This window comes from Diospyros lotus, chromosome 8, assembly GCF_014633365.1.
Source record: "Diospyros lotus cultivar Yz01 chromosome 8, ASM1463336v1, whole genome shotgun sequence".
NCBI lineage: Eukaryota > Viridiplantae > Streptophyta > Magnoliopsida > Ericales > Ebenaceae > Diospyros > Diospyros lotus.
Window position 1 is genome coordinate 32,514,297 of NC_068345.1, and position 72,089 is coordinate 32,586,385.

General features: G+C 35.9%; 1 protein-coding gene across 4 annotated transcripts; it reads right to left on the reverse strand.

The window, feature by feature from the left end:
* Window positions 1-6,626: 6,626 nt before the first annotated feature.
* Window positions 6,627-32,588, reverse strand: LOC127807996 (probable CoA ligase CCL5). Of its 4 annotated transcripts, XM_052346286.1 has the most exons (6): window positions 31,262-32,523; window positions 8,319-8,367; window positions 7,442-7,587; window positions 7,209-7,276; window positions 7,003-7,105; window positions 6,627-6,887 (listed from the first exon to the last, which is right to left on the reverse strand). In XM_052346286.1, the coding sequence occupies exons 1-6, from the start codon at window positions 32,429-32,431 to the stop codon at window positions 6,774-6,776; spliced, it is 1,650 nt and encodes a 549-aa protein (XP_052202246.1). In that variant the 5' UTR covers window positions 32,432-32,523; the 3' UTR covers window positions 6,627-6,773. The 4 variants fall into 4 exon arrangements, with proteins under 4 accessions (XP_052202246.1, XP_052202248.1, XP_052202245.1 ...); XM_052346288.1 differs by lacking the exons at window positions 7,003-7,105; window positions 7,209-7,276; window positions 7,442-7,587; window positions 8,319-8,367 and adding exons at window positions 25,046-25,175; window positions 25,280-25,347; window positions 25,500-25,648 and having other exon boundaries at window positions 6,829-6,975; window positions 31,213-32,588; XM_052346285.1 differs by lacking the exons at window positions 6,627-6,887; window positions 7,003-7,105; window positions 7,209-7,276; window positions 7,442-7,587; window positions 8,319-8,367 and adding exons at window positions 24,656-24,958; window positions 25,073-25,175; window positions 25,280-25,347; window positions 25,500-25,648 and having other exon boundaries at window positions 31,213-32,567.
* Window positions 32,589-72,089: the final 39,501 nt, after the last annotated feature.

Consider the following 72,089-nt stretch of genomic DNA (forward strand, 5'->3'; position numbering starts at 1 on the left):
TTGGGTATATCGTTGAGAGTTCGCTGAAAGCATTGCTAGGATCTCGCTTGATTTCGCGATCTGAGCTCGAGTTTCAACGATGTGTGAACTTATTCTAACGAGATCGGCTCGGGTCTATTAGGCTTGAGGTGATTTGGGTGGACCCATTGGATCGAGTCCAAACTATAAGGAATAATGCGAGAAATACTCATAACAGATTACAATATATATATATATATATGTATATACATACATACACATTTGTCTGTCAATGAATTGAATTTGGTCGAGAATCATAAAATACAGATTTATTAAGATTTAGTCTAAATTATTTTAAATTAAATTCAAAACTATCACATCCATCTATAAATAGACATGTCCATCTCAACCCATTCAAATCCTAAATATTTATTATAAAATTAAAATTTAATATTTAATCACAAATATTAAAATTATTATTTTATGCTCACATATATACATTTGTTAAAATATTCATAGGTACATATATACATACATTTATACGTAAACATATATACATTTATGTGATACATCTCACATCTGTAATATATGTGCATATAGGTATGAATAGACATACATATATGTACATATATATATAAAATATATACATACATTTATTTCACACATGTACATATTTAAAAATATATATATGTATGCAGGGGCGGATCCAGAAATTTATGTAGGGAGAGGTTAATTTTTTTTTTAAAGTATAAAATTATACATCACAAATTTTGAGGTGGGTTAAAATTTTTTTTTGACTAAATTATTAATAAAATTTATTATTTTTTATATTAAAATTTATTTTTTTAATATTAAATAATAATTTTTAATTATGAAGCCTAGAACAGCTCATGCATGCATCCACTCCTGTATATATGTATAATATGTACAATGTTAATGCATGTATACAGGGGCGGGGCCAAAAATTTTAGCTAGGTGGGTAAAAATAAAAATAGTAAAAAAAATTAAAATTACGTGCATAATATTACAAAAATATATTGATAAATTATTATAATTATTTTCTACAAATTTTTTTATTTTAATAACATTGCATAATAACATCATTATCAATTTCATTAAATATATCATTTTCAATATACATAACTAAATTGTCACCCAACCATTGATCTCTAACTCAATTGTGCAGTCGAATTTTACAAGTTTTATGGCAGAAAATACTCTTTTTACTATAATAGCAGCAACAAGAGGAATTAATACTAGTGTCACAAGTATGTAAACTAATGAATACACATAATCTTTTTTAGCCATTATCAGTTTCTGTGTAAGATCACTAAGGCCCCATAATCCTTCAAAATCATTGTTAATATGCACATCAATAATATATGTTTTAAGGATATTTCAAATTGCAATTCTAAAATTCTTAAAAATGTCAAAAAAAAAAAATAGTCCCTAATACTTCAAAAAAATCTCAAAAAATCAGTCCATAAATCCTTTAAAATAGCCCAATTCAATTGCTAAATCCTTTAAAAATGTCCTAAAATTCAATCCCTAAATTCTTCAAAAAACAAAAAACTTCAACCTTAAGCCCCTAAATCCTTTAGAAAAATCTTGAAATTTAGCCTGAAATATTTTCAAAACATCCAATATAGAAAAAGAGATTCTAAAAAAAACAAGCTTACAATATTACAGTAATTGTATTTCTGCTCAATTAAACTCATCTAATTACATTATAAAGATAGTCTTTTTATTTTATTTTTCATAAAATTAGACAATAAAGGTTAAACAGGTAGGTTCTAGAAACAAAACAAAATATGGTAATTAATTAAGAAACCAATCCATAACCAAATATATGTGTCTAAAGAGTAAAACATTTAAGCAAATTAAGACTGAGATATATAATATGTCAGAGTCAATAAGACTTTAACAGGAAAAATTTGAGAAATTTAGGATGGGCAATGGCCCACCCTTGATTGTATGTGGCTCTGTCATTGTATGTATATACGTGTTTATATATAAAAATATAAAGATATATTTTAAAAATAGATCTCATGGATCTGATTCAAATTGAAAGGACCAGATCCATGAGATCCAATCCAATTATAAATGAATTTGAATTGCCAATATATTGACATGCCTACCTATATATATCTATATAATAAGGTAAGAGGGTTTTTGAAAATATGTAAAATATATCAGAGATACATTTGAAATGAATGGTTGAGATGGATGGATGAATATATCAATGATTGAGATTAATTCTTCTTCTCGCCCAACAATCATTCTTCAATTTGCCCGCCCAACAATCCCAAGCTCTGCCCCATTTAATTTCTCCAGCACCTCCACCACCCATACAGAAGCTATCAAATCTCGCCTCACTTCCTAAGGCTGACTCTAGTAATGCTCTAAACCGTTTGCCATTGCAAAAATTTGGAGAAGCAACGCCAAATTTCAGTTCCAGCAACTCTAAACTGATTTCAAATTTTAGCAGATTTCAGCAATGCCAAATTGATTCGCCCAACTATGGAAAAGCTCGTGTTCGCCATCGCTAGGACCCCACACCCCAATGGCCATCTACACGGGAAGAGGAGGACCAGACAACAGAGAAGAAAAAAGATCGTCCAAAAATGAGGATCAATTGAAAAGAAAGGTCGCGACGAAAGGTGGAAGACAAATCGACCACTAGATTAGTCCAATGGCGTCTGCAACATCAACCATTAGCGACGAACGGAGGTAGCAAAGACGGTTAGCGACCGATAACTTTTTCAGCGACCAGCTTGGGGTTTGTGGTTTGGGATATTTGTGGTTTGTGATTTATTTATTTTTCTGATGAGTTATCTATTTTGGATATTTGTGGTTTGTGATATTTGTGCAAGTAATTTGTTGGTTGAGTAACAAAATTGATTCGCTTGCTACTTCTAAGTATAGGTGGGGTCTGCAACTCGAGCAAGGGAAATTCAAGAATAGGCAATGACTCTACTTGCCGGAACAAGTAAGTTACGTATTGCAGCTTCTATAGTTTATGTGTACTTTTTGGTGTTCCATATGTAAGTTACGTGTTGATTGCTTTTGGGGGTCTAATGGATGATGCAAGCAGGCCACTTGACAATTTTTTTGTGTTTCTGTTTGAAAGAAGTGAGATAAGTCATCAACGAAGATGAAAAATGGTGAAGTAGTTGGATGGGATAATATTTTGATAGAAGCACATGAATGCTTGGGAAAAGAAAATATTATGGGTGAGAAAACTATTTAAAATCATTCTTAAATGCGAAGAGGATGCCTGACAAGTGAAAAAAGAGAGGGTAAAGTGTCATATTAAATTATAGATAGATTAAATTAACTAAAGTGTCATATTATGAAGTTTTAGGAGAGGGTAATTATACAAAGTTAAGAATATAAATCGAGGTCTTTGAGAACTAAGTTAGTTTCATGTATTTTATGGAATTTTTTGTCTTCACGTATCTTAAAAACTTCAAGCTCAAAATCAAACAAATCCCTTATCAAGACCCAATATCAATGGCGAATGAAATTGGAAAAATATTCAATTTAATGGTAATTTCACATTATCAAAAATTATTAATTTTATCAAAAACACATGGCAACATAAAATAATAAATGCTATTTTATTTTTAATTTTATAAAAAAATATTAATTTTATCAAAAATACATGACACCAAAAAATAATAAATGCTATTTTATTTTTGATTTTATCAAAAATTATTAATTATCATGTGTGGGGAACCCAAGATTTGAGAACAATAAAAAATTTTAATTTAGGCACAATATTTTTTTTAAAATTAAAATAATATAAAAATTAAAAAATTTCCAACCACATATGGTTGGGGAACCTAAAGTTCGGGAATACAAGAGTTCTCAACCACTCACGATTGGGAACCTAAGGCTCTTTGATCCTAAACTAGGGTTCCTCCTCCCCCTTTGATGGTTGCGGCCATGGCTGGTATGTATTATTTAATTTTTTTATTATAAAATGTTAACGAGTATATAATAATTTTAATTTTAATTTTTTTGTTTAGTGTTTATAATTTTTTTTGCCACGTCAACATATATATATATTTTGATTTGCAATGTGAACATTATAAATCTTGTAGTTTATTTTTTATTTGAGTTTTGTAGAGCGTTTAATATAAATAAAATTATTCTAAATTCTTCATAAATTTTAACATATATAAATTATAAAGGCACGGATATACGTTAGTATATCCACCTTAGTATGTTTAGATTTTGGGATTGTGGGTAGGCTTATAGCAGCATTATTTTGGATTTTTGGAAATGGGAGGGAGATGAACAAATACCATCATTTAGCCTCCTCTCAGTTTTCTTCTGTATCTGTATTGTATCCGTATCTGTATGTAGAACCAAATTTCAAATTTATATTTATTACATAAATCAATTCAAGATCTGATATCAAAAATAATATATGACCAACTTTACCATCCAATACAAAATAGAGTTAAAATTTCAAGAGGAAATAATTGGTACAGAAAAAAATTTAGATTTTAGAAATTTATGATTTTTGTCTTTTGATAATGTTCTTAAAAATATTTGATTCTCAAGATTTATAGAATTGTATATTTGGTTAGATTTAAACAATTTTAGAAATATTGAGTATTTTTTTAATGAAAATCTTACATTCTTATGTTTGGTTTAAATATAATATTTTTGAAATTTTTTTTTCAAAATTACCCTTATTTAATTTTCTATTTAAAAATAAAAAACTCTTTCTTCGTATATAAAATATTGAGACCCACAACCTTTTAAGAAGTTAAAAAATGTCATTATTTTACACATTATGTATATATATGTACATAATATATGTTTATATGAATAAATATATGTGTATATATATACACACATTTTATATGTTTGTATAATATATTATGTATATATTATATATATATTTGTAAGAACCAAGTTATGGTAAAGATAATAGTGAAATGGTTATGGGGTTTTAAGGAGGTAAGGGGTATTTTAGACTTTTTATTTGTTAAAATTTTTTTCAAATCCATTGGAATTCAAGACTCCCAACCCTCCTATGAAAATTTTTTTGTGGAAAAGTTGATTAAAAATAAATTTTGAAAATATTATTTTTTTAAGATTTTTTTTTAAAAAATTATACCAAACATGGAAATATAAATTTGTAATCTAATATTCTTAGAAATTTAAAATCTTTTCGTGTAAGAACGCCTCCCAAAAGTTACATTATTATACCATTTCCATACAACTTATAACACAAGTTTTAGGTTGAGAATCAAATATAATCAATACAAATATTTAAATTTTAAAACAACCATATATCTATATTACATGTCATTTAATTTTGTTTTTGAATAAGAGTTGAGGTACGAAATTTCTAGATATATGGTACCCAAAACCAAAAGTTGATATCAATTAGTTTTATATCTTTTAGTTTATTTTCATTTTTAATATTTTTAAAAATAAATAAAATTTTGTGTTAAAAAAGTGATTGATAGAAGGCTATCTTTAAATAACAATAAATCTCATCTTGTGTGTCCACATTAAGTCGTAGGTGGCACTGGCACGTGTCCCTTCTTCAAATAAGATTTAAAAAACAACTACTAAAAGATAATTACTGATTTATCTTATCTCCAAATCTCCAAACAATTTGGAGACAATATATATGTTTGACTAATATCGTTTTCAAATGATTAAGATCAATATTATTTTTACTTCTCATTTCAATACAAAAAAAAAAAAAAAAATGGGACAATCATCTCATTTGTATCTCTATCTAGTATAAGAAATTTTCTTAAGTCATTGAGTCTAAAAATCTCATAGATGATAATTTTGGTTATCTCTCCCTTGCCTCTACAAAGACATGAAACCCTACAAGTAAAGAAAACATCTTTTAAGTATTCAATACATTCTCATTTATAATATTAACTTGAGTATTCAAGGGGGTATATTGGAAGAACAAGCTTCACCCATTCTTGCATGTTCTTATATCGTGGCATAATTATGGTGATTGATCCCAAATTTTATCATCAAAACCAAAGGAATCACTCTATCCTTCGTTTAACCCAAATTTTACTTGTAATTAAATTGATTCATCATCCAATTTTCAATTTTTCTCGTCGAAATAATTGGTCCGACCCAATTCCCTTATCACCGCAAAGGCCCAACAAAAGGGCCCTTAACAAATCCTTGGTGAAGGAAATCCTTCTTAGAAATCTAAGATTGGGGTTAGGAAAAGCAAATATTGAGTGCATACAGAACTAACTATATGGGATTTCTATTGGAAAAGCAAATATTATATGCTCTATATGGATTCCTATGGCCAATGTACATAACTATTATACAATAAAAGATAAAAAGATAAAAGATAAAAGGTAATTGATGCAAGTCTTTATCAAGACATGCAACAATTCTCATAAGAAAAACTGAAATTACTTTATTTTATGATGACAACAAATCAAATCTAAAACACCCTTGTTTCTAATTGATAATCTCTATTTAATCGTCTTTTAAAACAACACTATCTATTTTGATACGTCTATAGGTGTTTAAATTTGGTTGAAAGGTTTAGGAGATAAATTAGGTCTTGCATGAGACCACGTTATTCAGCAAAATTAGAACCACTAGCTAGCAAGTGTACCCAGAAAACTAAAATCACAAGAAGCTGCAAGATTGCCTGCATTACATTACATAATATTTCATTCCAATAAAACAAGAACTCAAAAATAATATCAATACACCACAGTACTAAAGACTCTTAAGAGATCTGGCCATCCACCCAAACTGAAGCTTCATCAAACGAAAACAGAGAATTTCGACATTTCCTACAGCCTGGATGTTGCCAGTTTTATCAGGTCCTTCCTCAGTATCTTGCCCGAAGGATTCTTTGGAATGGAACCCACAAACGCCACTCGCCGGACTCTCTTATAAGGAGCAACCTGTTAGCAGAATTGTTGGTTAAAATCCTTACTAGCTAGCTCATAAACACAACAGCAGCAGCATAATTTCATTGAAAACACTTGGAAGGTAGTTAGGTATATGTTGTGATCTCACCTGTTTGGCGACAAATTCCATGACAGCGCTCTCTGACAAGTCGCTCCCAGTTTTCCTTACCACATAAGCCATCGGAAACTGCCCGACCTCCTTGTCGGGAAACCTGGCAGAGAATTTAAGGCAATAAACCGAAGTAAGCGATCGAGCTTCATTTATTTAGGATCGTGAAATTTTTTAATGTCGGATTCGGAGAAGGAAAAGCTTACGGTATCACAGCAGCATCAGCAATGCCGGGGTGAGTAAGCAGCAGAGCCTCTAGTTCTGCCGGGGGAACCTGCCACATACATACATCAATCAAAAACATACCAACCCACCCTTTAATCATCGGCTGGCTACATGAGTTTTAGTTCTGTAGTCATTTTCTAATTTATTTATGGTTTTATCTTCATTTACATTTAAGCTGCATGAGAAAAGAAATTCCACCATCTCTATTCTCTACCTGATATCCTTTGTATTTGATCAGCTCTTTCAACCTGTCAACTATAAAGATGAAGCCATCCTCATCGATGTAGCACAAGTCTCCTGTTCTCAACCATCCATCCGAATTTAAAGTCGAGGCTGTTGCTTCGGCATTGCTGAAATAACCTGCAATTTCCCCACATCAAATATCGTTTATATACTACAAGTCAACTCAGTAGGGTGTCTATATATGGATCCAGTTAGTTGAATCAATCAAGAACCGCTCTGTAAATGTTGTCCCAGAACTAAGTGAATCACAAATCAAGCCAACTCAGTTGAATTCAAATTGGACAAAATCTATACAATCACGTTCAATGGCAGTTTACTGATGATATGTGCTTCAGTTACAGTAGCAGCAAACATCTGATGTTTGTGAATAGATTGATTCCTACTTTATTTAGAGTTTTTAAACCTGAAAGTTTGACCTAAATTCTAACTTGGTTTAATCGATTAGCCCCAAAATCCGATCAAACCAGAGGATATTTTGGCAAGTGGTGGGTGGTAACAGCTAGATATTAAGTGAACCCCACATTTGACAACATTGCAATTTAAAAGAAACAATTTTATTTGGTTGGTTTTATTTATAGTCTGTCAAAAATATCCTTTCATTGGATTTTAATAATTTAAATTTTTTTATACAATTATTATAAGAATATTTTGAACGTTTTATACTATTAAGAGTACTTTTTAGGATTAAAAACTAAGGCAAAATGTTATTATTTTAAAAATATAGAAGAAAAAAGCATTATAGATACAGAGAAGATAGAAACATATGCATAAAATATTTTATTCTAAAGAGTCAGAGGACAGGAAGATGAATGGAAAGGCTGAGGTCATGGGTGTCGATTGTTGATTACCTTTCATAATGGTGGGTCCTCTGAGCCAGAGCTCGCCGGTCCGGTTGACCTGCAGGGCCTCTCCGTTCTCCGGATCCACAATCTTCGCCTCCATGCTCGGCGACAGCATCCCCGCCGTGCCGTACCGCCGGCTCTCCTCCAGCGAGTCCGTCGACGCCCCCACCCCCGTCGATTCCGTTAGGCCGTACCCCTGAAGAATCGCCACCGCCGGGAACGCCTCCGAGAACCCCTCTATCACCTCCTTGCTCAGCGGCGCGCCGCCCGACAAAACCGACCTTAAACTCCCCAAATCGTGTTTCTTTTTTATATGATCGGCTTTGTTCACCATCGCTATCAGTATCGGCGGCACCAATGGGAGGTAACTCGCTCTGTACTTTTCGATCGTCGACAACATCTCGTCAAGCTCGAATTTGGACAGAACCACCACCGTCGCTCCCGACGCCAGCAGCCCCGTGGCGAACGCTACTAAGCCATAGATGTGAAACATCGGAACCGTGCATATGAACGTTTGCTCGCCATCTTCTAGATTGAACCGGCTCAAAACAGTCTGAACCATGGCGATGAGGTTCCGATGCGAGGACGCCACGCCTTTACTTGGCCCGGTTGTGCCGGACGAGTAGAGCAGAGTCGCCGTGTCGTCCTGGCTGACCCGCTCCTTGATCCGGATCCGACCCGGCTGTTTCCTCATCATATTCTCCAGCGTATTCACAATTTTGGCTGAAGAACCGGAATTGTTATGCTCGCCGATGAGTATAATCGGGAGGTTCGAGTCGGCGAGTTTGGGGACGAGTTGGGGAATGGTAAAGGCGAGTACGGGCTTCGAATCGGCGATCTGCTTGGCGATTTCGCGGGCGGTGTTGAGCGGATTGGTGGTGGTGATGACGGCGCCGAGGGACATCACGGCGAGGCAGACGATGGGGAAGAAGATGGAGTTCGGGGACAGGAGGAGAATGACGTCGCCTTTCCTTATGCCGGTGTCGGAGAGGCAGGAGGCGACAGAGTCGACGGCGGACCATACGTCGGAGAAGGTGAGGTGGCGGCCGGAGGAAGCGTCGACGAAGGCTATCTTGCCGTTGTGGGCCCGAGATGATATGAAGGTGCTGACGTCGAGCGACTGGTTCGGAGGTAAAGGCAAGGGCTTGCGTTTGCTGTAGAAAATGGAGTTTGACTTGCAGAAGCCGCTCCGGGGATCCACCGGCGGGGTGCTATGATGGGCCATGGGGATCGAGCTTCGCTTCTCTGGATCAGTGACTCTTAACAGCTATGGCGAGTTAATTTTTCGGACGGGCGGCTTTTATTGAGTGTATGCGGTTGCCGGGGGCCAAGTTTGAATTTGACTTTGATATTGAGTATTGACCTGAAGGCCTTGTACTGTAGTTCAGATGCACGGAAAGGAATGTGCTCTCTCGCTCCCAGCTGTCCTATGATTTATCTAGTCAGTGATCGTGGGGCAAAGAGTTCATCATCCGCTTGGATGCACGATCAAGCGGTGTGGTTCGCCGAACCGAATAGACCTAAATGACAGAGAAATACCAAAAAAATGGACCGCCGATTCGCACGTGGATTACGTCGAAGAAGTGCATTTTGACACGTGATTTCAGTAGCAAAAAATGGGTCGGCGGCTCGCCGGCATCATGCGTAGCCATTTAACATGACCAACGAGGCGTTCATCTAAATAAATAAATAAAAATGTTATTTAAGTAAATTTTTAAGAGGATTACCGAATGTGTCGAATCATAAAAATGTCCTCACGCAATTTACAGATTCATCGCCCCTGCCATTGACTGTCTTCTCTCCCCTTAGTGATGGTTGTCTCCAGCAAGTTTTGCCTCGTCTCACCTTATCACCACATTGCGTCACCTCGCAACGCGTCTCGTTGCCTTCACGTCACCTCGCGATGCGCCTCGCCGTCTTCATGTCGCCTTTTGACGCGTCTCATCGACCTTCGATGCATTCTATCATCGCCTTACAGTGCCTCACGCGATCACCGCTACACCTTGTCGTTGCCTCGCCATAGTGCCTCGCACCAACTGTCACTGCACTATCTTGTCGCCTTGTCATTACCGTTTCTGGATGAAGCTTGGGTAATGAAGTTCAGACTTTGTCATCAGATGAAATCCAATCAGACTTCATCATTGGATAAAGTCTAATTCGATTATCGAATTTGTACATATTTTCGGTACATGTAACATGGTTCTAAATAAAATTATCTTCGGGATTAAGCCGGCGGAACTTCGACACTTGGGTTACATAAAAAAGTTAATATAAAAAATAAATATTTTTTTGTATAATTACATACAGTTATAATTCACATTAATGATTATTTTGTATGAAAAAGAAAAACTATTCCACTTGCAACGCAGCACTCCAGTTCAATACTGAATTTGATTCAAGTCAACTAATTTGCTAATGAATAATGTTAAGAGATTAATTATGTAGTACCTTTTTCTTAGCAAAAATTAAGGAGATTATATATCATTATATTTTTTTGTTTAACATCTCATTTAATGAAAAGATACAATATCGTCATTAATTATGACTTTTAACATTACTCTTTATTAATTACTATATACTTTGAGATTGTTCTATAATTAAATTTATCTCATTTTGCTCTCATTCACTCTCAAATTTGCAATTCCTATCACTATTTTATAACAAAACAACATTTTTTTAGTCAATTTGTTAAGTTTTATTGGATAAAATACTTAAACTATCTTACATTTGTTTTAATAGTTATCATACTTAATTGATGAAAGTAAGGAAATAACAGCTTAGATATTTTGTCTACTCTGTCTATTTAATTAATCTTATAATCGATTATAATATTAATACGATAAAAGAAAGGTATTGATAATAAACACCAAATCTAATCAAATTGAATATTATTATTAAAAAAAAATTACAAGAGAGATGAAAGCAACAAGAGTGGTCTTTCAAGAATATAAAATATATAAGAGAGAAGAAAAAGAATAAAAATATTATTTAGACATGAAGTTTGTACATTTTATTTACATTCAACTTCAATGTATTTTATACTATAGTTTTTATAAAAATGGAAACAATATATTAAAACTCATATAAAACTTTGTAAATTTGGGTAAATCTCTACACTTATCCTACCTTTTAAATATCTTTTTTTTTTTCATGTTCAAAATTATTATCTTTCTTATTAAAAATAATATTTGAAACACCTTTTTTTAGAATGCATTTCATATCGTAATTTGATTTTTTTTTTAAAAAAACATTTGTTGCAAAAGCCTTTTACTATTCCTTACGATATATACATTTTGCTTTCAAAACCTTAATTTGCTTGAACTTCTATATTTATTTTTTATTTTTTTAAATTCACCAGAGATTAATCTCCTAAACTCTCGTGTTTACCTTATTGGTCTCACTTTTTACCTAAACTCTCGTATTTAATTTAGTTTATTAAGGTGAGGTTTTTGTATGTACTATGATTTTCATGGATTGAGTATAATTTAATTCATAACTTGTGTTAAGGAGTTTAAATTTTTAATTTATTCTAAAATATTGAGTTTAAAAGAAAAAAAGATTTTTTGGGCATTCTGACCAAAAATCTTTGAAAATCCTTAGAATAAATTTTTATGTCACTATAATCCAATGCATGAATGTAAAAATTGTTGGTCTCCATCAAAATAAAATAGCATGTCTTAAATATAAATTTAGTGTGTACAATGAGCTTGACTTATTTGATACACTTGATATTATTAAAATAAAATATATACATATTTCACATAAAAACGTATATATCATCTACAAAACATTACATAACTCAAAAATAACAAAACTTCTAAAACCTATGTTTCAAGGACTTCTTTTCCCTTGGGACCACTTGTCTAACTCAAAAATGTTTGAATATTCCTACTAGTGTTGTGTGCCCTAACAGGAATGGATAATGCTACATGTACTTAGATATTTACACATAACCTAACACACATATGATAAAATAATGAAAATAGCCCTTTCCCAAATTACTTCCACATAACCCTCCAATCTTGAGAAACCTATTATCGTTGTTGCCCCCACATCGCCATCGCCTCCACCCACACCACAGCTCTCGCATTGTCATCGCCCCCACTTGCACTGCCGCTCGCACCACCATTGCCCCTACCGGCACCCCAATTCACACTGTTTTCGCCTTTACCTGCCGGCACCCCAATTCACACTACTTTCGCCCTCACCTGCCAATGGCACTTGCCGTTACCTCTACCCGCCACCGTCGCTGACATTTTTTGATGTTTCTCAACTGTAGATCAAACAAAATTTGCAAATCAGGCTTCATCCATGAAGCCTAAAATCGGACTTCATCTATGGAGATATGTTTGCGAACTTGACAAAAAAGAGAACTAGCAACATGGTAGCAGGGGCGATGGCGATGCGGTGGTCGGCACGAGACGAGAGGATGCAACAGTAGTCAACGACGGCGGGGGTGATGGTGGTGCGGCAGTTGGCGCAAGGCGATGATGATTGACGGTTGCTTGAGGCACCCATGGGAAAGGGGGAGAAAAAAAAAAAAAGGAAAGAAGAGGTGGCCATGGGAAGGGAAGGGGAAGCATTGCAGGTGAGGGCATTTTTATTATTTTGGCATCTTTTAGTCATCCATTATGTACAAGTATCATTTTTTAATAGAAATATCCACCTTACTTGCTTGCTAATCATGGTTTCCCAATCTCTTATTGATCACCTTGGTGATTTTTTTTTTTCATTTTACTAGTTTTCTTCTTCTTTTTTTTCTCTATTTTTTCTTATCCCTTACACTTGTTTCAACTATCTCAAGTGGGAAATTATCCCTTAATTTATAGGACATCTAACTTTTTTCTAAAAAGAAGCCAATTAATATGAGAGATTTATGTTTTATTTTTATTTTTTTGAAAATTTTCTTTCTTATAAATTATATTAAATTACATATATTAAAAAAAGGAGAAAGGGAGTCAATGGGGGATGGCTTCTAAACCATCTATATGGGGGCAACCCAAAGCAACCTCTTAATAGAAGGAGTGACATGGTTCCATCTTCAACCACATAATCAATTAAAAATCTTAATTAAAACTAAAATACAGTTTGATAAACTCAAAAAATCATAATATCTAAATTTTTTAGACAAGATTTTAACATAATTAAAATTATAAAATCCTAAACTAAAGAAAACTTCAATATAAGAGAGAATTAGGTAGAAGATTTCTTTTGTTTATGGAAAGATAATATAATAAAATGAAAATTATCCAAATCAGAATTGCCAATTTAGGGTTTATGATTAATTTTAAAAACTTTGGGGGGAGGGGGTTGAGGTGAAGCTGTATTCATTAATTAAAATTATATTTTAAAGAAGGGGAAAGAAAAAAAAAAGGAAAAAAGACAAAAAGAATGATGCATCAACGAATCGGAGAATCAAGATCCTAAACCTAGGAACCAACCGGGGTCGTGCCTTTCCAGATTTGACACGACTCCAAGTCCAACTACCCCACTCACTATTCGTCTACATCCTTTAAAAACACACACATCGGTCGCTTCTTCTTTGATTGATTCGAGTCTGGTAAACTAGCAAATGATTTTAGAAATTTGCAAAAATAGAACTTTCAGTACTAAACTTTGCAAAAATAGGACACTTTGAAAACTTCTGCAAAACTAGGATTTTTGAACTTTTACTAGACAAAAATGCCCCCATTTGTATTAGGTATAAGGTCATATCTTATTCTTTCCCGCACATCTGACTCTTTGGCACATATTTCTTTCTTTCTCTCCACCTAAGTGTTGCTGCTTCAACATCAATCGTCATCATTAAAGCCATTATTGTTATTCACTCTACAAATCCTATAGCTTTTCTCCATACCAAGTATTTTTTCATTTTCTTATCGTTAGAAAACAGATGATCAATGTATGTTGGAAGCTTGACTGATTTTAGAGTAGTTTAACCTTTTTTTTTGCGATTTTTTGAATGAAAAAGTAATGGGTTTGTAAATGAAACTAGCTTTGCTTCTTCATAAAAAAGTTCGATTCAGTGAAAAGTATGCAATTCGTTATATCGGTTGATATATTGAAACCGATAGTATATATCAACTGGTAGGTTAGACTTATATATTTCTCATGTTTATATCGGTTGATATATCAATGTCGAACGGATATGTATGTACCGACACCTATTTTGAAATGATATATCGATAGCATGTTATCAGTTGAGATCTTATGTGAATCGATATGTGTTAACTAATATATTCTTACACATCAATATCGATATCTTGTTATCGGTTTAGATCTTATGTGAACTGATATATTCTTACACACTGATATGTGGAAAATTGGTATAACATTAAACAACCAATATGTTTTAATTCAATTTATATTATAGGAATGACACCTATCTTTGTACCTGTGATGTTTGGAGGTCAGTGGGAATATGATGTTGATGCCAACAAATATAATTATGTGACTGATAAAGGTGGTCGAGTAATATGCGTGGAGTTAGATTGCGCTTTCGAACAATTGGTAAGTTCCATATATACGCCGTTCAATGTTAGTCTAGTTGAGAAGTTGGTTGAGCTGAAGTACAAGTTTAAGAAGTTAGATCTGTTTGCACTTCCAACGAAGATTCATGATGATATAAACATTGAGTGTTTTCTAGTCAAATGCTCTCGTGTAGATTCCAGAAGCTCATTGTGTGTTGATTTTGTGGATAAAATAAAATTGAACACACAACATAATCTTGGTGTTAGAAATAACAAAGAGGTTGCAGAGAATAAGTGATTGAGTAATACTTCGGTGGTACACTTGGGTAGCGATAGTCCAATATGGTCGAAAGACGATGATTGTCATGATGTCGTGGATGGAAATGGGCTTGAAGTTGTTAATTGTGATGATGGTGGGCATGGTGCAAAAGATATTAATTGGGATGATGTCGGACAATGGGTTGAAAGTGATCAACACGGGTTTAAAGAACCCGATCGTGTTGAGCATCCTAGTTTGCTCCTATCTTCTAAATTATCAAGGGTTAGCTAGGGATCGTCGTCAGATGTGTCAGAAGTTGAGTTGAACCAAGTTTTCACGTCAAAATTTAAATTACATCAAAGGATGAGTTTGTTGGATTTGAAGAAGAATTATGAATGCAAAGTTGTAAAGTCAAAAAAGAATGTTTTGTACTTGAGATGCAAGCAAGAGCAGTGTAAATGATGCTTAAGGGCAACAACTTTTGACATTTCTTTTGGTTAGACAATAAGGAAATATGTCAATATTCATGCATGTTCATCTTCAATAATGCATCGTGATCACTCTCAAGTAAAGAGCAGAGTAATTGGCTCTTATGTCAAACCTAAATAAGAGGATGTGAAGCGTATTTATAAGCTTGAGAACATTATCGACGATTTTTGCAAAGACTTTGGGGTCAACATTAGTTATGAGAAGGCATGGTAGTCGTGGGAAAAGGTTTTGGACATGATCCTGGGGTGGGGGGGGGGTGCGAAGGAATCATTCAGGTTGCTTACATATTATTTGTACATGTTAAAGTTAAAAACCCCCGGGATGATTGCGAAAATCAAGACTGAAGGTAACGACAGATTCAAATACCTTTTCATGGCCATCGGTGCATGCCTACTCAGATTTCGTTCCCAAATACGGCCCATTATTGCTATCGACACTTGTTTTCTAAATGGTAAATATCTTGGTAGTTTGTTTGATGTCACTTACAAAGATGGTAACAACAACGTATATCCTATAGCGTGGGGAATTGGAGATTCGAGGAATGATGCATCATGAGAATGGTTCTTCACAAAATTGCGCTCTGCAATGGAGATAATATATTCGATTTGGTATTTGCGTCTGATCGGCATAAGAGCATGCAAAAAGCGGTAATGACAGTGTTCCCTAATGCCACACACATTGCATGTATATATCACATTGGGCAAAACGTTAAGGCTAAATTCAAGTACGAAAATGTGCATGCCCTATTCTACAAGGCAGCGAAGGCTTATAGGGAATCAAAATTTAATGAATATTTTATTAAACCAGAGCGATATGCTCCATCCGTCGGTGCCTATCTTAGAGAGGTCGGTTTTAGTCGTTGGGCACATGCATTTTTGGTTGGCAAGTAGTTTGATATCATGACGACAAACATTGCAAAATGCTTGAATGTAGCCCTGGCGGATGCACAAAAATTGTCGATTCAATGTCTGATGGAGTACATCAGGAATATGCTTCAACATTGGTTTTATGAGAGACGGGGTGATACTAGTCAGATAGTTGGATATATCACAGTTTGGGATGAAGGACAAATAGCGAAAAAATTGACATTATCCCAATATTGGCATCCAGAACCCATTGATATTTATAGATTTAATGTTAAAGATGGGAACTTCCGTGGCATAGTTGACTTGAGTGCGAGAACTTGCACATGTCAAATGTTTGAGTTTAACCAATTGCCATGTGGACATGCCTTGGCTACCACGTGTTTACACAACATTGACCCATACAACTTGTGCTCCTTATACTACCAAACCGAAGCTCTCCTGTGTGTTTACGCAAATTCTATAATGCTGGTGGGTAGTTAAGCTAATTGGACCGTGCCAGATGAAATTGCTTCTACTCAATTGGTACCACCAGCTACTAGACGCAAATGTGGAAGACGCAAGGTTTTCCAAATTCCTTCATCCAGGGAAGAGAATAGGAGAGTCAAATGTGATCGTTGTGGTCAAGTTGGTCACAATTGCCCAACTTGCTAAAATCCCATTTCTATGGAAGAAAAAAAAAGAAAGATAAGAAACATGTAAGAGTGGTTATTCACATTATCTCAGTTTTATTTATCTTTGAATGAATCTCACTTTTGATATTTGTTTCACTTTGCAACTGCAGGATGATACAAAGGGTGATGATGAATTGGCAGCAACCACATCAAAATTCGAATAAGAATGACACAAAGGGTGAAGAGAAATTGACAACTTCCTTCATAATTCAAATAAGGATGACACAACTTATTGTATTAAATCCATTTTTTTATTTACGTTATTGTAATTAACAATTAAATTATTGTAGTATAAATGGAATAGGAATTGTAGTTTGAATATAAATTTTCTGGCAATCCACATCGGTTATGACACATCGGTTATATAAATAATGTATGTAAACCAATGCAAACTGATTGAAAGAACATCGATAAAAACATATTGGTTCACAACCGATGAAGCAGAACCGATATTGTTATGCAAATATTAATCTTCTGTTTATAGTCGATGTATCAGAAACTGATGATAAAAGATGCAAAGGATAGCGGTCAAACATATCGGTTAATAATCGATGAAACACAATCGATATTACTTAAGACCATCTGTTTGCTTGCCTGACATTTGGTATGCTTTCTTGGGAAGCCATTAGCTAATTTATATCGTACCGGTTGTTGAGACATCGATTATATAAATGATGTATGTAAATCGATGCAAATTGATTGAAAGAACATCGGTAAAACATATTGATTCATAATCGATGAAATAGAACCAATGTTATTATGCAAATATTAATCTTCTGTTTATAATTGATGCATAAAAAATCGATGATAAAAGATGTAAATGACAGCGGTCAAATATATCAGTTAATAATCGATAAAACACAACCGATATTACTTAAGATCGTTTGTTTGATTGCCTGACCTTTGGTATGTTTTTTTGGGAAGCCACTAGTTGATTTATATTGTACTAGCTGTTGGGAACCCATTACTCTGACTATATAAATATATATATATATATATATATACGGTTTAAATCTCTCTTGCTCTCACTTGGCCATTATTCCTCTCTATATCTTCAGCATATTTACAAAATTGACAATGATTATTCCCTTAAGAGGATAAATGCTTGTAGGAGAAGAGATCGAAAATGGGAAAAATTGAGAAGTTGTTGCGTCACAAGAGATTTAGAAAGAAAAAGTGGATTCAGAAAGCAGTAGCAGATGAGGGTCCTCCAACAAAAGTGCAAAACAAAAGGCAAACCACCTTCACAATGTTTGTAACAATCCCAGTCCAAGGCTTACAATATAGATCACTTTTCTTTGCCTTCATTCTCACACAAAGCAAAGCAATCACTACATTTTAACCAATGTCCTTTGCATTTATTAACAATCACTGTGTGACAATGATGGCGGAGGAAAGTGGTTTATATTGTTGGCCTTGGACTGAGATTGTTACGAACATTATGACGGCTAATAATGGAAAAGCTTTGGGTAATAGTGAACTTTGGTTCCACAAATTTAAGTCTAGATGTTGAGATCTGTGTATAAATTGAAATATAAACAAAAACTTAATGTTTCCATAATAATATCGGTTCTATCACATCGGTTGGTTGATAGGTTTTTACCGATGTCATTTTGATTAAGTTTTCATTTGTTTACATACTTTGTTTATATAACTGATATATGTGTACTAATTGTAATATAAACAAAAACTTCTCTTTCCCATATCGATTCTATGACATCGGTTATAAACTAATAGGTAGGTTTTGACCAATATCTTTCAAATTACATATTTCGTTTGCGTAATCGATATTTGTTTATGAAATACAATGTAAACAAAAACTATCGGGGCATTGCCATAATACATCAGTCATCAATCAATACATTTTAACCAATGTCCTTTGCATATGTTATCATCGATTGACATACCTCGTTTATATAATTGATATGTTTTCACCAATATTTATTCCCCAAAAATTACAATTGATACTACAAATGAATGAATGTTCCATTGTAATTACATGAATATAAATACTTATTGTAAGATTGTTGTGCCATGGAAAATTGGTAGGAGAAAGTGAGGGGTTTTTTAAATAAAAAATAAAAAATCCTTTTTGACGAAAAAAGGCTGGCCGCAAAAGGCCAAGCTCGCGGCAGGACAAAGTCTCACAGTCAACAGGTGCTGGCCGCTAGGGGCCCGCCTCGCGGCAGCCTGCCATGAGCCCTCGCAACCAAGTTAACCGCGAGGACCAGCCTCGCGAAAGCTTGCCGCGAGCGGTCTCGTGGCGACTTCGTAACTATTTTCCCCATATTTTTGTTAAATTCGACCCATTTAGTAATCGACACGTGTTAGCACCCGCCATCCTTGGGAATCGTGCTCTATAAATACCCAGCTACAGGACATTAATGAGGACTTCCAAGTTCGGTAAAATCTAAACACTTTGAATACACTTTTACTATTTTTGTGAATAGTCATTGGGATCCGGGACTGACTTTGGCATCAGAGGGTCTTCGCGGGGAAAGATTCCCGCGAGCCTTCTAACCCATTTTCTAAGTATCGACAGGGTCAAAACCTTGCGACGATACCTCGCGGTGAATGCAAAAGCTTGCGGTGAGATCTCGTGGCGAAGGCAAAAGCTTGTGGCAAGACTTAACGATGAAGGCTAAAGCTTGTGGCGAGACCTAGCGGTGAAGGCTAAAGCTTGCGGCGAGACCTTGTGGTGAAGGTAAAAAGCTTGCGGTGAACCTAGCGACAAAGACAAAAGCTTGCGGCGAGACCTAACGGCTAAAGAAAAATCTTATGGCGAGAGCTTGTGGCAAGAGCTAGTGACGAGAGCTTGTGGTAAGAGTTAGTGGTAAGACCAAGTGGGGAGAGCTTGTGGCAGGAGCTAGTGGCAAGAGCTTGTGGAGTTAGTGGCAAGAGCTAGTGATAAGAACTAGTGGCAAAACCTTGTGCCAAGAGCTATTGGCGAATCCTTGCGACGAGCAATATTCTAGCAGCAATCTCCCTTGAGGCGACATCTTTTACGACAACCTAACTTCTCCCGACATCGAGGTCGAGTAGACCCCACATCACAAATTTTAATTGTTGTATTTTGGCAATAACAAAGATAAAATGAATGAATGTTTATTACAAGAATGTAAATATGAATAAAATAATTACATTATTATTTTCCGCTATTTCTTTCTCTTCTTGGGTTATATAACCGAATTTTGTAAAGTAATGATAACTAATGAGAAGGATATCGGTCAAGCTCATCAGTTATATAAACGAAGTATGTAAACCAATGTTAATTGCTACCCAAATCTTTTTTCGCTTTGCATTCATAATGTTCGTAACAATCCCAGTCCAAGTACATTGTCAATGCACTGTTGCCAAATGTTGCGAGGGTCATGTTCTTCTTATTGAAAAATGTTGTGGCTAGACCCGTTTTGCCAGCATGGCCTGTATGCCCTATTCTATGAACATAGTCATCAATTTAAGATTAAGGATAGCTTGTAAAAGATATCGATTATATAAACGAAGTATGGTAACCGATAATAACATATGCAAATGATATCTGATAAAACATATCGGTTGATAACTGATACAACTGAACTGGTATTATTTGCCTAATTTTAAATTTATGTTTACATTGCAATTTATAAACAGAATATCAATTAAGGCAAACGAAGTATGTAAACTGATGAAATAGAAGTGATATTATTATGGAAATATTAGGTTTTTGTTTATGTTGGAATTTATACAGAGATTTCAAAATCTAAACGATAACAATCCCAGTCCAACTCCAGCAATGCAAGGTGGTTTTCTTTTTGTTTTGCACATCTGATGGAGGACTCTCTACTGCTATTGAATCTCTTGCGACACAACAACTTCTCCATCTTTCTCTATGACAATAACTTTCCTACCTTTCTCGTCTTTCATCTCTTTTGCTACTGTAATAACTTATCCATGTCTGGCAACTTCTTTGGCTCTTTTGGCAATATCGGCTGCAAAATACTGTGCATCTAATACTGTAAAGATAAGTTTAGAACATGTCATTCCTATAATGTAAATTGAATCAATTTCTAAATTAAATTAAAACATATCAGTTCTGTAAGTATAAAAATATATCGGTTGTGTAAGGATATGTCGGTTAATGGATATCGGTTTAAATAAGATATCAACTAATAACTTGTTATTGATATATCGGTTGAGACCGATATAGAAATCGATATCAAAATATTTTTCACGGGGGCAGGTATTTTAACCTATGTCGATTGAAATATATCATGACTTATCAGATATATCAACCGATATTTGTTCAAACCAGTTAAACGCATACTCTTCACTTAATCAAGCTTTTGAATGAAGAACTAGAGCCAAGTTCATTTATAAGCTTACTACGTTTTCATTAAAAAAAAAAACAACACATAGAATAAACTACTATAAAATCACTCAAGGTATCAACATTCTTTTTGGCATAGTTTTTAAAAAATAAGAAAATGAATGCAGACCTGGTATGGAAACAACAATGGCTTTGAAAAAGATGATTGATGAAGAAGTAGTAACACTTGGATGGAAAGAAATAATGACTCGTGAGAAAAATTGATGGTGAGTGCGAATGTGCAGGGAAGAAGTAGAAAAGACCCTATAACAAGAATCCCAATAAGAAGACAGGAAAGAATTAGGGTATTTTTGTCCGATGCATATTCAAAAATTTGGTTTTGTAAAGATTTTTAAAGTGTCTTATTTTTAAAAGTTTAGTACCAAAAGTCTATTTTGGCAAATTTTTCAAAGGATTTCGCGCTCGCGCGGGCGGGGGAGGACATGGACACAGCACGACCTACAAGGGCGTGACTCTGCATCATCCAAAGCGCTGGCTTGTCGTCACTGGAAAGGGCTTGTGTGCTGTTATGTGGTAACTACCAGCCCAACCCTCTCCCTGTATATATGTGTGCTTGCGTGATTTCTATTATTGATTCATGCCGGCTCGTGTGTCTGTTTCGAATGATGAATGCTTGCTATAGCCTCAGATCTGTAAGTTTTTCTGTGCTAGGGCTCCTCAGCACAAGTGGGGGCCAATTTTGAATGCTTCGCTATTGTATAGACAGTTACTTCCTTGGGTTTGGACTTGTTGATTGTGCAATTGATCAAGGATCACCCTCTTTAGGCGGAGTTGATTTTATTTATGGTTACGGGTTCTTTGTTTGCTAGTTGATTAGGGACATAGTCTTCTGTTTCTTCGTTGTGGCTGAGTTCAAATGAGCTGCTTATTCGCATCCTAAGGTGGTCCAGCTTGGAAAGATTTTGATAATTACGGGACTATTTCAGTTCATATTCAGTTTTTGTGTCGTTGGCAACAATGTTTGTGAACAGTTCAACTGTTAGTTGGTATAGGGTAAATTTTTGAAATGTACTTGTGTGTCACCTTTTGGGTGATTCAATCTTCAAAATTTGATGGGATCAGACTTTTGAATATAACAGCCCGAGTTGATTCATTCCTCACAATGTGTTCTTAGAAAAACATATTAATTCAGAATGCTGCTAAAGTCTTGTCACTTGTCAGAATATGATTGTAAAATTGTTTTTGAGAAATGCAGTTATTGTATGCAGGCAACTGATTAGTGGATCTTTATTTATTTATTTTTTTTTGTAGAATTGTCATTGGGGAATGCAGTTACTATATGTTGTTTTCCTTTCCTTTGCTTTTCACAAATCTTCTTTCTAAACTTAACATAGGGGGAAGAGAATGGAATTTATGTGGACAGAATCCTAGTGCAACATGAAAACCCATTTTTAAGGCATTACTTTAGTGTCTATATTTTGGTTAGATGCTCACATGTTGTTGTATAATGATGTCCAGGACCTGTCTTGTTTTAATTTGCTGTATACAGGATTTCATGTCGTGGACATTTTCATTGCATTCCTCAACTCAATTAAACTATTTTAAGGTTAGTAAAATAGATTCAGAATCATTATAAAGTTAGAAGATTTCAGAATGGGTTGCTTAGGGGGATAAGGATGGTGACTGTTACAAATTGAGGTTAAGGTGAGTGCCAACATGAGCCAAGTGTTGTTAACTAATGACTTGTTTTAAAATATTTTACATTTAAATGCATTGACGAGAAAAATGGAAGTTTTATGCATATACAAAGTGTACTAAACATGGAATGAGCTCCAAATTATATAAATAAATCGAGAAAAGTAAGACATGTAACAACTTGTGTTAAATACCCCAATTTAGTTCTTCATTAAGGAAAATTAGTCATGATATGGCATTAAAATTAAAAAGGGTAATTAATTACAATGGTCTAAATAGTGGAAATTTACCCAAGTATGGGAGGTTGATAGGATCATTGTAAGGGATAAATGGGTACATTTTTACCTACTTTACGTGTGTAGGTGCACGTGTGTGAGAAAGTATTTTGTACCTCTAATACACCATGTCAATGTGCCCCAAAAGAGTCATATGTTACCACATGTTTGTGATAAGATTAAGCTTGTAAATAAAAATATAAACTCTGTTAAATATATTTACAAGTTTACCCTTATCACAAACATGTGATAACATAAAATTGGTTTGGGACATTGCAAACGCGGTGCCTCGTAAACATAAAATTTTGTTGTTGCACGTATGTTGGTGTTTATAATTTTTGCGTTATAAATGTTGTGAAAGCCAAATAATTAGAAAGGAGAGAGGAGTGGATTGTAATTAAGGCAATCATGAGGAAGTAGTTCTATCCAGTTATGAAACATGTGAAGTTGATAAACCTATCTAATATAGGCAAACATGTATTTCATAAGTACTTGGGTGAAGGGAAGTGGAGATATGAAGGATAGGGTGGTATGAATGGTTGTATGGCGGGTTGGTCTTTTACCCCATCTGATTACTGCCCACATAAAGCCTTAGGTGGGAATTGTTGTATGTGTTTTCCTCAACCTAGTGTGCACGAGGATTTGGTGTGCTATGGAGTATCTGTCAATGTTGAGGGTGCTTGACGGGTTTGTGATAGTGTCAAGGGTGCTTGACAAGGTTGTGACAGTGTCATAGGGGCTTGAAAAGTTTATGAAAATGCCATGGGGGCTTGAAAAGGTCACGATGCTTGACTTAGCGTTACAACATATCTCATTGTAAGCTCACTTACTCATTTTACATGTACATAATATGAGCATGGACTAGTTTGCATGAGTTGTTATGCTTGGAGATGATACACATGCAATATATGTTGGTAGATAGAAATGCGTGGACATGCAAACTGGTTTGGCTACGTACATTGGGCCAAGGCTTGTGTGCCACTCATATTGCGACTTGGGCTTAAGGTGCCATCCAGAAAGTCGTTTGTCAACTATGAAGATGGAACGAGATGGTGTCTACCTCTTGTGGATTGGACATAAATTGAATCCTATTGTATTACATTACCATTCTACTTAAAAAAATCACTCTATTTATGATGGCAACGAATCAAATCTAAAATACCCTTGTTACTAATAGATAATCTTTATTTAATTATTTTTTAAAAAAAAACACTGTTTATTCTGTTTAAATTTGGTTGAAAGGTTTAGGGCGTAAATTAGGTCTTGCATAGGACCACATTATTCAGCAAAATTAGAACGACTAGCTAGCAAGTGTACCCAGAAAACTAAAATCACAAGAAGCTGCAAGATTGCCTGTATTCAATTACATAATATTTCATTCCAATAAAACAAGAACTCAAAAATCATATCAATACACCACCGTACTCAAGACTCTTAAGAGATCTGGCCATCCACCCAAACTGAAGCTTCATCAAACGAAAACAGAGAATTTCGACATTTGCTACAGCCTGGATGTTGCCAGTTTTATCAGGTCCTTCCTCAGTATCTTGCCCGAAGGATTCTTTGGAATGGAATCCACAAAAGCCACTCGCCTGACTCTCTTATAAGGAGCAACCTGTTGGCAGAATTGTTGGTTAAAATCCTTACTAGCTAGCTAATAAACACAACAGCAGCAACATAATTTCATTGAAAACACTTAAAGGTAATTAGGTATATGTTGTGATCTCACCTGTTTGGCGACAAATTCCATGACAGCGCTCTCTGACAAGTCGCTCCCAGTTTTCCTTACCACATAAGCCATCGGAAACTGCCCGACCTCCTTGTCGGGAAACCTGGCAGAGAATTTAAGGCAATAAACCAAATTAAGCCGATCGAGCTTCATTTGTTTAGGATCGTGAAATTTTTTAATGTTGGATTCGGAGAAGGAAAAGCTTACGGTATCACAGCAGCATCAGCAATGCCGGGGTGAGCAAGCAGCAGAGCTTCCAGTTCTGCCGGGGGAACCTGCCACATACATCAAAAACATACCAACCCACCCTTTAATCACCGGCTGGCTACATGAGTTTTTGTTCTGCAGTCATTTTCTAATTTATGGTTTTATCTTCATTTACATTAAGCTGCATGAGAAAAGAAATTCCACCATCTCTATTCTCTACCTGATATCCTTTGTATTTGATCAGCTCTTTCAACCTGTCAACTATAAAGATGAAGCCATCCTCATCGATGTAGCACAAGTCTCCTGTTCTCAACCATCCATCCGAATTTAAAGTCGAGGCTGTTGCTTCGGCATTGCTGAAATAACCTGCTATTTCCCCACATCAAACATCGTTTATATACTACAAGTCAACTCAGTAGGGTGTCCATGGATCCAGTTAGTTGAATCAATCAAGAACCGCTCTGTAAATGTTGTCCCAGAACTAAATGAATCACAAATCAAGCCAACTCAGTTCAATTCAAATTGGACAAAATCTATACAATCACGTTCAATAGCAGTTTGCTGATGATATGTGCTTCAGTTACAGTAGCAGCAAACATCTGATGTTTGTGAATGGATTGATTCCTATTTATTTTAGAGTTTTTAAACCTGAAAGTCTAACTCCAACCTAAATTCTAACTTGGTTTAATCGATTAGCCCCAAAATCCGATCAAACCAGAGGACATTTTGGCAAGTGGTGATTGGTAACAGCTAGATATTAAGTGAACCCCACATTTGACAACATTGCAATTTAAAAGAAACAATTTTATTTGGTTGGTTTTATTTATAGTCCTCAATTATAGTCTGTCAAAAATATTCTTTCATTGGATTTTAATAATTTAATTTTTTTAAAATTATTATAAGAATATTTTAAACATTTTATACTATTAAGAGTACTTTTTAGGATTATAAAGAAACGTGAAATATTATTATTTTAAAAATATAGAAGAAAAAAAAGCAAGAAACAGAAAAGATAGAAACATATACATAAAATATTTTATTCTAAAGATATGTTTGATAACATTTAATTGAAAATAAAAATATTTTTTAACTTACATGAAAAATAAAAATCATCTCTTTAGATGAATTTTTTCATGAAAAATAGATAAAAATATGTTTTAATAATTATATAATTTCATAAAAAATATAACATGCCAAACATAAAAAATAAAATTTAATTTCTTAAATATAATATTTTTTTTATATATCTATATAATAAGGGATGATGGTTTTTGAAATTTATATAGACAAATGTGAGGGAGACATTTTTTGATGGTTGAGATGGAATTTGATTTTCCATCAATGGCTGAGATCACTCGCACACACTCTGATCTTATTTATGTTTCCCCCCCAAAACCATCTCATCTTCACACGCACACACTTTGCTTCTTCTGTCCTGCCTCTTCCCCCCATCTCTCTCTCTCTCTCTCTCTCTCTCTCTCTCTCTGGCCACTCTGCCTCTATCCCTCCCTCTCTCCTTCTTTCTCTTTCTCTATCTCCCCCGCCCCAGCATCCGCTCGGACCACCATCGCTCTCACCTGTTGCCCACGTCGCCCCTTCCACCGCCCTTGCCTCTGCAGCCGCTCACACCCGTCGTCGCCCCCACCCGGCCACAACGCAGCTCGCCTCGCCGTCCCCGTCGCCTCTGCTAATGCCACTCTCTGGTATATGTATTTCGCTGCTCATTTTGTGTGTTTCTTGTATGTACACTGTATATATTTTTTGTTGTATGTACGCCTGGTGTTCGCTGCTCATTTTTGTATGTTTGCTAAAATTAAATCTTAATGTTTATTAAGATTTACATACATACAGCATTTAAGATTTGCTGTAAATGTACGCTTATATTCTTTGGTGTGTGTTTACCAGAAACGATGGTGTTTGCTGCTAATTTTGTGTCTTTGTTGTATGTACGCTGTATATATTTTTTGTTGTATGTACGCCTGGTATTCGCTGCTCATTTTTGTATGTTTGCTAGAATTAAATCTTACGCTAGAATTAAATGTATGTTTGCTATAAATGTACATACAGCGTTTAAGATTTGTTGTATATTAAATGTACAACGCAGATACTTTTGTTTTAAGTTTACTTCTTAATTACCATTAGAAACAATACTTCAGAAACAATATATGCCCAATATATCCCCTTATCAAGCTTACTTCTTAATTACCATCAGAAACAATACATCTCAAATCTATTAGGATTCTTTTTTTGTTCTCGGCAAGAATTTGTTTTGAGGTTACGATATATACCCAATTTGTATCAGCAATGAAGATGCCATATGAATGGGGTTTCCTCCATAATGGCAACGTTAAAGATTAAAACTACAAAAAAATATTGGGAAATTTTGATTAGAAATGGCATTTCCTCCATTCTCCTTCAGATGAAGTAATGAAAAGCATCAAACAGCCTATCTCAATTGAAGATATTAAGCTATGAGAGAATATTGGGAAATTTTGTAGATTTTTAGACTAAACTATTAATCAAATCAGCATAAGTATTACTGTTTAGTTCTTAGGAAACAGTAAGCAATGAGAGAATATTAGGAAATTACTGTTGTTCAAAAGGAATTATTTGAAGTTGACATGGGATTTCAGAGTAAAATTAAGTGTTTGATTGAGCAAGAGATGAAATTGTAATCAGTGGGAATATTGATATATGTACAAGCTTTATTATTAGTACTCTGATCAGATGATGAACTAACAGTCCCTGATGATGAACTTAGGAGCTCATCCAACAGATCGGCTCCAAGGTAATCAAAAACCAACATAGCTTCTTCTGTCTTCACAATAACCTTCTTCTTAGTCCTCTTACCTTTTAACAACTTCATTCTTCTTTTCATATAATGGTAAAATTTTTGTACAGAAGCAATCTAATGTTTGTTGTTCTTTGTTTTTTCTGTGTATGTATGTATTTACGCCAGCACATATGGTGTTCGTTTCTGTTATAAACAAAATTTGGAATAATATAATGAGAATTTCTCTTCATATAATGAGCATTTTTATTATATATATGCACATTTCTGTTATATATATGTTAGATCTTAATCGTTTGGAATAATATAAATGAGCATTTTTGTTATATATATGCAAGGAGCACAAAATGTATAAATGTGAAAGTAGTGCTATAGGAAAAAGAAATCTACGTTGAACAGCTCTCTAGATTGTAATCAGAACATTGGTTTTGTAAATTGAGAGACCTCACCCAAATTGTGAAAATTTGCATGAGTCAGAAGATGCAACATTTCCATCAAGCATTCACTTTTACCACATGGAGGGTCTAGACAAGCTTCATCTTAGCGACTACCAGATTGCCATTAGTAATTGTTAGTACTAAAATCTCAAGAAAATAAGTTAAATATTATATTCTTTGCTCTTATTGCAGAACAAGTGTGTGAATTAGTTTTTCTAGGCAACAAAAATGAAGCAAGATTGTCAATATTAATACCCATTATGATGAACCCAAATAGGATGATCCATGTCAAAATTTATTGGCTAAGTGAGACGAAATAGAAGTTGTTATTTCATCAGGAAAAGTCATAGTTGTGGCAATAGAATTATTTCTGAGAGCATGGAATAACGTAGTTAGATTTATTTTGTCATTCTTAATGAGATAAACAATTGCACTAAGCTCTAATAATGCTTTTGTAGGAATATGCTTTGGCAATAACAATTGTAGTCTGTATTGAGGCTGTGTGTTTGACATGTTATATGAACTAGATAGAGTAAATTGAGTGAAAGAGCTCTATGGACGAGCACTATAGGCATTGTGTAAATTTTGTATATTAATCATTGTTACATATAGGCACGGTGTAAATTGAATGTATGTATTTATGTGTATGTATTTAAATGTATGTTATCGTTTCTCATTTGGGATATATAATAAAACAACGTGCCTTTAGGCACATGCCTTTATGTGTATGATTAAGAGATGTTGTATGGACACATCTCAAATAAATTATTTCTCAATAAATGAACTCATAATCTCGGGGAGTGGACGAATTTAAATGAATGAATTATTTTTCAATAAATTAACTTTGTATTGGAATATAGTGATTGTAGCAAGACTTTCCAAAAGAAAGTAGCAGTAGGTATAAATTAATTTATTGAAAAAGAAAGCAGCAGTAGGTATTAAATTAATCATTTTTGAAATATATAAATTACTTATTGAAAAAGAAAGCAGCCGTAGGTATTAAGTTTAATACCTAATATTTATAGTAGTTAGTTAATTATTTAAAAGAAAATAAACAAAATTTATCATTAAGACTTATTGAGTGTGAGAATATTTTGGGATGGTCGGGGACCATCAGCGATCGGGGACTTTTCAATTTTTTAAAAATTTAATTTGTTTAAAATTAATATTTAATTTAAAATATCAATTATGTATTCTACAACATTTGAAATTTTTTAAATAAAAAAATATCAGCAGTGTAAGTTTTAATTTTTTTTAAAAAAAATTATGGACTACAACATTTGAAAATTTTTAAATAAAAAAAAACCAATAGTGTAAGTTTTATATATTTTTTATTTAATTCCAAAAGAAATAAAAACTTCTTTCTTTGAAAAACAAATATTTTTGATTTACTATCAAAGTTTAATTCAAAAAAAGAATTATTTAAAAATAGAAATTGGTTACTAAAAAAGAATTCATTTATTTGTATTTTTTATTTTATTATAATAAAATCTTTTTTAATTCAAATAATATAAAAAAAGTGTTCCCCGATCAAAAGTTCCTGACCCATGTGGGTTGGAGAATATAAGGGTTCTCGAACACTCGCGATCGGGAACTCAAGGTTTTTCGACCCCGAATCAAGATTCTCTCCATTGATGGCCGCGGTCATGGCAGGCAGTCTACAACAGGCGATAGTTGCCATGGCTGTAACCATGTGTGTGTGTGAAATAAGTATAACGTTAATAAGTATAAAATAATTAATATTTAATCTTAATAAATATAAAATAATTTTAATTTTAATTTAATATTTAATCTTAATATTATTTACTCTTATATTATTTACACCGTGCCTTTAGGCGCGGGCATTCCCTAGTTTTTTATATGACCAAACACACATGAGAGTCAAGAGTACGAGGTGAATGCAAAGGCTGAGATCAGGGTGTCGATTGTTGATTGAGAAATGCTGTTTGTACAGAACAAGTTTTACAGAAGCTTTACAGAATAAGGAAAATGACCAATTTGACCCTCAAATTAATGACCCAATGAACACTGTCGGCCTTTGTCTCTCTTTCACTCTCCCTCTCCCTCTCGCAGACGGCAGCGGCCCCATCCACCACCATCTCTCTGTGTCGCGCTCTCATGACATACTTCAAGTTCATACCAAGACCCGGCCAAATACATAATCACAAATCACTATTCCAGCCACTCAAAGTAGGGTGTCTTCCGGGTCTGGGACTTGGAATATTTAGGGCAAGGGGATGGACTCAGAGAAAAGAGATGATTGCCCTAGGGATAAATTCAAAGGATAACAGGGTTGATTACAGCTTTTGGGTCAACACATTAGGATGTGTGATACTCATAGATTTACATAATAAGGAACGCATTTGATTGCAGCGTATGATTGTTTTAGTTTGCTGTCAAGATATTGCACATATTTGTTCAGGTCCATCCGTCCTGAATCCCATAGCTCTGCCATCTGCAAGTGGGATGAGGGAAGCTTGCTGGTGGTCAATTGATTTGGGTGGTTTGGGAAGAGGGGTAGAAGGGTTTCGCCAGTGTTCCCTCTCTCTTCTCCCTCTTTTCATTTAATCCAATTTATCAGCAATTTATCGCGATAAATTATTCCAATTTATATCTTACATACCGTTAAAATCTCATGATATATTGATTCTGTACAGTTTCTGTAAAGCTGCTTCTGTACGAATAGCGGGACTCTTGTTGATTACCTTTCATAATAATGGGTCCTCTGAGCCAGAGCTCGCCAGTCCGGTTGACCTGCAGGGCCTCTCCGTTCTCCGGATCCACAATCCTCGCCTCCATGCTCGGCGACAGCATCCCCGCCGTGCCGTACCGCCGGCTCTCCTCCAGCGATTCCGTCGACGCCCCCACCCCCGTCGATTCCGTTAGGCCGTACCCCTGAAGAATCGCCACCGCCGGGTACGCCTCCAAGAACCCCTCTATCACCTCCTTGCTCAGCGGCGCGCCGCCCGACATAACCGTCCTTAAACTCCCCAAACCGTATTTCTTTTTTATCTGATCGGCTTTGTTCACCATCGCTATCAGTATCGGCGGCACCAATGGGAGGTAACTTGCTCTGTACTTTTCGATCGCCGACAACATCTCGTCAAGCTCGAATTTGGACAGAACCACCACCGTCGCTCCCAACGCCGGCAGCGCCGTGACGAACTCTAGTAAGCCATAGATGTGAAACATCGGAACCGTGCATATGAGCGTTTGCTCGCCACCTTCTAGATTGAACTGTCTCAAAACAGTCTGAACCATGGCGATGAGGTTCCGATGCGAGGACGCCACGCCTTTACTTGGCCCGGTTGTGCCGGACGAGTAGAGCAGAGTCGCCGTGTCGTCCTGGCTGACCCGCTCCTTGACCCGGATCCGAGCCGGCTGTTTCCTCATCATATTCTCCAGCGTATTCACAATTTTGGCTGAAGAACTGGAATTGTTATGCTCGCCGATGAGTATAATCGGGAGGTTCGAGTCGGCGAGTTTGGGGACGAGTTGGGGAATGGTAAAGGCGAGTACGGGCTTCGAATCGGCTATCTGCTTGGCGATTTCGCGGGTGGTGTTGAGCGGATTGGTGGTGGTGATGACGGCGCCGAGGGACATCACGGCGAGGCAAACAATGGGGAAGAAGATGGAGTTCGGGGACAGGAGGAGAACGACGTCGCCTTTCCTTATGCTGGTGTCGGAGAGGCAGGAGGCGACAGAGTCGACGGCGGACCATATGTCGGAGAAGGTGAGGTGGCGGCCGGAGGAAGCGTCGACGAAGGCTATCTTGCCGTTGTGGGCCCGAGATGATATGAAGGTGCTAACGTCGAGCGACTGGTTCGGAGGTAAAGACAAGGGCTTGCGTTTGCTATAGAAAATGGAGTTTGACTTGCAGAAGCCGCTCCGGGGATCCACCGGCGGAATGCTATGATGGGCCATGGGGATCAAGCTTCACTTCTCTGGATCAGTGACTCAACAACTATGGCAAGTTAATTTTCCGGACGGGCGACACGACTGGTGGATAGGACTGGTGAAAAATGCCATGGTGGATGGAAAATGCTACACGAACCTAGTGCCAGACAACTTGGTGTACAAGTCTCAGATAAAATTACAAATCTATCCTTACTTCCCCACCCCACCTCAAATTTGCTACTCTACTTTGTATTCTTCTTCCTCGTACTCTCACATTCTCTTTTCTTTCTCTCTCTATCTTTCTTTTTTTTCCTCTACCATTCTTTGCCATCGTGGTTGTTCTCACCTCCGTTGTAGTCACTGTCGTAGCCACTTTCGTCATTTTTCACCATGGACACAATCGCCTCCAACGAGTAGATGAACAAGTAAACAAGGCAGTCATGGCTTCAAATAGGGCTGCCATTACAGCCAGAGTTGCCACTATCAAAGTAATTCAGGACCGGATGAATGAAAGATTTTCTTACACTAATGCCTAAGAGACTCGCTTTGCTTTCAAGTGTATATTTAGTAAGTTGTATGTACGACCACCGAAAGTTGAACCCACCAAGGGCAAATCCAGGAATTTAGGTTGGGGAGGGCTAACTGGTCGAGCCACCGAGCAAGTGTGGGGGTCCAGGAGAGGGCGAGAGGCTGAGCAAGGGCGAGGCCGACTGGCCAAGAGACAGAGGGCGAGCGAGGAAGAGCAAGAGAGGCAGCGAGGGATGACAAGAGCGAGAGTAAGAGAAAAGGCAGCGACGGTAAGAGGGCAAGCGAGAGCAAGAGAGGCAGAGAGCAAGGGCGTCGGGGCCAGCGCGAGTGGACGAGCAAGAGATAGGAGGTAGAGTGAGAGGCAGCGAGGGTGAGTGAGAGTGAGGTCGAAAGAGGAAGGAAAAGCGAAGGGTTTGCAGGTAAATAGGTTGGGCTGGGGTGGATTTGGGTTGGGCTATTACTAAATAACCAAAAATTTTATCTTATAAATTTAATTTCTGTTGTGGGTTGTTTGGGCCAACTCACATTTAAATCCGCCCCTGGATCCCACTCCGATAAGCACAAGTTGATCGGCGATTGAGAGAAGAGTGTTTCAAGTTTGATTGCACACTATAACTTGTTTATAAATCCCCATCCAAATCAATGGAAGATGAAATTTTCTTGAATTTTCTACTTTTCTGTCCCTTTGGTATTATGCTTTCTAGTGGGGTTGAGCCATGAAATAACCCCTTTTTTTGTGTTAACAGTAATAATGGGACCCCTAGTTTGTTCCCCCCAACACCGTAGCAATACCTTATCTCTCAAATTTGGGCCCTCTTGCTCTACGTATCTGAATTGCCGTGCCTATAATATATATTTAAATATATATTTATATGTATGTATATATATATTTATGGCATGAACAGAACATTTGCATCTTTCTTAGTACAACTGTGACTTAAAGATCAGATGAACTAGAGTGAGCCTGGCCATAAACCAAATGAAACATCAGGTATTACACACCATATCTATTCCCCTGAATTTTGTTGTGAAAGATAATAGCCATTGTTTCAATCTATGGCTATAAATGCATGTGTTGGCGCCCGTTCAACACTACGCTTTTTATGAGTAATTCATAACCATGACCATGCCCATATTTTGTTGACATGGGAAGATGTGAAGGATCTTATTACCATAAAGCAACACATGGGCCAAAGTAGGTACTACAAAAAAAATTATTTTTTTGCGGTAGTTTTAAAAATTGTCGCAAAACATGAAATTTTGCGGCGATTTTGAAACAGTCGCAAAATATGATTTTTGCGGCGATTTTTTTAAAATTTTGCGGCGATTTCATAAAATAGTAGCAAAATTCAGTAAAACATATTTTTTTGCGACAGTTTCCAAAAAATCGTCGCTAAATTTAAAATTAAAATTAAATTAACATTTGCGGCGGTTTTCAAAAACCGCCGCAAAATTCAAAAAAAAAATAAATTTAACGGCGATTTTTGAAAAATTGCTGCTAAATTTAAAAAAAATTAAATAATTTAAAATTAAAATTAAATTAACATTTGCGGTGATTTTTGAAACTGTTGCAAAATTCAAAAAAAATTTAAATTTCGCAGTGGTTTTTGAAAAATTGCCGCTAAATTTAAAAAAAATTAAATAATTTAAAATTAAAATTAAATTAACATTTGTGGTAGTTTTGAAAACCGTTGCAAAATTGAAAAAAAAATTAAATTTAGCGACGATTTTTAAAACATCGCTGTTAATTTTAAAAAAAATAAATAATTTAAAATTAAAATTAAATTAACATTTGCAGCGGTTTTGAAAACCGCCACAAAATTTATTAAAAAATTAAATTTAACGACTGTTTTTGAAAATCACCGCTAAGTTAAAAAAAATTAAAATTAAAATTAAATAAAAATCTTAAATATTAAAATTCATTATTTTCATTAAAAAAATTAAATTTTGATAAGAAAATAATTAAAAATTTAATTAATAAAACTAAATATAAAATATTAAAAATAAATTTAAAATTGCATTTAAATTAATAGAAAAACTCTTTAAAAATCTAATTTTAAAAAAATAAAAATAAATTTAACAAAATTTTAATATATAAAATTTTAATAATTTTTAAAAAATATATAAAATCTTCTTTTTTATTTTTAATCAATTAATTTATTTAATTTAACTCAATTAATTTATTTTTAATTTATTCTATTATTCTTTTAAAAAATAATCAATTAATAAATATTTTTAAAATATATTAAAAAATATAAAATATAATTCAGAAAATTAGTTGTTAGATTAGTATATAATATATGTATGTGCATATAATAAAAGTTTTTAATATTTTTTTATTAATTTTCGCAACAATTTTGAAACCGTCGCTAAAATGAAAAATTTATTTTATTTTATTAATTTTCGTGGCGATTTCAAAATCGTCGCTAAATAACTTATTTAGCGGTGGTTTCTAAAACCGCTGTAAAATTTAAAATTAGCAGCGATTATTCCAGCGATTGTTGAAAACTGTCGCTAAACGTTTCGCAATGGCTGACTTAGCAGGGGTTAAAAACCGCCGCTAAATACAAAAAAAATCGCCGTTAAATGTCGATTTTTTTATAGTGTAGATTTGTCCCTGAGAACCCATCTTGAAACTCATTTGAAATTCAAGGAATTTAGATTGTTTGTGCAACAATGTGACAGATCGAACTGCACAGGTTGAATCAAAGTGAAAACCAAACATAAGGTATAAATTTAAAGGTGTAGATCCTGAGTTTTCATTAAACTAGTGAAGGAGCCATGTGGGTGCTTCAGCAAGGATAATGTGGGCTTTCTCATTGTATTTTTCACAAGCACATGGCAGAGGGTGTGGTGGGGTCAAAAACTCTTTTCATGCACATCCATCTCTGTTTCATCCATTTTCTAAGATGAAAAATATAAGAAAAAATGGGACTTTTCCTGTATTCATCTATGTTCCACGAGGGTGACAAAAACCAGTAACCTTTTGATTATTTTGAAATGCCAAATCTGTGCAGATTCTTCTTATTGGTTGCTCAACTCTTTTCATGAGAGCAACCAAACCCACGTGTATTTCACAAAAGTAAAACCTGTAAAGGAAGTACAGTTTATGCAAGATTTTCTAGAGTTTAGTGATGGGATGGTTTTTGCTATCTTTTTGACTAATCCTTGAACAGTGATTAGAAACTTTGATGTCGATTGTTCAACGGAGGCGAATAGAAGGTGGAGGCGGCTGCATCCATGGCGAAAGACGGCAAAAACAGCTGCAACAACGACTACAACAACGGCGGAACAGCCACGGAAGCAAACAATGGTAGAGGAAAATAGAGAGAGGGAGAAAGAAAAGAAAAGAGTGTGAGTACGAGGAAGAAGAAGAGGAAGTAGAGTAGCAAATTTGGGGGGAAAAAGTAAGGACAAATTTTTAATTTTATCATAAAGTTGTTCACAATTGTCTAACTCTCGGTTCGTGTAGCATTTTCCATGGCGGATATTTTGACACCAAAATATCTCTAGAACTTGGTTTGAATATTTGCTCATAATTTGAGCCCACAGACTCACTTTCTCTTTCACGGTCACCATCTCTCTCTTTCACTTTGTCACTCCGTCTCACCTTCGAAAACCTCTATTACCACCTGTAGAAGCACCCATTGTCACCTCCCTTTCCATTGGACACCCCCATTGCCATCTTTTTCTCTGCCTCTCACCTATCTCAATCTTTTTTTCACTCTGTCACTCCGTCTTACCTTCGAAAACCCCTATTATTGCCAAGGGAAGCTCCCATTGCCGCCTCTCTTTCCATCGGACGCCCCCATTGCCATCTCTCTCTCCGTCTCTCACCTATCTCACTCTGTCTTTCACTCTGTCTCTCCGTTTCTCACCTAGTCGAAAACCCCCAATATCGTCGTCTGGGAGAGTGAGCTAAAAAACAGATTTTCCAGTCTATTCGATTTCTTTGTTGGTGGGTACTTATTTCTTCTCTTAGCTCACTTTGCATCCATTATTGTGTTCATGAGTCGAATGCAGCAGCAGCAACTCTTCATTATCTACGGTTCCTAATTTCTCCACTGGTACGTGGCTTTATATTGTCCAAATGCGTATTCACTCGGTATTTGTTTTAGATCTGTTCGTTGCTTGTTGAATGTGAATCTTTGTTGGTTTGTAGTTATTGGGTTAATCTCACAACACACAAGTTTTTCTTGGCAAGTTCTTAAATTTGGGTCTCTGTTCATCTTTGTTTTCTTTTCTAAATAAAAGGTCTTGCGATTTTTAAAGAAAAGGGAAAAGATGTTGGTGTAGAATTGCCTCTCTTTTTTACCATTGTTTATTCAGTCTTGTGTTTATGCTTATGTCTCAAGATTGCTAAAGGAAGTGAAATGTTGCCTCTTGGTTCAATTCATCAAGCAACAGGCTCCCTAAGTCCCTTTTGGTTGCTTCTAATTGTTATTTTAGATTGGAATATTGTGGTTCCTGGAACCCATAGATTCAGTAAACCATGGATAGTGTCAATTTGTGTGCCAAGTTTTACCTTGTATTTTTGAATTTTATCCAGCAATGCTACAAATGTGGTACTATTCCTGGGCAAAGTTGTTGCATATGCATTGGCATTAACAGGTTTCTTTTATTGTCAAGCGCCATTAACCTTCAAGTCTGACGGATGTATAAAGTGGCCTTGTTCAATGGTGCCTAATTTGACCCATTTCTTTGTGGCTGCAAATAATTTCTTTTTTCTTCCACTTCCTCTCCCCAAAATCGCACGAGCATGATAAGGGATCTTATTGTTGGGTAAATTTTGGGTTCTTGCAGGATGTGACTTGCCTTAGAACATCTTGATTTCCCACTAACATAGATGGAATAAAAGGCTTGATATCTTGTTTAATAGTTGTATTGAGCTTAATAAATATGGCTGGATGATGGATTGCATAATTATAGATGCGTTAATGGATAAAAATTAAATTGTGGAATGACTACAAGAACAAAAAATGTGAAGCTGTAATTCACAAATGTACATAACTATGGAAATTTGCTGATAAACATTAATTGCAATTTGTTGATATACATAACAGAATATTCTCTTCCTATCATGGATGTGGTTGATTATTTAATGGTGGTCGACGGCCTTTTCAAGGCCAGACATATGGGTATTAGGCGTTAGATCTTTGTATTTTTGCTAAAAGGAAGGGAATTACGTTCAGAATCATTACTTATAATTCAGTTATTAATGGTTTGTGCCAGCAAGGATGTTTTATTGACGCATTTAGGCTATTTGATTCATTAGCGAAAATTGATATGGTTCTTTCAGAGATTACATATGCTACATTAATTGACACTCTATGCAAGGAAGGGTATCTGGTAGATGCCTGAAAATTATTTGAGAGAATGGTAGTTAAGGGTCTTGAAATTTGCAATTTGGAAATTTGTTGAACTATGCTAAATCTGTGTTTCTAATTCTGATCATGTGTGGGCATCATAGGATTATTTCTATGTTTATTTATTTCACATTAAGTGGTATGAATCTAATTTCCTAACAAGTGACATCGTAGGATTATTTCTTTGTTTTAGTGACACTAGGGGTGTTCAAATAAATCGGTGGACCGCGGAAACCGCCTGCACCGAACTGGACCGCACCGAATCGCACGATTTTTTTAAAGAAGCGGTTTGGTGTGGTGCGGTTTGAAAAACCTTCAAACCGTGGTTTTTGCGGTTTTGAGGTTGGCGGTTCGGTTTGAAATCGAACCGTCCGATTATATTTTAATTATATTCAAAAAATATATATATAATATAAAATATAAAATAAAAAATGCAGCCGCGAGGAGGGGGTGTTTAACCCACTAACCCTAAATCCCCAAATCACTTCTCTCTCCCCTTCTTCATCTCTCCCCCTATTTGTTTGTTGGCGTCGGCGATGCACCCCTCGCCGCACCAGGTCTCTCACCGACAGACCAATGCCGTCACTGGCCGCCGCTGCTAAGCACCTAGCTCTGACCCACCTGCCACACCCAAACACCGACTTAGGCAAGAGCGACGAAGCTTGCGACGAACCGACCCATCCCCCCGCCGGCCGCTGCTACCACTCACATGGACTTGACCCACCCGCTGCACCCAGACACTGACTGAAGCGAGAGTGACGAAGCTTGCAACGAACCGACCCCCGCCACTCGCCACACCAGACTAGCTCACGACGCCATTTCGATCAAGATACTGCAATATCTTGACTAAAATAAGATGGGTTCGAAACTTTTATTATTTGGAGTAAATCTTAGTCAATGAGCGTGTGTGGAAGCTTGGTGATGGTGACTAGATTGAGAGTTGTTGTATTTCTAACAAATCGCAGAAACCGAATCGCATCGCACCGCAATCTGCGATGCGGTTTCTCCTCACTAAGTCAGACTAGTCGGTTTGCTTATAGGTGCAAACCGCATGTGTGGTTCGACGAATTTTCTTGGCCCAAAACCGGCCAGACCGAACCATGTACACCCCTAAGTGACGCACTTATTTTCTATTTTTTTTTTACATACTTTTTCTCATCTCATGTAATGTTTAATCATGTTTTTTACATACTTTACTTGCATATAAATGGGAGGATAATGATAATGTTAAAACATTTAAGGTACAATCATTTTAGAAAATCATATTTTTCAAATTTTATTATTTTAATTAAGATGACTTCTAATTTGGAAATGAGTGAAGTTTCAATCAACTCTTCTACCTCTCATCAAGGAATAATGTGTGAGCATGGTGTACCTGTTTGGTGCTATACATCATGGACTAAATCTAATCTTAGAAGGAAATTCTTGCGATGCCGATTTTGTAAGGTAAGTTATCTTATAAATGAAAATTGATTGTTGGATGATTTGGTGGACAACATGATGATTGCAGATGGTTTCAATTGATCGATGATGAACATACAAGTTGTGAGAAAGCATTATGTGGAGTTTTACTAGATAAGTTGAAATATAACGTGGAAGAAATAGTAAAAAAATGAGATAATACTTTAAGAACAAGCAAGAGTTTTTGAAGAGGACTTAAGAGAAAAAAAAAAGATACTAAAGTTTGAAAAAGACCATAGGTAAGAAAACTTTCAATTGAAAATGAAGCTCCAAGAGTATAGGATGAAAAATGTTAAGTTTGTTAGGGGTTTAATAGTGTTAGAATTGAATTGTTTTTTTGTTGATTGTATGGCTGATGAAAAATGATGATAGTAGATTTAAGTATTTGGTTTTAGTATAATAAGTGTATAAACAATTGTCAAACATGCAAGTATGTTTATTATTTGTTAATTATGTATATAATCTATAACATTTCACATCGACCGATAGGAAAGACCGGATCAACTTACCCTAATGGGTTTACGTAAACTTTCTCAGGAGTCACTCATCCTTGAGCTATCCTAACTCAAGTACATTTAACCTGCGAGTTCTTTATCCACATTCAGTTCAAAAAGTATCCAGCTGGTGTTGTTTTCTTCCTTACTATTCTCGATATGTATACTAACTTTTCCAGAGTCCCTTCTTAGACCTAACGTTGGGCTTTCGGGGTATTACATAATCAATTTGATTGCTCACTTTTTTGTTTATTATTAAGCATGCAAGTTCCTTTTATTAAGCATGCAAGTTCCTTTTAAAAAATCGGTAGTGGTCGTCCTCAATGAAAAATCTAGGATGTAAGAAATGATATTAAATTAAATAATAACCAAATTTCTAAGTATAATTTGAACGTGATTACAAGAAATGATGAGAGCTTAACAAATTGTCCTACCAACAAATGAGAAATACTTAGTATAACTGATAAGTTCTAGGGCTAAGCTTCATCGGCTTGGTCTCGGAGAACTGTAATGGTGAAATGGCCAAATATTTGAAGACTGTGGTGGCTCCTCAGGTATTTAACACTTTAAATTTATGACATACAAATGCTGTCTCACTATTTTTATTCTTCTCTACTCTTTCATTTTAATTTAGTCCTGCAAAATTGGGTATATCAAGAACATTTTTTCTATGTATCTAACCATTGCCTAGGATTAAGCAATGTAATGTTTCTACATATTCTACCTGAGTTGCATGATGCGTTTACAACGGCAATTGATAAAGGGAATATTAAAACAATGCAAAATAAAAGTAAAGTAGCCTCAAATATCTGCTTTTATGCCATTCTAACATAAAAGACTAAAAGGCCTAAATATGAACTGCTATGTTTCAGCTGGTTGGCATACATTTTATACAGTAAAAAGGAATTGTAATTGTAATAAGTATTCGAACACCTAATTAACTTCAAAAATTTGAAATGACATTGTTTCCGATTTCCAGACAAGTTAAATTGTTAATAATATTGTGATGAATTTGGAGGAACTTGTAGCTCAATTCCAGCTTTAACTGCAGCATCCCAGTTAGAATAATCCATCTTTATCCCTGTACCAAATAGCCAACCAGAAAATCCAGCAGTTAGAATAATGGTCATTTGACTACTCACATGATGAAGTGGGAATGGCAGCATATGAACAAGCCAAATTTGATACGGCAGTAGAAAAGCACACATAAAAGCAATGAGATCTGAACCCCCAATTGCTGAGATTTAGAAAAGAATTCTTCCTTTACTTCGGGCCAAAAAGGTAGGACGTATAAGAGAAAATGATTGTATTGGAGGACGATATGCTCCTTTAGTACATCGGTACACATATGCGACGAATTTTGCCATGCTGAATCAACAGTTTGCTATGGAATATTCAAGCCTATTTCTCACCCTAGCGGATATTGTAGTTCAGAATTGAAAATATGACAAAAGGCATCCTCTTCTGTTTCACCATAGCATAACCTCGTTAGGCTCCATCATAGGATATAATCTAAAAGAGATTGCAAAAAATTATAAAATTCAAGTTATATTATTGGCCTAATCTTATCCTACTACTTACCATCAATTGTTGTTAGTAGAAGATTGATGGAAGCGCGTGATATTGTACATCTTGTGGAAAAACTTGATTGAATACTTGAGCATATTGAACAATATTTTGCCTCAAGGCCTTGCCTTTGCTTCATTTTGAGGATCTCACCAAGCCATTAAACAAAAGTAATAGCCATTACAATCAAGAATTTGAGTACGTAATCAATTTGAGGTAAGTAAAAAATATAAAAAAAACACACCTTAACTTTCTTGGTACTTGTTTTCAATGGAACCTTCTTGCGAAGCTTCCTAAGGGCACCCTTTGTTTGGGAGGAGTATCTCATATCCATTATTTGCCCGTTTGAAGAAGTTGCTGTCTCTCCATAATTAGGGATTTGTTCTTGCACACTATGTTCAACATAGATATTACTGCCACAGTTTAGTTTCGAATTGGATATACTCAATGCATTTAATTAAGACTGGATCCACTCCATGGTTACTTGTGTTTCTTCTTTGCTACCAAGTCAGCTACCTTTGCAAACTCACTGCATAGTTCATCGTATCTTAACTAGTTAGGCATACTAATCCAACTATTGTAATTGATTTTAACCCTTATGTAGGATCTACTGACATCTTTCCTCCATCGCCGTAAGATATACCTCTCAGAAATTGATCTGACATCATTTTGGATCAATATTGTCATAGCATGTCTACAAATTATTCTCTTAAAGTCGAACATGTGACAACTGCAAACAATATCACATTTCTCTTTCTTAAAAATAACTGAATTTTTTTTTTCTTTACTCTATTGTCAAATATAACATCTTCATGTACCTCAGACCTCGTACCCAACGGTCTCTCTTTGGTAGACACAATTGCGCAATACATCTTCCCAGTGAACTCTTCTTGAAACTCCTTGAATTTTGCGATTGTGTAGACATTTTGAAATTATTTTTCCATGGGATACTTCGATGCACATGGGATCATTTAAGAAAATTATTTAACGTTGGCCTAAAACTCCTTTTCTACCTTACGCCTCATTGCCTACTCATATTGTTCAACAAATTGCTTCAATGAGGTTTTCGAGTGTACATATCCATCGAAGAATGCATTCATACCCTCACTTCACTGAATTGTTGACATCCTTGCCCAAAAACTAGTTTTTAATAAACATGGGACCCATCGATCTTTTTCTCTGTAAAGTCCATACAACCAATCGTTGTCATACAGTGCATATTGCTTAATCATTGAATTCCAGGCCTACTCAAATTCTCTAGGACTTTGTGATTCATACACTGCATCATGTACGATTGAAAGAATATAAGCCTTGTAGCTATGGTTCCTAAATTTTTCAAGCAAGTTCTTTAATATATGCCACAAACACCATCTATGCTTCATGTTAGGAAAGACTATCTCAATAGAATTTTGCATGGCCCTATCTTGATCAATGATTATTCCTACAAGGGCTTGATCATGCATACACTCAAGCCATGTCCTAAAGAGCCACATGAAAGTCTTGGTGTCCTCGTTGGAAATTATACCACATCCAAGCAATGTCGACTGTCCGTGGTGATTTACACTAATGAATGGAGCAAATGGCTTTGTCGTACCTATTGGTCAGGTATGCGGTGTCAAATGTGACAATATTGACAAATTCCTTGAATGCTTGTCTACACCTATTATCAGCCCAAAAGACATTCTTTAATCGGTGCTCTTCATCCAAATCCACACTAAAATAAAAACTCAGACAAAAGGCTTGCATCTTCGAAAAGTAAGCCTGAATATCAGTAGCATCTTCTTTCCCAAGTCTTAACATTCTCACCTGATCAATGTAATTCTTGCAATCATTTTCCACAAATGTCAGGTTCACATATCTACCAGCTTCAACAATAGTTGAGTTAAAACTTTTGTGTAATAGAATTCCAGTTATATCATTCACTTCAAGCTGCCGCTTCACATGTTATCTTAATTGTCTGTTGTATCGATATAACCTAGACTTAGTTGGACTTGTTTTATGGTTTTGCTCAAGATGAACCATGCTTATTCGCCATGTCCCTAAAACATCTGAACATGTTGTCATCCTAGCTTTACACCCTAATTGAATTGTTGGTTGAGGGTTTAGGGATGTAAGAACCCATATTTTCGTTAGGTTGCAACATAATTTAAGCAAGTTTAAAATACTGAAAAAATGGCTTGATAGCAGTTATAAGTACCGAATCGACAGCAGGGAATGCCTTGGAGTGAAATTGTCTAAGGAAAATGATATGGTCTCGATGAGCGTTTTGAGATAAGATTTATGGTATCGAAAGTAATCATCAAGAACGATTTTCGATACAGCTAAAATGCAGCTGCGATTTAGAATGCAAAATCGAATTATTATAGAGGACTTCTAGGAAGTCAACGAAAGCTTGAGGGGGCTTCAATTTTTTGTAATAAGTAACCCTTCAATAGTTTCGAGATGAAACAAAGGCCCGGTGAGGGTGTAAGGGCGAAATCGTCCATATCAAGTAAGATTTAAGTTATTAATTTTATGTTTTCAGTATAGGAATGCAAATTAATTCGATGTTTAAGGGCATAATTGCAATTAGAGAATTTCCCAAATGAAATAGAGAAAAAATTGGAATTTAATTGTGCAATTTCCTATATATATTAATGTGATATATAGTGTGTGTATATATAAATGTGGGCGTGCGTGAAGGCCATACCCTGTAACTTGATGGCCACACTTTCTTCTGCAAGTGGAGTTTTACACGCAAAGGGGGATGGCAAAGGCAGGGGAGTTGGTGGGTGCATTGGCTATAAATAGGAAGGAATTGGATGAAAAAAGGGGAAGAAATGAGAAGCAATGGCAGAAAATTTGAGAGCAAGAAATGGCCGAGTATGGCAGAAGCGAAGGTCGGGCAGCAGCTAGGGGTGGTCGGCGGTGGTCTCATTGAGCAAGTAGTGGCTGGAGGCAGCCACAAAAATGGCCGGAGACGGCCGAAATGAACTGCAACGGCTTGCGGCAGTCATGGCTGCAAGCTTCTAACGACATGGCAGTGCGGTAACAGGTTGGACAACGAGCAAGGGGCGACTGCAGTGGTCCGACAATGCCGGTGGTGGCCGGCAAGGGCCATAGCTGCTGCTGGCAATGGGCTAGGTGGCTGGCATGCGGCGGCCATGCGTTGCAGCTACTGTGTGGGCACAGAGAAGAAGGAAGGAAGGAAGAAGAAGAAGGAAAGAATGAGAAGAAGAAAAGAAAAAAAATTAGAAGAAAAATAGAAAAAAATGGAGAAAATTATTGAAAAAATTCCAAATCGTTCTAGGAATTTATTTGGGACTAGAGGAGAATGCCAAGTCAAGTAAATTATTCGGGCACGCTTTTCGAGAATATGACATGCATATCGAGAAAGCTTGAGAGGCTAAGTTAAGGTAAGTAAAATTTCTTAAAAAATTTCACAAATTTAGAAATGTTATTTTATGAATTGTTATAGTGATATATTTGAGAAATATTTAGTTTGGATTTATTGAGAGAAAATAGGAAGAAATAGAGAGAAAAATAAAGAAAATACAAGAAATTATGAAAAATAGGTTTTAATACTTATTTAATCAAATATAGTGATTAGGATGCTTTGAGGCTTAAAGTTGAAATGACTTGTGCGAATTTTGAGGTTAGCATGCAAATCGAGATGATGTGCGTATTTCGAGGTAATGCACGAATATCGAGGTAGCCTGATAAGTTTAAGAAGGTAAGTGGTACATCCTGACTAGATTTAGTTTTATGGAAAATGCTTGGTTTGTAGGTGGTTCAACCAAAAACCCGATTTTAAGTAAATGATTTTATCATGTTGTCATACCTTGATGTAAATATATCATGTAGATTGCATTTACATAAAGAGTAAACCCAAAACCCTTAGCATTGGTTACCTTATATCGGTGGATCGCCTCCAACTTTGTCAAAACAGGCCAAAATAACAAAAAATTTGGTCTAACCTTATTTGTCATCTTTTTCTTGCCCTTATTCTTCACCTTTTTCTCGCTTGTGTTTTTCTCAAATGACACATGACTTGAGCGAGCCATTTTTAGTCATATGGAACGGGGAAACAACAGGATTAGAAAGCAAAAATTTGAAATAAGCGAGATAATGAAAGTAATGAGACAAGTTCTACGTAATGAGAAGAAAGAGCAGTGTTAGAGATAGAGAGAATGTAAAGGTTAGAAGGTATAGGGAGTGAGCAGGCGAGAATGGCATTTTTGTTGAAAATGAAACGTCTTATCAGTGCAAACATTGGGAACTGCAAAGGAAAAAAATAACAGGTATCATTGCAGTATTAATAGAAATTATTTGGGAAACAATATCGGTGTAGTCATATCGATTATATAAACAAAGTATGTATACTGATGAAAATTGATGCAAAGTATATCGATAAACACTTATCGGTTGATAACCAATACAACATAATCGATATTTCTATTAAATTTCTGTTTACATTGCAAAATATACAGAGATATTTGTTATATAAACGAAGTATTTACCATGATAGCATATGCAAAGTATATCGATCAAAGTTTATCGGTTGGTAATCGATACAACAAAATTGATATTTCTATTTAGTTTATGTTTACATTACAACTTATACAGAGATAGCAAATGCAAATGATATCAGTCAAAGAAGATTGGTTGATAACCAATACAATAGAGCCGATATTATTTACATAATTTTAAATTTATGTTTTCATTGCAATTTATAAACAGAATATCAGTTAAGGCAAGCGAAGTATGTAAACCGATGAAATAGAAGCGATATTATTATGGAAATATTAAGAAAATTAATATTAAGTTTCTGTTTACATTAGAGTTTATACAGAAATATTGAAATCTAGACAATAACAATCCCAGTCCAACTCCAACAATGCAAGATGATTTGCCTTTTGTTTTGCACTTCCATGGAGAATTCTCTCAAGTTAGTAATATAGATTACTTTTCTTAGGTTTCTCAGATACTGGAGAAGGTTCTTTCACATGCTCTGATTGCTCTGCATCCTATTGCTATTTCATATTCCAAGTTCATTGCCAATGCACTACTACCAAATGTTGCGAGGGTCATGTTCTTCTTGTTGAAAAATGTTGTGGCTGGACCAGTTTTGCCAGCACGGCCTGTACGCCCTATTCTGTGAACATAGTCATCGATGCTTCTTGGCAAGTCGAAGTTGACAACATGGACAACATGTGGTACGTGCAACCCTTGTGCAACCACATCCATTGCCCCAAAATTAGAGTCGCTCCACTTTTGAATGACTTCAGGGTTAGTTCTTGTCTTTGATCTCTTCTGCTGCTGCAACAACTTCTCTATGTTTGGCAACTTCTTTAGCTCTTTTTGGCAATATCGACTGCAAAATACTACGCATCCAATATTGCAAAGATAGGTCTAGAACCTGTCATTCCTATAATATAAATTGAATCAATTTCTAAATTAAATGAAAACATATCAGTTCTGTAAGTATAAAAATATATCGATTGTGTAAGGATATATCAGTTAATAGATATCGGTTTAAATAAGATATCAATGGATAACATGCTATCGATATATTAGTTGAGACTGATATAGAAACTGATATCAAAACATTTTTCGCGAGGCATGTGTTTTAACCTATATCGGTTGAAATATATAGTGAATTATCAAATATATCAATCGATATCTGTTCAAACCAGTTAAATGTATACTCTTTACTCAATCGAGCTTTTGAATGAAGAATCGGAACCAAGTTTATTTACAAGCCCATTACGTTTTCATTCAAAAAAAAAATAGCACAAAGGATAAACTACTGTAAAATCACTCGAGCTACCAACATTCTTTTTGGCGCATTTTTCCAAAGATAAGAAAATGAATACATACCTGTCAACGTTCAATTCTGGCCGACCGTGATTTGTTTTGAGCCGCAGTGAGTGAATCCGAAATACTAAGAGGAAGAAAACAAAAATAACAGATATGAGTGAACATAAGTAATTTTCACATGGTTTGGCCAAAACGATACCTACTCTATGAATGTACTCAAATTATTCTTTTTGTCCCCCCTGTGATATTTTTTACTCTTATTTATAATGAGGGGCCTTTGCAATTTGCGTAAGATATAAAAATATAAAGATGATATAATGGGGGACAAACAGTCCTTATCTTCTGCATAAAATTGGGAGTGGGATGCTCATTACAAGGAGTATGGTTCGCCTCAGATAAAGTAAGTGGGTCCCTGCCTCTGGCTGTTCAGCAGCCTTGTTGTCCATGTGAGCTGGAGGTTTCAGGCCAGCAAGCTGAATGGTTGAGCCAGCGAATTAGGGGCTTTATTAGGAGCTCGTTAAATCGATCACTGGGAGCTCGCTAGAAGCCTTACTAGGAGCTCACTAGGAGCTTGCTTGGTTCCACGATATGAGCTCGGATTTTAGGGGTGTATGAGCTTTCTTTGACGAGGTCGCTTGGACCTTCTAGGCTCCAGGCGATTGGGCCGACCCACTGAACTGAGTTTAGCGCATAAGGAGTGGTACGGGAAATACATATAACACAAGCCCCCTAACTCGCAGTGCGATTTTCGAACTAGGAGTTGTCGTGCCCCAACTGTTAGCCCACCTTTAAGACTTCTTCCCAATAGCTTCAAATCTCGTCGTTTCACACAGCACGTCTTGTCTGCGGCGCATTTAGTGCGCAGTTCCCCCATTACTGCGCATGATTATGCCTGTGGGACCCATAAGCTATCGTGCGGCCGACGAATGTGGAGCACTCCATAAGCCGTTTTGATTTGATGGCTGGGATTAAATGAGTTGAAGTATAAATAGCAGAAGATGTTACCTTTTTCCCTCTTTAACGCTATTTTGAAATTTTTTCTTGCTTTTGCCTTCTTCTCTCGAGACTTCCATTGCTACCAGGCTCTCTCGTCTGCAATTGTACAGGCACCGACCATCTCTATTCGGGGCTTGCTTCAAGCTCTCATACCGACGACAGGCTCAGTGATTGGTAAGCTCCCCGCGACTTTCATCTTTTCTTTTGTGTAGATCATCCATCGTCGGTTAGTCGTCAATGGTTCTTCTGGTCTTCCCGATTCTATCTGTGTCGCTTCCATTTTCTAGGGATCGACTTGAATTGGTTGGTTAGGTATTCACCGAGCCTTCGAGCACAATGACCTTAGGATTAGTCTTCCATGGAATACCGGGCTCGTAGTCGCAACCCCTCAACTTTAGGCGGCACCCTATTGCAAAGCGCGTGGCCTACGATATAAGGAGCACTTTTAAGGCTTTTTCGGTTCTTCGGGGTCTAGTTCACGACCTGCGACCTGATTTTCCTCTCTTTGCTTTTGTAGATGTTCGATCCTGTTTGAGAGAACTCAAATCAAAAACGCTACAACCATACTATAAGACAAGACGATACCTCAAACTCCGAAGATTGCTTTGTGACGGAGATGCAAAACGTTGAGGGGACGAGCTCACGATCTAAGGAGGTTGTTGATATGACTTCTTCTGACGCCGACCTGGAGGTCCATGAGGAGGCCGCTGAAGGAAGGATGGGGCACGAGGTTTTTAAAAGATTTCCCTCCAAAGCCACTACAAAAAAATCCATTAATTAGTGACGAATTTAGTAACGAAATTTTTCCATCACTATTTAGAGTCGGATCTGCGACGAAAATTCCATCTCTAAAATTTAGCGACGGATTTGCGATGAAAATTTCATCTTCAAATTTATAAATTTTTTTTATATTTAGAGATAGAATATTCCGTCACTAAATATTTTTAATATTTTTTATTAAAATGTTAAATTTAGCAACGAGATATCCTGTCACTAAAATGTTCCTAGCTAATTTTTTTATTAAAATGTCCCTAGCTAATTTAAAAAATGAAAAATAAAATAAAATTTATTTAGTGATAATTAAAAAAATTAAAAAATAAAAGAAAATTTATTTAGTGACGGAAAAATTCATCACTAAATAATTTAAAAAATAAAAAATAAAATAAAATTATTTAATGATGAGATTACCTGTTGTTAAATAATTAAATAAAATAAAATTTATTTAAAGATAATAAAAAAATTAAGTAAATAAAATAAAATTATTTAGCGACGGGATTACCCGTTGCGAAATATTTTAAAAAATAAAAATAAAATAAAATTTATTTAGCTACGAGCAAAACCGTCACTAAATAATTTGAAAAAAAGATTTATTTAGCGACGGCATTACCCATAGCTAAATAATTAAAAAAAATAAAAAATAAATAAAATTTATTTAGCCACGGGTTCACCTGTTGCTAAATAATTTAAAAAATAAAAATAAAATAAAATTTATTTAATTATAATTAAAAAATAAAAAATAAAATAAAATTATTTAGTGACGGATTACCCATCAATAAATATTTAAAAAAATAAAAATAAAATAAAATTTATTTAGTGATGGGTAAACCCGTCACTAAATAATTTAAATAAAAAATTTATTTAGCGACGGCATTACCCATCGTTAAATAATTAAAAAAATAAAATAAATTTTATTTAATGACGAGTTCACCTTTTGCTAAATAATTTAAAAACTAAAAATAAAATGAAATTTATTTAGCTACGAGTAACCCATCACTAAATAATTTAAAAAATAAAATTAAAATAAAATAATTTTGTGACTGGATTATCCATTGCTAAATAATTAAATAAAATAAAATAAAATTTATTTAGTGATAATTTAAAAAATTAAAAAAATAAAATAAAATTTATTTAATGACAAGTAAACCTAATGGATTACCCGTCACTACATATTTAAAAAAATAAAAAATAAAATGAAATTATGTAGTTATTGAAAATTTCGTCGTTAAATAATTAAAAAGAAATAAAATAAAATTATTTAGCAACGGGATTACCCATCGCTAAATAATTATGCTAAATAATTAAAAAAAATAAAACATAAAATCAAATTTATTTGAGACGAGTAGATCCATTGCTAAATTATTTAAAAAATTAAAATTAAATTTATTTAGCGACGGGTTAAGCGATTGCTAAATAATTTAAGAAATAAAAATAAATTAATATTTATTTAATAATGGATATTTCATCAATAAATAATTAAAAAATAAAAATAAAAATAAATTTATTTGGCGAGTTGATATTTCGTCGTTAAATAATTAAAAAAATAAAAATTAAATTAAATTCATTATTCTGTTGCTAAATAATTAAAAGAAATAAATAAAATTAGGAATATTTAGCCTTGAAATATTCCATCATTAAATAATTAAAAATTTTAACTTATTTCAGAAATTTTAAAATTTAAATTATTTAAACTTCTATATATGTATAATTTTTATATTACACAAAAACATCTCGAGAGTGTCGTTTGGATCATCACTCCACTCTTAAGAATAGGCTTAAAGATCAAAACAAATTTATAACAATATTTAATTGAAGAATGGTTAAAACTATGTTAATTTTATGAATGTTACAAGGCCATAACTCTACTCTCTACGCTCCATTTTTATATATGCTACAAGGATACAAATTATTTAGCGACAAAATATTTTTTTAATTAAAAAATAAAAAATTAAATAAAATTAAAAATTTTATTAAATTTTTTACTGAATAGATATAAATCTTTCCACCAAGTTAATTGTGTATTAAATATATGGGCAGCTCACAACATAAATAAAATTTTCACAACATTATTTATGCAAACTGAGGTCGCTATTTAATCAAAATATAATTACGTGACAAAAATATTATAAATAATTAAATACAAGTTTTCATATAATAATTTTTTATTGAATGATTTTATGGTCCAAATGAAACCATGCATCGTATAGAAAATTTAGAAAACTCATCTGTTGAGGTATCATTAATTTTCTCGATAATAAATTAATATTTGAGAATACCTATTTAATTATTTGAAACCAACCAGACATGTTTCTGAATTAAATTTTTTGATTTCACTTCATTTTTCTTTTCTTCAATGCATTTGATAAATCAGTACATACTGGTGATTAAAAGACTAAAATGTGATATTACATATGACACATTTTTAATTTGATATAAGCATACATGCTACGCAAACAATAAACGATACAATAATTTTATAAATAGAGATTCAATATAAGAAATCCATTGCAAACATTTGGATCATATCATTATCTTAAAATAATTTTTTTATTATTTTAAAGTTTAAATGAGGTTGCAGAGATCAGTGGAATCATTCGCGTTCTAGAAGAAAAATATATATACACATATAAAAAAAATATTAAATTAATATATTAATCAATGATCATATGGACAAATGTATCCGAAAGAACATAATATTACTTAAACTAATTTTGATATATGCTCTTTATACAAATCAAGAAGCACTTCACAAAAAATATATAGCAATTCCTAAAAAAATTTCTTTTATCGTTGGAATTGATGCACCAAGTTTTTTGAATAATACACGTATCAAGATTATTTTTATTTGTAATATATTATAATTCTATATGTATGAATCAATCGACCAAAATTTATGAAGAATCCCAATATTAATACAACCAGTAATTGAACATTTGATAATACTTGACATGTCATATTAGGTAAAAATGAAATTAAAATCTAATAATTAATATCAAGTGTCTTCAACATTTGTAGTGTAAATTAAAAAATATAAATAAAGGGGCATAAAGATTCAATGAAATAATCTTCATCAACGAGAAGTATAATTTTTAATTTTATATTTAATTTATTTGTGTATTTATATTTTATTATATTTTAAAATTAATTTATATTTTATAATTTTTATATTTATATTTTATAAATAAAATATTTTTCTTTATTAGTATTTATATTGTTTTATATTTTAATTTTTAAAAATAAAATATTATATTTTAATATTTTAAAATTAAATGTTAAAATAAATAATATTTACTTTTTATTATTTAATTTTATAATACAATATTTTATATTTTATATTATATTATAAAATATTATATTTCAGTATACAATTCATTATTTATTTATATATTTTTAATTTATTTTAAATCCCCCCTTCTCCGTTCCTTTCTGCGTCTCTCCCTCCCCCTTCAGTTCAGCACCACTCCATCTTATAAGGTATTTTTTATTTTTTTTTATTTTATCAATTTAACTGTTAGATATATTTTGAATGTTTGTTAGTTATAGATTTTTTTTTTAATTGATATGTCAATTTTATTTTAATATTTTTATTATTTATGTATGTTATTGTTTATTTTACATTTATATTGTAACGGCCCGCCTCTCGGAGCTCCCGTGCACCAAGATGATCCGTGAGAGGGTCATTACTAAAATGATACCGAACAATAACACAATTACAACTCACACACAACCTTTTCTGAAATCATAACTTTTTTCATCGCATAACATATCATAACCGTCTTTATATAATCATTCACAACTTGAGCCCACTTGGGCTTACATAACATTTATTTAACTCAAAATTATAAGACATTACACAATGACACTCAGGGCCTAGGTTCGGGAGAGCTCTGCACTTGCTATCATAACTCAATGATCTAGACCCAATTTTGTCGAGCGCACTTACGACCTTAGGGCTTTCTTACCTGGAATGATGGAAAACAAAGATGAGTCGCGAGACTCAGCAAACTCATGAAAGAAAGGCTGAAGGGTGCAGACAAGACTCTTCCAATAACACCCCATGCAATTCATGCCAATGCAACGTTATGTCACGCCATGCCCAAACCTGTCTTATTTTCAGATGCATAAACATATAATAAACTTCACATAAACGGTCCTTAGGGTCCACATTAAACACATTGGCACCCAAGTCCCACATACATACCTGTTGGCAGCCTTCCATAGGCTATCATTCCATTTCCCTTACATGTCCATTTCCCTGTCACTATCGTCTTATCTTGCCGTTGCCGTGAGACTCTAACCCCCGGTCTTGTTGTTGCCGTGGAACTCTAACCCCTGATCTTATCGTGGACCACGCCACCGTGGGTCTCACCCCAAAGTCTTACCGTGGCCACATTCACCACTCATACTCAACACATAAAATCGCACATTCTCACCATGCAGTGCAACAAATAGGAAATGTAATGGCTTTTGTAGTATAAACGTGATGACAAAGCCCCACTTAAACCAAGCATTAGGTCACGCTACGCCCACATAGGAATACACACATGCAATATGCTCTAAATGCACCCGTTCACCTAGGGGACCCAAGTTGGCTCTTGGACCGACCGGGTCATGCAAATGTTCACACACCCCGTCACACACAAAGCATGTCCCCGAGTGAATGCAACCCAAATCCTATGCAGCACACATATCATGATATGCACAAGTCAAGGCGGGAATCTGGTAGTACCAGCTCTTCTGGCCCATCTAACGCTTATCGTAATAGCTGATGACTGGTATTCATATATCCAGCCATCAACTGCCACGACCTACAGTTGACAATCAGTGACTTTGTACCCTATACCCTTAAGACACACATAGACAACATTAAACTCAGTCATTTTGCACACTTTAACCATAACAACATAGCCACCATTATGTCATTTACATTCTCATCTCTTCTCATACATTGAAAACCATCTCCACATTCATCATAATTTATTAACATATACCCCATAACCCTGACCATAGCCACTTTCTAAGAACTTAGCCCCAATGTGTTCGGCATCATTCCCAAGGAAAGCGGAGCGATATGAAGCTTTGTGACGGTCGAAAGGAAAGACAGCATGACATCCTTACTTAGATCATTCCATTAACAATAAACTCATTAATAAATATAGGTCATAGGATGGTTACCACGTAAATTATTATTATTAATGCGTAGAACCGAATCACGGTGAGGAAGAGAATAAAATACGAAAAACCATGAAGACTTTCACAGAAAATAAAGAACACGAGGAGAGGGTTAGGAGCTTGCCTGAAAACAGCTGATTTCAATCTCTTTTATGCTCCCGATGCGAAGTAAAATATTTCCTAACAATTAATACAACAGTGACTTAAATAAGTTAATTCTAACTGCGTAAACTATATAATCTAACCGTATAAAATTTATAATTTAGACATATAATATTTATACTAATTTTACCCACTTACCTTAATATTTTGAACACCAAATAATCTCCAAAATTTCATTAATGCCTTCCATTTTCCTTTCTTCCTTAAGCTGCAGGTCGCGCCTTTCTTTTTCCAATTTCTTCTCCTCCTTCCTCTCTTTTCCTCTCACGTGAGCGCTCTGGCCAAAATGGCCTTTAAATTGGCAAGCAAACCTTGGTAGCCAAGCTACTCAAACATACCTAGGCTAGCCATGCTTAATTTTAAACGAGTTGGAAATTGAGTTGGACGCGTGGCTGCACCTTGCCCTTATATTAACATGCCAATATCAAGTATTATGCCATTAATATAGTATATGTTAATATTATATATATATATATGTATTTCACTTATTCCTATTGAGAGCAATTCACGCACAGCAACTTGCCCAAAATTACAAACACTTCCCTTATTTAATTATTTAATTATTTTATATTATATATAAACATATTAATTGTTATAATATATATATATATATATTTTTTTTTCCTTAGTCACTTAATAATCTAAGTCCTAGAAATTTTATAAACTTTCGATCACTTTCTCATTTAGAAATACAATAAATTTAATATCCTCTTTTAAATGTTTTTAGGTCACAAATATTCCATAAATCACCAATCATTCTAAAACGTTAGAATTAATAACTATCATTTATTTCTGAAAATTCCGGATGTTACATATATAGTTGTATATTTTATATATATATTATTATATATTGTGTATATATTATTAATGATTTATACAAAAAATCATTAAAAAATGTGTAAAAAAATTATTATGTCAATTAACATTTGTAAATGAAATATTAAGTGGTTATAAAAAATAAAATGAATATACAATTTTTTTTAAAACAGTGCTTTATGTAGTTATTTATTAAATATATTATAATAATTTTAAATAAAAAGCTTAATATTTATCTTTTAATTAGTTTTTATAAATATTGTTAGTTAGTTAGGTATTTATTGAATACAAGCTTTAAAATTGGAAATAAAAATATAATGTTATAAAATTTAATAAAAAAAATTTAAAAATAACTTTTTTAATAAAAGAAATATTAATTATATATAAAAAATTTAATAAATATACTATTTTTTTGTTAAAACAGTGTTTTTAGTTATTTATTAAATATATTATAATAATTTTAAATAAAAGCTTAATATTTGTATTTTAATTAATTTTTATTTATATTTTAAAATTAAAAATACAAATATAATGTTATAAAATTTAATAAAAATTTAAAATATAATGTTTTTTTAAAAGAAATATTAATTATATTCAAAAATTTAATAAATATTCAATTCTTTTTTGTAAAAACAGCGTTTTAAGTAGTTATTTATTAAATATATTATAATAATTTTAAATAAAAAGCTTAATATTTGCTTTTTTTTCTATTCAATTAATTTATTAAAATTTTAATTATCAAATTTTGTATTTATATATATAAATATAATTATCAAAATTTTAATTTGTATTTTTAATTAAAAAATTTCTCAATATAAAAATATATAAATTAAAAATTTTAAATGAGAACTTTCATAAATAGTAATAATTATGAAAATATTTATTTTTATATAATAATTAATTTATATAATTATATGTTTATTCATATTTTTATTTAATTAAATTTAATTAATGAAATTATTTTCTTAATTTTTACATTCTTGCAAGATTTAAAATAATTTAATTTTATTTGAATTTTATTATATGATTTTAATTTATTATTATTATTTTTAAATTTAATTTAATTTCAATATCTAATTTTAATTTTTTATTATTATTTTTTTAATTTTTAGATTCTTACCTAATTTAAAATAATTTAATTTTATTGAAATTATAATATATAATTTTTTTTATTTTAAAAATAATTTAATGACGAAAAACCCTATCGCTGATCTATGACGGGTTCCTCATCGCTAATTAGCCCCATCACAGCTTAGAGATTAAAATAATTTAATTTTAATATAATTTTATTTAAAATATAATATATATTTTTTATTTTTTTTTAAAATCCAGTGACGAGAAACTCCGTCGTTGATTTGTGATGGGGTGATTCCCGTCGCTAATCTGTGACGGCGTTCCCGTCACTAGTCAGCTTAGGATTAAAATAATTTAATTTTAATATAATTTTATTTAAATTATAATATATAATTTTTATTTTTTATTTTAAAAAAATAATTTAGTGACAAGAAACCCCATCACTTATCTGTAACGGGGTGATTCCCATCGCTAACCTCTGACGGGGTTCTCGTCACTAATCAGCTTAGGATTAAAATAATTTTATTTTATTTTTATTTTATTTAAATTTTAATATATAATTTTATTTTTTATTTTACAAAATATTTTAGTGACCGGAATCCTGTCGTTGATCAGTGATGGGTAGCACCTAATCCAGATTAACGATAAAAATAATTTTATTTTATTTATATTTTAATATATGATTTTTATTTTTTTATTTAAAAAATATTTTAGTGACAGAAAGGCCGTCATTGATCTGGGACGGGGGCTACCCGTCACAAATCTGCGACAAGATCCCCGTCACAAAAAATCCGTTACTAATTTGTGACGGGGATCCCGTCGCAGATTTGTGACGGGAATCCCCATCACAGATTAGTGACGGGATAATCCCGTCATTAATTCCGTGACAAAAATCGTCTATCACTAAATCTGTGACTAAATTTCAGCGGCGCTACTTTTAGTAATGGATTTTTTTGTCACTAAATTATTTAGTGACGGATTTTCTTATTTTAGCGACTAATTTTTTCGTCACTAAATTTGATTTTTCTTGTAGTGGCCAAGTCTCATGAGGCGAGGACTTGTACTCGGGAGTTTCGTTTCCTAAAAAACTGCCAAGTATATGTCCCTGCCTCGAGCTCTCACGCAGCCTATCCACCATCCAAATTTAGAGCCATTAGCCCCCAACATCTTGAGTCTGAGTTTAGGTTCCCCATAGCTCCATACCTTCTTGACCTTTTGAACGAGGTCAAGCTTGCGCCCTTCCAACTAACACTAAATTCGTATGCCCAACTCACTTCCCTGACTATCTTATTTCTCAAGAACAAGCTTCCTTCCCCATCACCAAAACTAGTAAAATTTCTTTTTTCTTTCAAAAATTCCAATAAAGGGCTGTATTATCTGGCAGCTCGTCCTTCTCAATATAAGATCATCATTCCACAGGGCAAAGCGAAAGGGAAATCCAATGTGGGCGATTATAAGTCCAGTTGATTTTTTGTTTCTTGCCCTTCGCTTTCCTTACTCAGAAGCTCTAGTTTCACGTTGACCCTAGGTAAAAGTATATCAGCTCGTACGGGCTCTTTTACTTTTTACATACGTGCCTTGACTTCCTCATCCTGTGATGCAGATTTTGGGAGTGGGAGGCCAACTTTGTCAGCCGACGAGATCAACATTCTTGACAAGCTTGTCCTTGCGATGTCAGGTTTAAAAGTTCTTGAGCTTACAGACGAGCTTCTTCGAGAAAACGAGCTTACGCCCTCTCTTAACACCGAGATTATCAAGGGAGATCGCGTAGGGGTTTTGGGTGCAAAGGTCCTCCCGTCTGCCTTCAAGGTCATTGAGTCAAGCAGCAAAAGAGGCAAAGACAGTCAAGGTGAAGATATGGTGGACCTTGAGCTCGTCGAACCAAAGAGATTTAAGGCCAAACCAGGTGCTACTTCGTCTGCAACCCCGAGCTCAAGCTCGCGGGGCGGGAGGTTGGAGCAGTCGCAACCACGGTCGTGTCCTCAACAACAACAACCACCACCTCAATAGCTAAAGCACCACCATCAGCAGCAAGAGCAACGACAACGAGCCCAACCACATCAATCACAACAGCAAAAGTACCCCCAACAGCAAACAGGGTAGCGAGCTTCTGCCTCTCACGATCATGGTCCGAGCAAAGCTCGTGGGAATGAGGTCACTAGGGAGGCTCATAGTGTTTCTGCTGCGGGCTCGAAAAGAAGACCCAACCAGCTCTCGCAGCGGGATGATGATAGGAGAAAGAGGGCTAGGGTCCCCGAAGAGGAGCCAGCCTTGGAAACTCTACCGAGAGGGACCTTCCTTGACCCTCTCTTGGGCTCTATGCCCACTCTCCTGGGTGCGACTGCGAAGCCCCTGGACGATGCGGCGCTGAAAAGGGTCTATCTCTATGACTTCATGGCTCGTCACAGCTTGGTGGTAAGTTACACTTTTTCGTATCTAAATTCCTTAGTTTGCCTTTTCTCAAGCTAACTTTTCTTCTTTCGCAACTTTCCCTCACCTCCATGAAGCTCAAACAGCAACACTTGGACTTTGATGCACAACTAGATGCGATAAACACATCCTTCCAGGCTAAGCTAGGGAAGCTTGAGAGGGAGAAGAAAACCCAAGAGGCCAAGCTCTTTTTGGCTCGAAAGGAGGCTGGGGAGGCGAGCCAGAAATGTAAAGACCTCGAAGAGGAGCTTCGTCGGTCGAAAGACATGTGGGAGTCTACCAACTCCAAGCTTACTGAAGAGTTAAATAAAGTCAAGGAGGAGCTGCGAAGGGCCTAAGATCGACTGGAATCGGCTGAGGCAGAGTTGAAGACGGCCAAGGACGAGTGGAAGTAGGCCGATGATTGAGCCAACCGCTATGAGCAGCTCGCGAAAAGGACGATTGATGATATTAGAGCAAAGGTGGCATCTCGGATAAACCTTGTATGCAATGAAACGAGGTCCGACACCTGCTTGTCATTCCTGTACACCCTTTGGTTGAACCATCCCAAGATAGATTTCTCTTTCTTCGATGTAGAGGCTGTCGAAGAGGTGAAACGGTAAGCGACCAAGGCTACTGAGGACGACGAAGCTGCCACCCTGCTTGATTCATCAGAGGTCGCGACGCCAGCTGCTCTCGATGAGGTCGAGCCATCCGGAGCTGTCGAGGTTGAGATTGCCAAAGCTGCTGAGGCCCAAACTGCGGAGGCTGCCGAGGTCCAGCCTATCGAAGTAGTTGCCCCTCCTAGCTAGGTTTCCTTTGTTTTCTTTCTTCATTTTTTGCTTTGTAACATGAGTACCTTTCACACTTTGTAATAGGAGTATTTGTTTTAATGAAATCAGGCTAATTCTTCTTTTTTTGTGCATGTGCCTTTTGTTTAAAAAAATTTCTTCACAAACCCAAGCCAATCAAACTTGAATTTTGTTGAAGTCTTAATAGATGATTCCTGAACTCGTCTCTATGATATAACTTGATACGAGTCTTCAGAAGCTTCTGCATATCAGAATAAGCTTGAAAATATAGCTTTGGAAGAAGTCTTTGAGGGTATTACTTTAAGATGATAAGCCCGGATAGATTCAAAGAATTCTCAGCTCACATATTAGCGAGCTTAAATATAGGTCGTTGATCAAACTGATGTAACAACCATCAATGCATCTCTAGTAAGGTGCGATCTTCCATATCTTAAGTAAACTAAGATAACCCTTAGATAACACATCCTTATCAAGGTCATATAAGCTGTAACGAAAAGCTTGCCAAGATATATGTCCGGGTAGATCGTCTTGCGGTCTCGACTGACATACCGTGGCTTTTTATAAGTTTAAGAAGGTAAGAGGGACACCCAGGAGGTTCACGAACCGTGACTTGAGTCAAGATGAAAGGATCTCAGCTAATTAACTCTCATCTTAAATAATAGAAGTGGTTGCTCAGTAGGTATCAAACCATAACCTTAAGTCAAGAGGAATGGCTCTCAACTCGCAACTTTAGAGATATTCAATCGAACATCAATAAAAATAATTTAGTCAAGGGGGAACGCTCAGACAGGTCGCAGACCATGACGTTCGTCAAGATGAATGGACCCCAGTTAGTGAACCTTTGACTCGAGATTATTTAATGGAAGTGATTGCTTAGTAGATACCAGACCGTAACTATAAGTCAAGAGGAATGGCTCTCAGCTCGCAAGCCATGACTAGGGGGGGTAACAAGATGAATGCTCGATCAAGCCGCAAACGATAGCATGGTGGCTAAGTTGCATGGGACCTAGCTCGCAAACCATGGTTTTACCTACCCCTTATTTTGTGACATTCTTTCCAACAAAGCGTGATGCGTAAAAATCCAAAGATTTCAATTCATGTAAATTGTAAATAGGAATTCGGGGCATAGGCAGAACAATTACATTTATTGGAAGTAGGGACAAAGGTGTTCAGCATTCCAAGCTCGCGGGAGAAGAGTCCCATCTTTATTTGCCAGATGATATGCTCCGTTGCCCAGATTCTCATTGATGATAAAAGGCCCTTCCCAGTTTGGGCCTAGTGTGTCGTCACTCACCGTACAAGCTCCTAGGAGTATCAGGCGCAATACTAGGTCTCCGACGTGGTAGTGTCGGATTCGGACCTTTCGGTTGTAGTATCGTGCCACCCTTTATTGATAGATGGCAACCCTCATACGAGTTGTATCCCTTTGTAACACCCCTGCTTCCAGGGCATTAATATATGATAGGATTTTTTTTATTTTTTTTTTACATCATACATAAATCGGCAATAAATTATCAACATAACTTTTATTTAATAACACTCCCAAACATAATAAAGGAATGATACGCTTCAAACATAGCGGAAGCAAGATCAGAACCTGTATGAAACCTCGAAAACACAACATATGTGGATACATACATATCGTTCGCCCAACATAACATTACCAACAATATTAAAATCTAAACAATATCATCCGAATAAAATAGATAGTCCTAGGCCCACAAGGGACTCACAAAATCTCTATCACGATCATGCCTCGATCACTCCCTTGCCTTTCTAACTGCTTGCCTCGCCTGGAACGTGGAATATTTCAAGGACATAATCCAATATTAGAAAATGAAATCTTCTAAATGAGGGTTAGATAAGTATGAATGAATGATGCATGATGCATGGACATTTATAAACATATACCCATAATGTTACTTCCCTGGCCCGGCACGAAACCCTAGGCAGAATCCCGAACCTCTGCAGGATAAGTCTAACGTTGTTCCATTTATTGCCCTAGGAGAATTACGGCTACACTCTTAGGGTAACATCCCAACCCCATGCACAAGTTTCAATATGACAAAAATATCGTGTCGTGCATATATCACATTTTCCCATGCAACAGTATATGGATAAAAATGATTATAACATATGAAAATATCATGCATAGAAAAGAAATCATATCATATATGGGTTATAGGGACAAAATCACTCACCTTTCACAATTATCGGAATACCTCAAAAAATGTGCAAACTGCCTCAATTTGCGTGCAAACTTTGAAATTTATACCAAATGTCTCACCTTTCTTCCCAAAGCACCCTAGGCAAGATATTTGTTTAAATAATCAATAAAACCTATTTTTTTTTAATTTTCTTGCCTTTTTCCCTATTTTTCTTCAATTTTTCCTTACTAATATTCCAAAATAAATACCTACACCTATTTTTCTCCAAGTATTTTTACATAGGAAATTATAAAAAAAAAATTCTAGAAATATTAAAAAAATTACAGAAAATTCCATCGTCCCACGCACCCGCGTGCGCCAGCGCGTGCTAGGGTGAGTGAGGCTGGCGCGTGTATCACACGCGCCGGTCATCTTCCCCGGCGCCAATTAACTGGCAGATCGAGATTTTTGCATCTCGTTAAACTTTAGGCCAGGTCGATCATAGAGGTACCTGAAATGGCTCGAAAGGATGGCTGGAAGCGATCCAACTGGAAGCTTGAAGTCTCGGCCGACTCGTCCGCCTCGCTTCTTCGGCGAGCTTCGAAACCCACTCGATTCGGCTCATTTGCTCTCCAAACTTTCCAAAAATGACCTACTACCTCCAAGGATCAAAAGCCCTTTATTATGGACGCTCGATTCGGCCTCTAACCCTTCCAATTTTTCACTTCTAACTTCCAAAACCCTCGGCCATTGGAGGCCTATTTATAGCCAAAATCGGCCCTCGAAACGCCCATGGCCGTCTTCATCGAGGTCTTAAACCGCCCTTGGACGACCAAAAAGTGTCGACCAAGCCCCTTAAAACCACGATTACAGGTCGGCCATGGCCGACGCATCCTTGGTTGGAATTTCTTGAAATTCTGGCCGCATGCGGCCTCGATGCCGGCCCTGGTTGCCCCCCTTGTATGCTCCGACCACTCCCTTGGATTTCCCCGAGCTCGAAATCGCCTGGTTGGAGGCGTGCCGAGGCTGTCGGCCATTGAAGCTTCATTTTTGTGAAATTGCATTTAAGCCTCTTCTAATTTTGGCAATTTTCACTTTGGCCTTTCTCACAAGCCCCTGAGGTTTTTCTTATTTCCACTAAGACCCCAAGGTTCTAGATTTGACATTCTCACCCCAAACTTTCAGAAAAATGACGTTTAGACCTCCCTCAGCTAATTTTGGAGAATTACACTTAGGCCCGTTTCTCCGTTTTGGCTTTAAACCTACTCATTTCTTTCTGAAACTTCTGAAAGGTTGTTCTTCTTGATAAACTGAAGCTTCCCATAGCTTTCGTCATCATTTCAGGAGTCTCCTATGAGAATTCAGTTTTGCAGCTTAAATGGAAGCTGCATTTTTGCTATATCGAAGATTATTCCCTATTACATTTCTTTCGGTCCTAAAATCATGCCTCGAGATGCTCGCTAGAGGCGTTCCTATTTCCTTAGACATTTAAGCTTTAGGGTACTCCCTTCGGCCAATTCGATAAAATTTTTCGAGCTTTTCAGATACTTAATTTTCCCAAATCTCTATTTTTCCTTTAAAATAATAATCCAAAGTTCTTGGGTATTATACCCTTTCTTCCTCAAGCAAGTCCAGGTTCGCCACCAGCAGCTTGTCATTGTGGTTTGAATTGAAGGTGGCCCTCCGATGGTTGGTTACTTCATTCTCAGCTAGGATCATAGCCTCCGATCCGTACGCCATCGAGAATGAGGTTTCTCCTGTGCTGCTCCGAGCTGTTGTTCAATAAGCCCATAGCACTGTTTGCAGTTCAGGTACCCAAGCCCTATTTCTAGCTTCAACCTTTACTTTCAAGATCTGTTTGATTATCTTGTTAACAGCCTCCACCTGTCCATTAGCTTAGGGGTGGTCCACAGTGGTAAAAATTTTTCGGATCCCCATCGATTCGCAAAATTTGATGAATTGATTACTGGTGAATTAGGTTCCATTGTCCGTTATTATTTGTTGTGGAACTCCGAACCTGCAGACGATATTATCCCATGTAAATATTTGTACCTTCGAGCTGGTGATCTGTGTGAGCTCTTTAGCTTCTACCCATTTGGTGAAGTAGTCAACTGTCACTATGGCATACTTGGACCCTCCGTGAGCTGTTGGAAGTGAACCGATCAGATTCATGCCCTAAATAGCAAAAGGCCATGGGCAGCTCATCTACTGTAGATAAGCTGGTGGAACTCGCAGAATCTTAGCAAATCTTTGGCATTTCTCTCATTTCTTGACTATCTATATGGCATCTTACTTTATGGTGGGCCAATTGAACCATTGCCAGAGTGCCTTCTGTGCCAGCGAAAGTGCCCCGGTATGATTACCGCAGTGGCCCACGTGAACTTCCTCTAGCACAGTCTTACAGTCGGTGCCATCAACGCACCTCAGAAATGGGGCTGAGAACCCCCTTTTGTACAGTTTATCATCATAGATGTAATATCGAGCCGCTCGAGCTCTCAGCCGACATGCTTCCAATTTGTCTTCTGGCAATTTCCCGTCTTGCAGGTAATCCAAAATGGGATTCATCCACGAGCTTTGGGATACTGCGATCGCCAGTGTTTCAGTTCGTTGTTCTGTACTTGGGGTAGCTAAGGACTCCATAGGTATGGCTCCCAAGAACTCCGCATCCCGGGCAGTTGCAAGGAAAGCTAATGCATCAGCATAAGAGTTTTGGGAACGTGAAATCTGGCGCATTTCATATTTTTCGAAAGTGGCTAAGAGTTCGCGTACCTTTTGTAAGTATGCCACCATCTTCATATCTCTAGCCCGGTATTCTCCATGTACCTGATTGACAACCAGTTGAGAGTCATTGAAGATTACCAAAGCTTCAGCTCATACCTCTTTTACCAGATGGAGCCCAGCTAATAGGGCCTCGTACTCGGCTTCATTATTGGTGGCCGAAAATTCGAATCTCAAGGCGCAGAGGATTTTGTGGCTGTCGGGGCTTATCAACATAACCCAGCGCCTGCTCCTTGTTCACTTGATGATCCGTCCACATATAATTCCCAGGATAGCTCTTCCAAGTTCTCCACTTCCTCGTGAACCAGTCCAGTAAACTCAGTAATGAAATATGCTAATACTTGTCCCTTTATCGTCGTCATTGGTTTGTACTTTATATCGAACTGAACAAGCTCGATGGACCACTTTAGTAAGCGACCCGAGGTGTTTGGTTTTGCAAGATTTGCCTCAATAGGTACTTGGTCAGGACTTTGATCTCATGAGCTTGAAAATAAGGTCGCAGTTTTCTTGATGCCATTATCAAACAATAATCCAGTTTTTCAATTGGTGTGTACCTTGTCTCTGCATCGATCAAGCTTTTGGAGACGTAATATATGGGGTGTTGCACCCCTTCATCCCCCCGAACGAGAGCCACATTGAGAGCATGTTGGGAGACTCCTAAGTATAGGGTCAACTTTTCTCCTTCTTTGGGTTTGGTGAGCAGTGGGGCTCGTCCCATATATTCTTTCAACTGCTGGAATGCGGACTCACATTCTTCTGTCCACTTAAACTTAAAGTCTTGCGCCTTTTTTAAAGCTCAAAGAATGGGAAACATTTAGCAGTTGCCTTAGAAATGAACCGGCTTAGGGCTGCGATCTGGCCGTTGAGGTTTTGCACCTCTTTTTTCCTTATAGACCACCTCATGTTGAGTAAAGCCCTTATTTTGTTCGGATTGGCCTCAATACCTTTGTTATTTACCAGAAACCCCAGAAATTTTCCAAAGGCTACGCTAAATACGCACTTGAACGGATTAAGCTTCATCTAATAGCTCCTGAGAACTTTAAACATTTTTTCCAAATCAGAAACATGGTCCGCTACTCGTTCTGACTTTACTAGCATGTCGTCAACGTATACTTCCATGGTTTTGTCGATCAGTGCTTCGAACATCGTATTAACCAGCCTTTGGTAGGTCGCGCCGGCGTTCTTCAACCCAAAGAGCATGACCTTATAACAATAGAGCCCCCGGTCGGTAATGAATGAGGTGTGCTCCTTGTCGTTGGGGTTCATGGGGATCTGATTATAGCTTGAATAGGCATCCATAAAGCTAAGGAGCTAGTGACCAGCTGTTGCATCCACGAGCTGATCGATTCTTGGGAGAGGAAAGTTGTCCTTAGGACAAGCCTTGTTCATGTTAGTGAAGTCGATACAGGTCCTCCACTTCCCATTTTTCTTTTTCATCAAGACCGGGTTAGCCACCATGACCGGGTAGTGGGCCTCTCTAATGAACTCATTTGCCAAGAGTTTGTTCACTTCTTCCTTAAGAGTGGTATAATGCTCAGGAGTTATTGGCCTCCTCTTCTAGGGCTTGTAGATGGGATCTATGTTAAGCCTATGCGACATAACCTCTGGGGCTATTCCTATCATATCCTCATGGTTCCATGCGAATACATCGAGGTTAGCTTTTAAGGAAATCAGTAAGTTGGGATTTTACCTCGGGGGCTAGATTTTTTCCTAGCTTGAGGTACCTTTCCTCGTCCGCCTCGCTGACTGAGATATCTTCGAGCTCTTCTACCGGACCGGTGGGCTTGTCACAGTCTACCTTGCGGGGATCCAGATCATGGCTAACCCCCTTTTGACTGATTGGTCATGGGTTATCTCTTACAATGACATTTACTTTCTTTCCTTTGGCCCCCATTTTTAGCGCATCTTCATAGTAATGCCTTGCAAGGTGTTGCTCACCTTGTACGCACCCTACTCCATTAGGGGTCGAGAATTTGACTGTCAGTGATCTGGTTGAAGTGACCAGGTCCAGATCGTTCATTGCTGGCCTCTCGAGGACGACGTTATATGCCGAAGAGCAGTCTATAATTAGGAACTCCGCCAGAGTGGTGGCCTAGCGATCCGCATCCCCAATAGTAAAAGGAAGATTAATCCGTCCGATAAGGATCACTGCATCACCTGTGAATCCATAGAGCGGTTCCGGGGACTAGCTCAACTGCTCCGGTCCTAGCCTCATTTGATCAAAACATGCTCTATACATTACATTTACCGAGCCGCCTATGTCCAACATTATCCTCTATACTTCATAATTGCCGATCTAGGCCCGTATAACAAGCACATTGTTGTGCGGCCAATAGACGTTTCTAGTCTCTTTTTCCAAGAAGATGATCTTTTCTGGGGTTGAACCACCCTTAGCTCACTTTGCAGGGGCAAACTGCTCATTCGACCTTGCCAACAAGACATGGTTGGCCTCCTGCACATACTTGTCGTGAGACTTGTAGGAAGTTCCAGCGAGGTGAGGTCCACCATGAATCGTGTAGATCGTTCGTACTGTCGATGAGCACTCGTCATCGGAGAGAGGCGGTTGTTGTGCCGGTGATTGGTTTGGTTGATTGGTCGGTCGCACCACGTAGTCTTTCAATCGACCTCTTCTAATCAGGTTCTCAATGGCATTCCTTAGGGCCCAGCATTCAGAGGTGTTGTAACCCGCCTCGTTATGGTATGCATAGAATTTTTCCTTGTTTCTGAACTTGTTAGGAGTTCCCAGCGGGTTGGGCTTCCCGAACTCCTCTCTGTTTCTTTCCATGGCGAAGATCCTTTCTTGGAGATCAGACAGGACACAGTAGCTGTCGAAGCGCCATGACCGCATAGGTCGCTCATCTTTCTCCGCCTTGTGGGCTCGCTTGAAGACCTCGTTGTTTGAGCGTTCCCCCCAAGCTTCCCTTCCTACGTCTCTGCTATTTCTTTTCTTATTCTGGTTAGAGCCCCCAGCTTCTTCTTTCGGTCCAGTAGGTTTCTTCGAACCGAAGGCCTCTTCCCAGCAGACCTCCTTAGCAGCTCGTTCGTAGAATTCCCCTAAGTTTTTAACCGGGGTCCTGTAAATGCTCTCATAAAGCTTCCCATCTTTGCGGAGGCCCGAGGAGATTGCAGTCAGGATGTTTTCATCGGAGGGATCTTCTATATTGCTCACCTAGCGTCTGAACCTGGCAATATAGTCATTCAAGGACTCATTTGCTCTTTGGAACACCATGGCGAGGTGACATGGAGGGGCAAGCTGCCTTCTCAGTGCTCTGTATTCATTGAGGAATCTCCGTTGGCATTCCTCCCAGTTGTTGATGCTGCGAGGTGGAAAGCTCCTAAACCAAACTCGGGGAATATCACCCAAGATCGCTAGGAAGGCACGACATTTGACCAGCAAGCTAGTTGTCTACAAATTCATTTGAATATTGTACGCATCCAGCTAAACATAGGGGTCGTTGTCCCCGTTATACTGTGACATACTTAGGACTTTAAATCTTGGGGGAAGGGGTTTAAGGTCAACTTCTCTTGTGAATGGCGTCCTATCCCCATGGCCATTATTCTGGTTGCGGACTCCTTGTTGTGCCTCTAACTGCCGGACTCTTTGGTACAGCTCTTCCACAGTTGAGTCCGGGTCCGCAGATCGTTGGGCCTACGATCACCTACTTCTTTCTCGTTCAGGAGAATGGTAATCCGAAAATGGGTAATTGTCTCCAATATCCTCCTTTGCTAGTGGGGGTCTCTCTTCTTACGGTTGGCAAACCCTCCGAGGCGAAGCTGGTGGATCATGGACAACCTGCGCTTGAGTTTGGGATAGAATTTTGATCGCGTCAGCGAGCTTCATCACTGTATTCTCTAATGCCTCCTGGCATTGCTACAAGTCCTGGATCGCCCCTATCGCAGCGGTTTGGACGGTGGGTTGGACGGGAAACTGCGGTGGAATACCGGTGGCGTTTTCGGTCAGTGGTGGCAAAGGAATATCCGCTGCCAAAACAACAGGCCCTCCATTTGGTGGAAAATCTTGCAGTCGATCGGGGTGATTATTTGGTGGATCGACTATCGCGTCGAAACTTCGAGTATTCCTTCCTCTTGCCATGGTTATTGATCAGAGCGGCCCCTTCCTCTAGCGCCAAAATATCGACGTTTAATTCCGGCCGATCGTGATTTGTTTTGGGCCGTAGTGAGTGAATCCAAAATACCAAGAGAAAGAAAACAAAAATAACATATATGAGTGAACACAAGGAATTTTCACGTGGTCCGGCCAGACGATGCCTACTCCACAAATGTACTCCAATTATTCTTTTTGTTCCCCCTTATGATATTTCTGACTCCTATTTATAATGAGGGGCATTTATAATTTACATAAGATATAAAAATATAAAGATGATATAATGGGGGACAAACAATCATTATATTCTACATAAAATCGGGAGCGGGATCCTCATTACGAGGAGTATGGTTCGCCTCAGATAAAGTAAGTGAGTCCCTGCCTCTGGCTGTTCAGCAGCCTTGTTGTCCATGCAAACTGGAGGTTTCAGGCCAGCGAGCTGAACGGTTGAGCCAGCGAATTAGGGGCTTTATTGGGAGCTCTTTAAATCAATCGCTGGGAGTTCACTGGAAGCCTTATCGGGAGCTCGCTGGGAGCTTGCTTGGTTCTGCGATATGAGCTCGGATTTCAAGGGTGTATGAACTTTCTTTGACGAGGTCGCTTGGATCTTCTGGGCTTCAGGCGATTGGGGCGGCTCACTAAACTGAGTTTAGCCCATAAGGAGTGGTACAAGAAATACATATGACAATACTTGATATGGAGACAACAATGAGTTTGAAGAAAACGATTAATGAAGAAGCAACAACACTTTAATGGAAAACAATAAAGACTCGCGAGAAAAATTGACGGCGAGTACGAATGTGTGGGAAAAAAGTAGAAAGGATCCTATAATAGGAATCCCAATAAGAAGACAAGAAGCAAGCAAGGTATTTTTGTGCAACACACATTCAAAAGTTTTAATTTTGCAAAGATTTTTAAAGTATCCTATTTTTCGAAAGTTTAGTACTAAAGTCCTATTTTTGCAAATTTCCCCGGCTTTTATTCAGTGTATGCGGTTGCCGGGCGCCAAGTTTGAATTTGACTTTTATTCAGTGTATGTAGTTCAGATGCACGGAAACGAATGTGCTCTCTCGCCCCCAGCTGTCCTACGATTTATCTAGTCAGTGATCGTGGGGCAAAGAGTCCATCATCCGGTTGGATGCACGATCAAGCGGTGTGGTTCGCCAAACCGAATAGACCTAAATGACACAGAGAAATACCAAAAAAATAGACTGCAGATTCGCACCTGGATTATGTTGAAGAAGTGCATTTTGACAGGTGATTTCAGTAGCAAAAAATGGGTCGGCGGCTCATCAGCATCATGCGGAGCCATTTAACATGACCAACGAGGCGTCCATCTAAATAAATAAGATTAATATAAAAATAAATATTTTTTGTATAATTACATACAGTTACAATTCACATTAATTATTCTTATGTATGAAAAAGAAAAGCTATTCCGCTTGCAATGCAACATTCCAGTTTAATACTTGAATTTGAATCAAGTCGACGGGTTTGTTAAGTTTTATTGGATAAAATACTTAAATTATCTTTCATTTGTTTTTAATAATAATTATTGTCCTTGATTGATAAAAGTAATGAAATAACAATTTAGATATTTTGTCTACTCCATCTATCTAATTAATCTTATAATCGATTACAATATTGATTGGTAATTTTTTAAATATCTTTTATTTTCATATTCAAAATTATTTTCTTTCTTATTAAAAATAATCTTTGAAACACCTTTTTTTTTTAGAATGTATTTCATGTCGTTATTTGAATTTTATAAAAAAAAAAATTGTTGCAAAGGTCTTTTACCAATTCTTACCATATGCATCTTGCTTTCAAAATCTTAATTTGCTTGATCTTCTATATTTATTTTTTATTTTTTTTTTTCAAATTCACTAGAGATTAATCTCCTAAGTGTTTGCCTTTACTAGTTTCACTTTTTACCTAAACTTTTGTATTTAGTTTATCAAGGTGGGGGTATTTGTATGTATATTCATTTTCATGGATTGAATCTAATTTAATTCATAGCTTGTATTAAGGAGTTTGAATTTTTAATTTATTTCAAAATATTGAGTTTAAAAGAAAAAAAAATTGGGCATTCCGACCAAATTTTTTGAAAATCCTTAAAATAAATTCTGTCACTACAACCCAATATGTGAACGTAAAAATTGTTGCTCCACCAAAATAAAATAGCATGTCTTAAATATAAATTTAGTGTGTATAATGGGTTAACATTTTTGATATGCTTGATATTATTAAAATAAAATATATACATGCTTCACATATAAACCATCTACAAAACATGACATGACTCAAAAATAACAAAACTTTCAAATTCTACGCTTCAAAGATTTTTTTTCCCTTTGAACCATTTGTCTAACTTAAAATGTTTGAATATCTCATGAGATGAATTCAAACTAGAAGATAAAGATTTTGAGTGAGGAACTCAAAAAATAGAACATTTATATAAAAATACATGCATAAAAAAAATGCAAGTTTCTATTTTACACTGCCATTTGTGACCATATTAGGATCATTTCACGACCTTTCTCAATTGATGCTTAAGCACTTCTTGTAAGGTCCTAGACCACATCATCTCGACTCTAAGCAACGTAAAACAAAATAACATAGTCATACATTATTATATATACAAATGAAAAGTCAAGCATAATACATTTTCAAAATTGATTTCTCAAACAATATAAAAAAAAGATACGAAATAAGAATTTGTGGGTAAGGAAAACTCATATTGGGGTCTCTTTGAAGAAGATCTTACTTGCTCATCATAGCTTCCCAAGCTCTCGTTGATCACCTTGGTGAAAGTTTTTTATTCATCTTACTAGTTTTCTCCATTTTTTTTCTTCCTTCTCAATTCTTCTCTATTTTTTCTCATCCTTCATACTTGTTTCAACTCTCTCAAATAGGAAATCATCCCTTAATTAATAGGACCTCTAACTTCTTTTTTTTTTCTAAAAAGAAGCCAATTAACATAAGAGATTTGTGTTTTATTTTTGTTTTTTATGTTTTCCTTTCTTATAAATTGTATTAATTTATACATGAAAAAAAAAAGAGAGAAAAGGAGTCAATGGGGGATGCTTCCAAACCATCCCTAATGGTGTCCGGTGGCAACCCAAAGCAACCTCTTAATAAAGGAAGGGTACCAATGTAGCCTTTGTGTGCAACAAATAGCTTTTTTGTTGCCCTCTATAAGGTCCCTTTCATAAAAATGGAC

Bases quoted from the DNA above. Each gene is read 5' to 3' on its own strand.
- LOC127807996 (XM_052346285.1), bottom strand. From the start codon at position 32,431: ATGGCCCATCATAGCATTCCGCCGGTGGATCCCCGGAGCGGCTTCTGC. The intron at 25,649-31,212 runs GTAATCAACAAG...GTGGGGAAATAG, and splicing joins AGGACCCATTATTATGAAAG to CAGGTTATTTCAGCAATGCC. The intron at 25,176-25,279 runs GTAAGCTTTTCC...ATTCTCTGCCAG, and splicing joins GCTGATGCTGCTGTGATACC to GTTTCCCGACAAGGAGGTCG.